This window comes from Phyllobates terribilis, unplaced genomic scaffold (genome assembly GCF_046119375.1).
Source record: "Phyllobates terribilis strain yellow unplaced genomic scaffold, ASM4611937v1 Scaffold_12__6_contigs__length_324123572, whole genome shotgun sequence".
Taxonomy (NCBI): domain Eukaryota; kingdom Metazoa; phylum Chordata; class Amphibia; order Anura; family Dendrobatidae; genus Phyllobates; species Phyllobates terribilis.
Window position 1 is genome coordinate 29,512,511 of NW_027362772.1, and position 61,202 is coordinate 29,573,712.

General features: G+C 44.3%; 1 protein-coding gene across 1 annotated transcript; it reads right to left on the minus strand.

The window, feature by feature from the left end:
• Positions 1–24,874: 24,874 nt before the first annotated feature.
• LOC141172979 (uncharacterized) lies at positions 24,875–60,110 on the minus strand. The gene is made up of 5 exons (XM_073657591.1): positions 60,062–60,110; positions 56,693–56,812; positions 55,316–55,462; positions 29,641–29,781; positions 24,875–25,131 (listed from the first exon to the last, which is right to left on the minus strand). The coding sequence occupies exons 1-5, from the start codon at positions 60,108–60,110 to the stop codon at positions 24,875–24,877; spliced, it is 714 nt and encodes a 237-aa protein (XP_073513692.1).
• Between the last annotated feature and the right edge of the window lie 1,092 nt (positions 60,111–61,202).

The following is a 61,202-nucleotide window of genomic DNA, read 5'->3' on the forward strand; positions in this document are numbered from 1 at the left end:
TGTCCACAAGTACAGGTGCAACAATGATAGAAACAGTATATGTCCTGGAATGTATCTTCGGAGACATCGTTTAGTCTGACCATGGGAAAAGTCTACCCTCCCGATGAACTTTGTTTTCTCCTATATACTCAATTTCCATTCCGTAATTAAAGGGATTGTCCATGATGATTACATGGGTCATTTCTTACACATGTCCACAAGTACAGGTGCAACAATGATAGAAACAGTATATGTCCTGGAATGTATCTTCGGAGTCATCGTTTAGTCTGACCATGGGAAAAGTCTACCCTCCCGATGAACTTTGTTTTCTCCTATATATTCAATTTCCATTCTGTAATTAAAGGGATTGTCCATGATGATTACATGGGTCGTTTCTTACATATGTCCACGGTTACAGGGGCAACAAGATACAGTATATGTCCTGGAATGTATCTTCTGGAGTCATTGTTTAGTCCAACCATGGGGAAAGTCTATCCTCCCGATGAACTTTGTTTTCTCCTATATACTCAATTTCCATTCCTTAATTAAAGGGATTGTCCATGATAACATGGGTCGTTTCTTACACATGTTTATAGGTACAGGTGCAACAAGGTATAGATGCAGTATATTTTGGTATAAAAGGAAAAACATCGACTGTGTTATTAGTTTTAGTAGAATTTTCTAGGTTTGGGAAAACTTCTAAAGGCTGAAAAAAAAATTATATTATAGATGGATATTACTTTTGAAGTGTACTGCTTAGTAAAATTTGCAGACGTTCTTGACCTGTTAACACTCTTATTTTCTTTTGTTTACAGCTCGTTGCCTAGGAAACCGACCACTGCTACTGTCCAGGGGGCGGGATTAAAAGGTTGAAATGAGCTCTCTGACATTCCTGTCCAACTTCGAAACAAGCTCAATAGAAAAGAAAACTTGTAATCTTTGCGCATGTTCTGTTGTCTAACAGAGGTGGCCGGTGTCCATGACAACGAGTTGTAAATAATTAAAAAAATAGTAATATTAAAATCGCAAGAACAACTGAAAATTTTAATAAGCAGCAAATGTCAAAATTGGCTTGCATGTACAAGCACTAGCCAACAACATCTATTTATGAAGAAAATAATAACTTCAACTTTTTTTTAGATATTTGACAATTTTTTCTTTATTTTCCTGTTCCTGGAGTTAATAGAAATCTTGCGTTTTATTCGCCAAGCTAATATTTTTTAATGCTATAAATTTTAAAGGTTTATATGAAGTTTTATTGCATTTTTGAGATTTATACAAAGTTTTGATCGCTTTTTATTGCATTTTTGTAGGAAAAGTATAGAAACCAAAAATTCTGGAGTTTCATTTATTTATTTATTTGCATTTAATACATTATTTTGATTGTTTTATCTTTTGATTTAACTTTTATTTCTTTAATTTTAAACTAGGTAAAAAGATGGGGGGGTTGTGAATATGACTTAAACATTTGTTTTTAAACATTTTTCTTTATTTTTTTAAGTCTTTGTTTTCCTTTTTTAGTACATCTGCTTCAGGTATGGAGATGGCTCCTGAGTCAATTCTATCCACACCCTGCGTAAGCAGGAAGGGTTAATCATCTCTTTTATTGTCCTAAATGAGGGACAACACCCTGTAATAGAATTTTTCAAAAATGTACTCGGATACGAACATTCTGTCCTTTTAAATTCATGATATCTCCCGTGCTTTGTGCTACTTATGCATTTTTATTAACATGGTGCCAAGTTTCTTGGAGAAATGTCCAACTTTTTTGTGACTTTCCTGGAGTTTTCGCTTCCAATTTGAACTAATTCTTGGCTTAAAGGGATGACAGAAGTAAAAGTAAAAAAAAATATCTGCTTTTCATGCAAGGAAATTTCTCCCAATGTCGTCCCCCCTCCTGTAAATGCAGACATGTAGGTCAGATAATATTTGTGCTTACCAACTGTCCTGGAAAAACCTGTTACTTTGCTCGAAAAACCTGTTCCTCTCCACGATCTTTAGCATTGTTGATAGCCTCAAGGAGTCTCATATTGATCAGAAAAGACATCGAAATGAATTTTTGAGAAACAAGAAAATGTCACATTGAAAAAAAATATACAAGTTGTTCTTAAACAGAAGTCGGAATAAGCGGCCAAGTGGTACAAGATGCGGTCAACCTCTTTTATGGAAAGTCCAAGGCTCCTTCAGCTGATGCACTTGTGCTTCTAGTCCAATATTTTTAGGGAACCTTCAATGGTTGGTTTATGTTCCTTTCAATCTTTTTTCATGAGAAATTAATAGAGGAAACAACTTTATAACTATCCATTTACCTCTATGAATCTAAGAAGAGATTCAAGAAGACAAGGACAGGAAAAATGTCCTGCAGCGTTTTTGAAGAGCTTTTCAAGTTGAAACTGAGTGGAAGCTCCAAGTGTTTGAGGGATTTTGAGTTTTCAAGGAGGATTTGTGGAGTTTCCACCTATTTTCAGCTCATTTTTACTGTCCCAAAAACTACTCAAAGAAAACTCATAAGACTGCACCAATTCATCAACTAATTATGGCAGAAAACTGGTAAAAATCACTTTAAAAAGTCTTCTAATATGAAGTTGACCAAATGGTGACTTTTGAGGTTTTCACGCAAGTTTCAGCCATCTCTGCCCAAATGGGTGAAGCTAGGGAGGGGAGAGGTGCATGACGCCACAGATCATCTCTTTCATAAAGAACTGTGGCATTTCTTACATTAGAAATCTTACTCCAGTCATTGAGTGGAGTAAGAAATGTAAAAAGATATGTGCGTCTTAATAAATCAGGAGCGTCTGATTCTAGCATCTCATGATGTGTGAACAATGCTAGTCTTGATAAATAGGGGATGATATCTTTTTCAGGTGAATTCTGTCTGGAATCCTCCTTTTAAAGGGCAACAAAAAGGCTACGAAAAGATGAACAACGGCACAGCAATGTAAAAATCACACTGCTGTGCACATGATCAGTTTTTCGGTACTTCTTTTAACCGCTTCAGAATTTAGAAGTCGTGAACTCTTTAAATAAAGTAGCATTCATTTGGAAGTCGCCCACTCTTTATAGTAGAACATATAGGGAAAAAACGATGGACAATCTGACAGCGAAGCCACTAGAAAGAAAAAAGCCTCTCGGTTTTCCCTAGCAATACTGGGTCGGTCTGCTGACGTCTTGAAGGTCTTAAAGACATTATGTGCACATACCTTTACTTGGTCTCTACTCAATAAATTAATGAAGGGCCATTACAATTGATGTTCATTATATAAAACATATGTTTGGAGAAACAGTCCAAACAGCTTCTTAAAAGAATTGCTTTATTGATCCAGTAGTAAAAATGGTTGAACCCAACAGCACAAAAATTTAAAAGGCGGAAAAGAATATGTGCTGCGCTCCCAGGCAACATGTTTCAAACCTGCATGATCCTTCTTCAAGCCTCAAAGAACCTACAATTCAGCTTGGGATGGAGTGAACGTTATACTTCCAAAAAAAAACCCAGTATAATTTACAGTGTTTTCTTAATATCAATATTAACTATAGGTCAGATACTTAAAGAGCACCTGTCACTTGTCATATATATATGTATTTTTCTTTAAAGTATGTAAATGCCGCTGTTGTTCTGAATTTGGCAATGTTGTTATTTTATTCCTGTGCCTCTCCATTCCTGAAATTTTGCCACTTCTTCCCTGTATATAAATCTAGTCTTTGTAGCCAAGTGGGTTTGATATTTAATAGACTCCCATAGAGAAGTGTTGAGGACACACCCACTCGGTTACAAAGACGACATACAGGAAAAAGTGTGACATTTTTCAGGAATTGGAGAGACTCAGAAAAAAAAAACCCGAAAAAGACCTCCATATTCAGAAGAACAGTGGCATTTACACCAGATGAAAAAAAATAAAATTTATGGCAAAGAAAGAGGTTCACTTTAACAGAAGGCTATGTCCACCTTCACAACTGTTTTGTAAGTGCTTCATTGTCCGTAGAATAAGCTAAAAAAATACTTTGCATACAGTATTAATAAAATAAACAAAAATAATAATTTTGCAATTATTTATCCACAAATTTTAAGCTGGCTTATGTGTCTACAAGGCTACAGATTATAAACAAACCCTGCGTAGTCTGATCCTGCAGTCACTCTCTTTTACATCTATCTCCAATTTATTTTTCACTTAGATCTATGGAATTGGTAACAATTATTGTTGAGAGAGCATCACGCTACTCGGGATGTTCGGAGAGCACCGAGCATTTCCGGGTTACTCGGGCGGGAGCTCGGGTCTCAGCCCTGCATGTTTGGCGCTCTTTACAGAGCCAATGAACATGCAGGGATTGCCAGCCAGTCACTGTAATGCCGCAGACATGTTGTTTGTGGGCATTACAGTGATTGGCTGGCCGCACAGCGTCACCTCGAGTATTTAAAACAGGGCGCCGCCATCTTGGACACAGTCGCTCTGGATTAGACAGTGTAGGGACAGCGCAGCAGAGCTAGGGAGAGATTTATCCTGCGAAATAGTTAGTGTAGGGTCTGTAAAGGCTGCCAGATCAAACAAACAGTCCTTCTCAGGACTAATATCCATCCCAGATATCAGGCAGGCAGGCAGGCTGTATAGGAGACGCAGTGGTTATACCAGCAAACAGTGCATTACAGTCCTGTGTGCTCCTGTTGCTGAAATTGCTAGACTTAGCCCCAGGTTTCAGGGGCCAGTAAAAATCCTCTTTTTCATCTAAATCCTCTTTTTTTTTTCCTAATTCACACTGTACAAATACCCGTCTTATTAACCTATTGGTGCCCTCCCACCCCCCAAAAAAAGTGTGTCTCTGATTTTTCAGACACCAATATATCTGTTGAAAAGAGTCTAGTATAGGCCACAGAAACAGAAGTGTGGTTTTGCAGTTTCACGGGTCAAATCTCTGTATTATCCAGATTTGGGCCTTTTGTATCTAAAAGAAAATAGTTTGAGTGTGTCGCTCACTGTTCAGCCGCAAATATATATATTTAAAAAAGTCTGATATACACCACTAAATTATAACTGTGGGTTTGCTGTTCCACGGTGAAAATTCTCTATTATCCTGTTTTTCGCATTTTTTGTCTTAAAAAAGACAGTAGTGTCTCCTGACTGTTCTGACACAAAAATATATCAGTTGAAAATAGTCTGTTGTAGGCCCGACAAATCCAAGTGTGATTTTGCAGTTCCATGGGTCAAATCTCTGTAGTATGCTGTTTTGGGCCTTTTGTATCTAAAAAAAAAAACAGTTTGAGTGTGTCGCTCACTGTTCAGCCGCAAATCTATATTTTTAAAAAAGTCTGGTATACACCAGTAAATTAAAATTGTGGTTTTGCTGTTCCACGGTAAAAACTCTCTATTATCCTGTTTTTCGCATTTTTTTGCCTTAAAAAAAATGCAAAACCTGCAAAAGACAAAAAATATATCTCATACCCTACCATCATTATGTATAAATGCAAAGCAAAGTTGCATATGAAATATAGGGTACTTAGTGTACTATTTTTGATCAAAAAAAGTATACAAGTCGTCCCACCAGCGACAAGGTGACCCTAAATTGGGACGGTCCTACACTGTCTATATTAAAAACCTTACTGTATATCAAAGTTGAAGTAATGCATATAAAAGGGAAGACAAATAGAACGGGTTCGAATATCAGACCACCTAAGCCCGTGGTAAGCTACATATATATTAACGAGCTCAACAAGGGGCATGCCACACCCCTAATTTGCACAGAATGCAAACAAGGCAAAAAACCAAGCAATGTGAACTGAGGTCTAAGATGGTACACATGCTAGAAATAGGAGCATGTTCACACTAGCAAAAAGGTGCAAAACCAAAAAAAGGCAAAAAATATATGTCATACCCTACCATCATTATATATAAATGTAAAGCAAAGTTGCATATGAAATATAGGGCACTTAGTGAACTATTTTTGATCAAAAAAATTATACAAGCCGTCCCACCAGCGACAAGGTGACCCTAAATTGGGACGGTCCTACACTGTCTATATTAAAAACCTTACTGTATATCAAAGTTGAAGTAATGCATATAAAAGGGTAGACAAATATAACCGGGTCCCAATATCAGACCACCTAAGCCCGTGGTAAGCTACATATATACCAACCAGCTCAACAAGGGGCATGCCACACCCCTAATTTGCACAGAATGCAAACAAGACAAAAAACCAAGCAATGTGAACTGAGGTCTAAGATGGTACACATGCAAGAAATAGGAGCATGTTCACACTAGCAAAAAAATGCAAAACCTACAAAAGACAAAAAATATATCTCATACCCTACCATCATTATATATAAATGTAAAGCAAAGTTGCATATGAAATATAGGGTACTTAGTGAACTATTTTTGATCAAAAAAAGTATACAAGCCGCCCCACCAGCGACAAGGTGACCCTAAATTGGGACGGTCCTACACTGTCTATATTAAAAACCTTACTGTATATGAAAGTTGAAGTAATGCATATAAAAGGGTAGACAAATAGAACCAGGTCCCAATATCAGACTACCTAAGCCCGTGGTAAGCTATATATATACCAACCAGCTCAACAAGGGGCATGCCACACCCCTAATTTGCACACAATGCAAACAAGCCAAAAAACCAAGCAATGTGAACTGAGGTCTAAGATGGTACACATGCAAGAAATAGGAGCATGTTCACACTAGCAAAAAGATGCAAAACCTACAAAAGACAAAAAATATATCTCATACCCTACCATCATTATATATAAATGTAAAGCAAAGTTGCATATGAAATATAGGGTACTTAGTGAACTATTTTTGATCAAAAAAAGTATACAAGCCGTCCCACCAGCGACAAGGTGACCCTAAATTTGGACAGTCCTACACTGTCTATATTAAAAACCTTACTGTATATCAAAGTTGAAGTAATGCATATAAAAGGGTAGACAAATAGAACTGGGTCCCAATATCAGACCACCTAAGTCCGTGGTAAGCTACATATATACTAACCAGCTCAACAAGGGGCTTGCCACACCACTAATTTGCACAGAATGCAAACAAGACAAAAAACCAAGCAATGTGAACTGAGGTCTAAGATGGTACACATGCAAGAAATAGGAGCATGTTCACAGTAGCAAACAGATGCAAAACCTACAAAAGACAAAAAATATATCTCATACCCTACCATCATTATATATAAATGTAAAGCAAAGTTGCATATGAAATATAGGGTACTTAGTGAACTATTTATGATCAAAAAGAGTATACAAGCCGTCCCACCAGCGACAAGGTGACCCTAAATTGGGACGTTCCTACACTGTCTATATTAAAAACCTTACTGTATATCAAAGTTGAAGTAATGCATATGAAAGGGTAAACAAATAGAACCGGGTCCGAATATCAGACCACCTAAGCCAGTGGTAAGCTACATATATACTAACCAGCTCAACAAGGGGCATGCCACACCCCTAATTTGCACGAGAATGCAAACAAGACAAAAACCAAGCAATATGAACTGAGGTCTAAGATGGTACACATGCAAGAAATAGGAGCATGCTCACACTAGCAAAAAGATGCAAAACCTACAAAAGACAAAAAATATATCTCATACCCTACCATCATTATATATAAATGTAAAGCAAAGTTGCATATGAAATAGTGAACTATTTTTGATCAAAAAAAGTATACAAGCCGTCCCACCAGCGTCAAGGTGACCCTAAATTGGGACGGTCCTACACTGTCTATATAAAAATCCTTACTGTATTTCAAAGTTGAAGTAATGCATATAAAAGGGTAGACAAATAGAACCGGGTCCCAATATCAGACCACCTAAGCCCGTGGTAAGCTACATATATACTAACCTGCTCAACAAGGGGCATGCCACACCCCTAATTTGCACAGAATGCAAACAAGACAAAAAACCAAGCAATGTGAACTAAGGTCTAAGATGGTACACATGCAAGAAATAGGAGCATGTTCACACTACCAAAAAAATGCAAAACCTACAAAAGACAAAAAATATATCTCATACCCTACCATCATTAAATATAAATGTAAAGCAAAGTTGCATATGAAATATAGGGTACTTAGTGAACTATTTTTGATCAAAAAAAGTATACAAGCCGTCCCACCAGCGACAAGGTGACCCTAAATTTGGACAGTCCTACACTGTCTATATTAAAAACCTTACTGTATATCAAAGTTGAAGTAATGCATATAAAAGGGTAGACAAATAGAACTGGGTCCGAATATCAGACCACCTAAGTCCGTGGTAAGCTACATATATACTAACCAGCTCAACAAGGGGCTTGCCACACCACTAATTTGCACAGAGTGCAAACAAGACAAAAAACCAAGCAATGTGAACTGAGGTCTAAGATGGTACACATGCAAGAAATAGGAGCATGTTCACAGTAGCAAAAAGATGCAAAACCTACAAAAGACAAAAAATATATCTCATACCCTACCATCATTATATATAAATGTAAAGCAAAGTTGCATATGAAATATAGGGTACTTAGTGAACTATTTATGATCAAAAAGAGTATACAAGCCGTCCCACCAGCGACAAGGTGACCCTAAATTGGGACGTTCCTACACTGTCTATATTAAAAACCTTACTGTATATCAATGTTGAAGTAATGCATATGAAAGGGTAAACAAATAGAACCGGGTCCGAATATCAGACCACCTAAGCCAGTGGTAAGCTACATATATACTAACCAGCTCAACAAGGGGCATGCCACACCCCTAATTTGCACGAGAATGCAAACAAGACAAAAAACCAAGCAATGTGAACTGAGGTCTAAGATGGTACACATGCAAGAAATAGGAGCATGCTCACACTAGCAAAAGGATGCAAAACCTACAAAAGACAAAAAATATATCTCATACCCTACCATCATTATATATAAATGTAAAGCAAAGTTGCATATGAAATAGTGAACTATTTTTGATCAAAAAAAGTATACAAGCCGTCCGACCAGAGTCAAGGTGACCCTAAATTGGGACGGTCCTACACTGTCTATATAAAAATCCTTACTGTATTTCAAAGTTGAAGTAATGCATTTAAAAGGGTAGACAAATAGAACCGGGTCCCAATATCAGACCACCTAAGCCCGTGGTAAGCTACATATATACTAACCTGCTCAACAAGGGGCATGCCACACCCCTAATTTGCACAGAATGCTAACAAGACAAAAAACCAAGCAATGTGAACTAAGGTCTAAGATGGTACACATGCAAGAAATAGGAGCATGTTCACACTAGCAAAAAAATGCAAAACCTACAAAAGACAAAAAATATATCTCATACCCTACCATCATTAAATATAAATGTAAAGCAAAGTTGCATATGAAATATAGGATACTTAGTGAACTATTTTTGATCAAAAAAGTATACAAGCCGTCCCACCAGCGACAAGGTGACCCTAAATTGGGACGGTCCTACACTGTCTATATTAAAAACCTTACTGTATATCAAAGTTGAAGTAATGCATATAAAAGGGTGGACAAATAGAACCAGGTCCCAACATCAGACCACCTAAGCCCGTGGTAAGCTACATATATACTAACCAGCTCAACAAGGGGCATGCCACACCCCTAATTTGCATAGAATGCAAACAAGACAAAAAAACAAGCAATGTGAACTGAGGTCAAAGATGGTACACATGCAAGAAATAGGAGCATGTTCACACTAGCAATAAAATGCAAAACCTACAAAAGACAAAAAATATATTTCATACCCTACCATCATTATATATAAATGTAAAGCAAAGTTGCATATGAAATATAGGGTACTTAGTGAACTATTTTTGATCAAAAAAAGTATACAAGCCGTCCCATCAGCGACAAGGTGACCCTAAATTGGGACGGTCCTACACTGTCTTTATTAAAAACCTTACTGTATATCAAAGTTGAAGTAATGCATATAAAAGGGTAGACAAATAGAACCGGGTCCCAATATCAGACCACCTAAGCCCGTGGTAAGCTAAATATATACTAACCAGCTCAACAAGGGGCATGCCACACCCCTAATTTGCCCAGAATGCAAACAAGGCAAAAAAACAAGCAATGTGAACTGAGGTCTAAGATGGTACACATGCAAGAAATAGGAGCATGTTGACACTAGCAAAAAGATGCAAAACCTACAAAAGACAAAAAATATATCTCATACCCTACCATCATTATATATAAATGTAAAGCAAAGTTGCATATGAAATATAGGGTACTTAGTGAACTATTTTTGATCAAAAAAAGTATACAAGCCGTCCCACCAGCGACAAGGTGACCCTAAATTTGGACGGTCCTACACTGTCTATATTAAAAACCTTACTGTATATCAAAGTTGAAGTAATGCATATAAAAGGGTAGACAAATAGAACTGGGTCCGAATATCAGACCACCTAAGCCCGTGATAAGCTACATATATACTAACCAGCTCAACTAGGGGCATGCCACACCCCTAATTTGCACAGAATGCAAACCAGACAAAAAACCAAGCAATGTGAACTAAGGTCTAAGATGGTACACATGCAAGAAATAGGAGCATGTTCACACTAGCAAAAAAATGCAAAACCTACAAAAGACAAAAAATATATCTCATACCCTACCATCATTAAATATAAATGTAAAGCAAAGTTGCATATCAAATATAGGGTACTTAGTGAACTATTTTTGATCAAAAAAAGTATACAAGCCGCCCCACCAGCGACAAGGTGACCCTAAATTGGGACGGTCCTACACTGTCTATATTAAAAACCTTACTGTATATGAAAGTTGAAGTAATGCATATAAAAGGGTAGACAAATAGAACCAGGTCCCAATATCAGACCACCTAAGCCCGTGGTAAGCTATATATATATACCAACCAGCTCAACAAGGGGCATGCCACACCCCTAATTTGCACACAATGCAAACAAGCCAAAAAACCAAGCAATGTGAACTGAGGTCTAAGATGGTACACATGCAAGAAATAGGAGCATGTTCACACTAGCAAAAAGATGCAAAACCTACAAAAGACAAAAAATATATCTCATACCCTACCATCATTATAGTTCACTAAGTACCCTATATTTATTATGCAATTTTGCTTTACATTTATATATAATTATGGTAGGGTATGAGATATATTTTTGTCTTGCTTCTTTTTTGCTAGTGTGAACATGCCTCTGTTTCTTGTATGTCTGCCATCTTAGACCTCAGTTCACATTGTCTGGTTTTTTGACTTGTTTGCATTCTGTGCAATTTAAGGGTGTGGCATGCCCTTTGTTGAGCTGATTGGTATATATGTAGCTTACCACGGGCCTAGGTGGTCTGGAGTTGGGACCCGGTCCTACTTGTCTACCCTTTTATATGCATTACTTCAACTTTGATATACAGTAAGGTTTTTAATATAGGCAGTATAGGTACCGTCCCAATTTAGGGTCACCTTGCCGCTGGTGGGACGGCTTGTATACTACTTTTTTTGATCAAAAATAGTTCACTAAGTACCCTATATTTATTATGCAATTTTGCTTTACATTTATATATAATTATGGTAGGGTATGAGATATATTTTTGTCTTGCTTCTTTTTTGCTAGTGTGAACATGCCTCTGTTTCTTGTATGTCTGCCATCTTAGACCTCAGTTCACATTGTCTGGTTTTTTGACTTGTTTGCATTCTGTGCAATTTAAGGGTGTGGCATGCCCTTTGTTGAGCTGATTGGTATATATGTAGCTTACCACGGGCCTAGGTGGTCTGGAGTTGGGACCCGGTCCTACTTGTCTACCCTTTTATATGCATTACTTCAACTTTGATATACAGTAAGGTTTTTAATATAGGCAGTATAGGTACCGTCCCAATTTAGGGTCACCTTGCCGCTGGTGGGACGGCTTGTATACTTTTTTTGATCAAAAATAGTTCACTAAGTACCCTATATTTATTATGCAATTTTGCTTTACATTTATATATAATTATGGTAGGGTATGAGATATATTTTTGTCTTGCTTCTTTTTTGCTAGTGTGAACATGCCTCTGTTTCTTGTATGTCTGCCATCTTAGACCTCAGTTCACATTGTCTGGTTTTTTGACTTGTTTGCATTCTGTGCAATTTAAGGGTGTGGCATGCCCTTTGTTGAGCTGATTGGTATATATGTAGCTTACCACGGGCCTAGGTGGTCTGGAGTTGGGACCCGGTCCTACTTGTCTACCCTTTTATATGCATTACTTCAACTTTGATATACAGTAAGGTTTTTAATATAGGCAGTATAGGTACCGTCCCAATTTAGGGTCACCTTGCCGCTGGTGGGACGGCTTGTATACTTTTTTTGATCAAAAATAGTTCACTAAGTACCCTATATTTATTATGCAATTTTGCTTTACATTTATATATAATTATGGTAGGGTATGAGATATATTTTTGTCTTGCTTCTTTTTTGCTATTGTGAACATGCCTCTGTTTCTTGTATGTCTGCCATCTTAGACCTCAGTTCACATTGTCTGGTTTTTTGACTTGTTTGCATTCTGTGCAATTTAAGGGTGTGGCATGCCCTTTGTTGAGCTGATTGGTATATATGTAGCTTACCACGGGCCTAGGTGGTCTGGAGTTGGGACCCGGTCCTACTTGTCTACCCTTTTATATGCATTACTTCAACTTTGATATACAGAAAGGTTTTTAATATAGGCAGTATAGGTACCGTCCCAATTTAGGGTCACCTTGCCGCTGGTGGGACGGCTTGTATACTTTTTTTGATCAAAAATAGTTCACTAAGTACCCTATATTTATTATGCAATTTTGCTTTACATTTATATATAATTATGGTAGGGTATGAGATATATTTTTGTCTTGCTTCTTTTTTGCTTATATAAATGTAAAGCAAAGTTGCATATGAAATATAGGGTACTTAGTGAAGTATTTTTGATCAAAAAAATTATACAAGCCGTCCCACCAGCGACAAGGTGACCCTAAATTGGGACGGTCCTACACTATCTATATTAAAAAAAAAACAGTAGTGTCTCCTGACTGTTCAGACACAAAAATATATCTGTTGAAAATAGTCTGTTGTAGGCCCGACAAATTCAAGTGTGGTTTTGCAGTTCCACCTGTCAAATCTCTGTAGTATCCAGTTTTGGGCCTTTTGTATCTAAAAAAAAACAGTTTGAGTGTGTCGCTCACTGTTCAGCCGCAAATATATCTATTTAAAATTTTATGGTATACCCCATTAAAAACTAACTGTGGTTTTGCCATTCCACCGTAAAAAATCTCTGTTATTCAGGTTTTGGTATTTTTTCCGTAGAGAAAAACAGTAATAGTTTCTACCTGATTGTTCTCATTGTTTAAAAGAGTCAGGTGTAGGCCAGAGAAATAGAACTGTGGTTTTCCTCTTCCACGGTTCTAATCTACTTTTAATTACCCTTTTTCCATTGATAGTGCGAGTGTAAGCTATTGTACTTCCTTTACAATTGGCAAGGCGCGTGGCAAGGGACGTGGAAGTGGACGTTCTGGTGATGGTGCGTGCAGAGGACTGGGCCGTGGCCAAGGTGAAAATGTGCCACAATCAACAGCCACATCTTCTCGCTCCCACTTCTTGACCGAATTACTAGGGAAGCATAGAACAACACCAGTATTGCAAACTGATCAGTGTGAACAGGTTATTAATTGGATAGCAGATAATACTTCCAGTTACCTGGGCACCACCACCTCCGGTCTGTCTTTCACATGGTAAACTCTTAGTAGCCGTGAGTCTCGACCGCATACTCCTCCTCACCCTGATGCTCCTTCCTCCCATCATGCCGAGTGTCGTCAGACAGCAACTGATCCCACACTTGGACACTTTGAAGAGCTATTCACTGGTCCATTTCCAGATTTGTGCCCCTCGCTTGCTCCGCTTGAAGTGGTGGAAGAGGAGATCCCATGTAGCGATGCCCAAATATTTGAACAGCCACGGCCACAGGAAGTCGATGCTGGCAATTTGTCACAAGAGGTGGACGATGACGAGACACAATTGCCAGGAAGTGAGGAGGAGGATCGTGGTGCGGAAGTGGAAGAGGAGGAGGTGGTGGATGATCTAGTAACTGACCCAACGTGGCAGGAGGACATGCAGAGTGAGGCCAGCAGCACACAGGGGGAGGGAGGCAGAGTACCCCAACAGGCAGGAAGAAACAGTGTGGTGGCCGCAGACAGAAGGCGGGCAAACGTTCCCCGTAACACCAACACAAGGGACTCTGCTGATAACCCCAAAAAGGCCATTTGTACCACCTGCCATGCCAGCATCAGCAGGGGTGACAAAACTACCAGCCTGACCACCACCAGCATGATCAGGCACATGGCAGCAAAGCACCCGACTTTGTGGGGTGAACCCCAGGGTCCACGACCAGTGTCAGCGGGTGTAACCACTGCTTCTTCCACTGTTGTGCATACAATAGAACCCCCTGTTGTGTGTGCAAGGCAATCCCCTGTCCATACTGCATGTAAAGATGCCCCCTCCTCTCAGTATTCACTTGTTATGGCAGTTTCTCAAGAAACAGCATCAACGTCCACGTCCACGTCCCACCGCAGAGTTCAATTGTCCATATCCCAGACCTTTGAACGAAAGCGGAAATTCGCAGCTAACGCCCCACAGGCCAGATGTCCAAAATTCGCACATTTCACGACTGCTTGCGTAGGAAATGCTGCCTTTTAGGCTGGTGGAGATGGAATCCATCCGCAACCTTATGGCAGTGGCCGTCCCTCAGTACTCGGTCCCCAACTGATACTATTCTGCCCGGTGTGCCATCCCCCCACTACACAAGCACGTGCCCCAAAACATCTGCCGTGCCCTCAACAACGCAGTTACTGGGAGAGTCCACCTGACATCGGACACGTTGACAATTGCTTGTGGCCAAGGATGGTACATCTCCCTAACAGCACACTGGGTAAACATAGTGGAAGCCGGGACCCAGTCGGACCTTGGGACGGAACACATCCTCCCCACACCGAGGATTGCGGGCCCTATGTCAGTCAGAGTTGCCCCCACAGTGTACAGCTCCTGTGCATCATCCTCCTCCTCCTCCTCATGTTCAGCCTCCTTCCCAGATATCACCACATCAGTTACAAGCTGGAAGCACTGTAGTACTGCCTCCGCCATGCGGCAACAGGCTGTGCTGAAACTCATAAGCTTAGGTGATAAACCTCACACTGCTTGTGGGTTGTGGACAGCTGTGAAAGAGATGGCAGATCTGTGGCTCAGACTGCTGAACATACATCCAGGCATGGTCGTGTGTGACAATGGCCGTAACCTGGTGGCGGCTCTGAGGCGAGGCGAGATCACACACGTACCATGCCTGGCTCATGTGCTTAACCTCGTGGTTCAGCGGTTTCTTAAATCGTACCCCGAGTTGCCAGATCTGCTCGTGAAAGTACGCCGCCTGTCAGTTCATTTTCGCAAGTCGGCTACAGCTTCCGCCGCCCTTGCTGTGTTGCAGCAGCATTTGCAGCTTTCGGCACACCGACTGGTGTGTGATGTCCCCACACGTTGGAACTCTACCCTTCACATGTTGCTAAGCATTTGTGAGCAGAAGAGAACAGTTGTGGAGTACCAGCTGCAACAAGGCCGTCGATATTCAGGTCAGACTCCACGCATAAGATATCAGGAGTGGACTTGGATGACTGATATATGTATCATCCTGACAAACTTTGAGGAGGCCACCAAGATGGTGAGTGGCAATGACGCCATAACTAGTGTCAGCATCCCACTTGTCTGTCTTTTGCAACGCTCTCTGCAGAGAATAAAAGAGGAGGCATTGCAGCCAGAGTATGATGAGATGGATCAAGAAGCCAGAGCAGGCGATTACACACAGCCCAGCCTCATCTCATCCCAATGTGCATTGGGGGACAATGAGGGAGAGGAGGAGGAGGAGGAGGAAGAACAGGAGCTGGTATCATGCGCTGCAGACGTTAGTACCTGTACAACTGTCATACCGTCGGTTCAGCGTGGGTGGCCTGAGGACAGGGGGGAGGAGGAGGAGGAGGAGGAGGAAGAGAGCATGGTCAGTCGTCATCTTGGTGAGGACACGGAAATCTTGCCCGTTACCAGTCTGGTACGCATGGCTGACTTTATGTTACGCTGCCTTAACCGTGACCCTCGCGTTGTCAAAATGTTGGGTGACAGTCATTACTGGTTGGTGACACTTGTAGACCCCCGCTACAAGGAGAACTTTCACTCTCTTATTCCTGAGGTGGAGAGGTCTACAAAATGGGGCAGTACCAGAAGGCCCTTGCTGCAGAACTGTTAAAAAATTCCCATCTGAACACGCTTGCGGCAGAGGTCACGGTTCGTTGTTGCCCAACCAAGGCGTACATGCGAGAGAGACGCAACTCCAATCCAGTAGAGTCAGGGGAACACTGTCAATGTTCTGGGACAGTTTTCTCAGACCCTCCCTTCGGACAGACCCTGAGGCGCGGGGTACTCTCACAGGGAGTGGAAAGTTTCAAAAGATGGTGAGGGAGTACCTTGCCGACCATACCAGCATCCTCCTTGATTCCTCTGTGCCTTTTAATTATTGGGTATCCAAGCTGGACAGTTGGAATGAACTCGCTCTGTACGCCTTGGCGGTAATGGACTGCCCTGCCACTAGCGTGTTATCAGAGCGTGTTTTTAGTGCCGCTGGGGAAATTATAACTGATAAGCGCACTCGCCTGTCAACTGACAATGCTGACAAGCTGACCCTTATCAAAATGAACAAGGGCTGGATTGGGCCAGACTTCTCATCACCACCAAATGACAGCAGAGTAACATAAAGTCAAATCCACTGTGTTATTTCGGGAGGTGTATTCACATGCACCGCTTCACACCCACACATGGGTATACGCTTCCTCATTTCGGCTGTTTTATGTTCTTCTCCTTTATCCTCAGCCTCCACCACCACTATACCACAAGGGTGACCGTGGTCCATGTTGCCATTATTGAAAGTTCCTCCATCCTGATTTTTGTCAGCTTTTGATTGGAAGGCATAAGCAAAGACTGTGGGAGAACCTCTCCCCAATAATGGGAATAATATTTTTTAAGATGCTGTACTGTATTGCTCTTCCAAGGGGCATTAAAAGCGTCTTGTTATACTACTCTGACCTCCACGTCTCTTCCAAGGGGCATTAAAAGCATCTTGTTATATCACTCTGACCTCCACATCTCTTCTGAGGGGCATTAAAAGCGTCTTGTTATACCACTCTGACCTCCACATCTCTTGCAAGGGTCATTAAAAGCATCTTGTTATACCACTCTGACCTCCACGTCTCTTCTGAGGGGCATTAAAAGTGTCTTGTTATACCACTCTGACCTCCACGTCTCTTCTGAGTGGCATTAAAATTGTCTTGTTATACCACTCTGACCTCCACGTCTCTTCTGAGGGGAATTAAAAGCGTCTTGTTATAAAACTCTGACCTCCACGTCTCTTCTGAGGGGCATTAAAAGCATTTTGTTATACCACTCTGACCTCCACATCTCTTCCAAGGGGCATTAAAAGCATCTTATTATACCACTCTGACCTACACCTCTCTTCTGAGGGGCATTAAAAGCGTCTTGTTATACCACTCTGACCTCCACGTCTCTTCTGAGGGGCATTAAAAGCATCTTGTTATACCACTCTGACTTCCACGCCTCTTCCCAGGGATATTAAAAGCATCTTTTCATACCATTCGGACCTCCACGCCTCTTCCAAGGGATATTAAAAGCGTCTTGTTATACCACTCTGACCTCCACGTCTCTTTTGCGGGGCATTAAAGCATCTTGTTAAGCTACTGGGACCTCCACGACTCTTCGAACGGGCACTGCATTTCCTCATAATTTTTGGAAGCTTTTGCTTGGAAGGCATAAGCAAATACTATGGGAGACCCACTCCTCAATAATGGGACAAATGTTTGTAATATGCTGTACTGTATGGCTCTTTTAAGGGGCATTGCAAGTTGCTCCGTCCTAATCTTTGGAAGCTTTTGCTTGGAAGGCATAAGCAAATTCTATGGGAGACCCACTCACAAATAATGGGATTAATGTTTGCAATATGCTGTACTGCATGGCTCTTGTAAGGGGCATTGCAAGTTGCTCCGTCCTAACTTTTGGAAGCTTTTGCTTGGAAGGTATAAGCAAATACTATGGGAGACCCACTCCCCAATAATTGGACTAATGTTTGTAATATGCTGTACTGCATGCCTTTTGGAAAGGGGCATTGCAAGTTGCTCCGTCCTAATTTTTGGAAGTTTTTGCTTGGAAGGCATAAGCAAATACTATGGGAGAACCACTCCCCAATAATGGGACTAATGTTTGTAATATACTGTACTGCATGGCTCTTGTAAGGGGCATTGCAAGTTGCTCCGTCCTAATTTTTGGAAGCTTTTGCTTGGAAGGCATAAGAAAATACTATGGGAGACCCACTCCCTAATAATGGGACTAATGTTTGTAATATGCTGCACTGCATGGCTCTTGTAAAGGGAATTGCAAGTTGCTCCGTCCTAATTTTTGGAAGCTTTTGCTTGGAAGGCATAAGCAAATACTATGGGAGACCCACTCCCCAATAATGGTAAAAATGTTGGTAATATGCTGTACTGTATGGCTCTTGTAAGTGGCATTAAAACCGTCTTGTTAAGCTACTGTGACCTCCACGTCTCTTCAAAGGGGCATTAAAAGCGTCTTCTTAAGCCACTCTGAGCTCCACAGCTCTTCCAAGGGGCATTGAAATGTTTTTTTTAATTACCTCTAATCTCCACAACTCTTCCAACGGGCATTGCATTTCCTCCTAATTTTAGTCAGCTTTTGCTTTTCAATGCAAAGGTGAAAACTAAGGGAGACACACTCCCCAATAATGGGTAAAAGGTTTTTAGTACGCTGTAATCCTCCTCTGTTTCAAGGGGTGTTGCAGTTCCTCATAATTTTTGGAAAGCCTTCCATTAACTGCTTAGGCCATCAGTGCACAGGAGACCCAGTTGCTATAAATGGAAAAAAAGGTTTAGTTAAGGCCCTCTGACCTCTATGTCATTTCCAAGGGGCATTGGAGTGCCTCAAAATTTTTGGTAGGCATTGCACTCACTGTATGCCTTATAACTGTGTAGCCAAACCGCTCCTTTTGTTACAGAAACATATCCTACAAGACATGTGTGGTTGACTGGCCTGATATTGATGTGAATGGTCCCTGTTCCTCCTGCTCTTTCTCCTTTGCCACTACCTCATCCTTCATTTATCACCTGAAGCTTTGTTTTAACGGGAGTCATAGAACTTGGATAGTAGCAGGAAAACATCCAGCAATCCTCGGAGGAGGTAGGATATGCGCCAAAACGCTGACCACCTCAGGCCTAGCCACTACTACATACATGCGCTTGCATTCCTTGAAAACAAAGCAGATGCTAACTTCTATCATCCTCATCATGCTCCTCACCTTGGCACTCTCAACTTCCCTGATGGAGATGCCAGGGCCCACTGGAGGAGTCTGGTTCTCTGGTGGGCTCGTCCAATGCTGCCCTAAAGCAGGCCGGGCTAAGAAAAGTGTGTGGGGGGATGTTCCAAGGAGAAATAGGGGCGACTGGGGACCGAGTATGGACACCCAGCCGCCCCCTGGCGGCTGGGGACCGAGTGTGGACACCCCGCCGCCGGGCGGCTGGGGATTGAGTATGGATTCCAGGCCGCCAACGCAGCCATGTCGGGGTGGCCAGATTCTGCTTCCACATGCCTAAAATGCCCATTTTCAAGTGCAAGCAAGCAGTATGGTATTGCAGCCTAGGGGTGGGTGGGTGGCAGGCTGCATACTTGCGCTTGCATTGCAAGGAATGGAAGAGGTACAATTGAACACTGCCCTGGGACAAGGACTTGAACAGGGATAGTTGCAAGTCTGCAATGAGAGGTGCATGGTGGGAGGCATCTTCGCATGTACCATAAACAGGGGTTTGGCATGCACACACTACAGCGGAATAGGCTGTCCTTCCCACTAAATGCACTGGGGAGGGCACAGGTAATGTTTTGGTATGCACGTTTAATCTTTTGTATAAGGCATACCGGGACAAATAGGGGCGGCTGGGGACTGAGTATGGATACCTCTCTGCTGAAGCAGACATGAGGTAGTGGCCAGCTTCGGCCTCCTCCAAACTAGAAGGCCCCATTTCAAGTGCAAGCTAGCAGTATGGCATTGCAGCATGGTGGTGGGTGGGTGGCAGGCTTCACACTTACGCTTGCATTAAAAGAAAACAAAGCAGATGCTAACTTCTATCATCATCATCATGCTCCTCACCTTTGCACTCTCAACACCCCGGATGGAGAAGCCAGGGCCCACCGGAGGAGTATGGTTCTCTGGTGGGCTCGTCCAATGCTGCCCTAAAGCAGGCCGGGCTAAGAAAAGTGTGTGGGAGGATGTTCCAAGGAGAAATAAGCGCGACTGGGGACCGTTTATGGACACCCGACTGCCCCCAGGCAGCTGGGGACCGTGTGTGGACACCCGGCCGCGGGACGGCTGGGGACCGAGTATGGACACCCGGCTGCCCCCTGGCGGCTGGGGACTGAGTGTGGACACCCCGCCGACGGGCGGCTGGGGACTGAGTATGGGTTCAAGGTCGCCAACGCAGACATGACGTGGTGGCCAGATTCCGCCTCCACATGCCTAAATGGCCCAATTTCAAGTGCAAGCAAGCAAGCAGTATGGTATTGTAGCCTGGGGGTGGGTGGGTAGCAGGCTGCACACTTACGCTTGCATTCCAAGAAAACAAAGCAGATGCTAACTTGTATTATCACCATCATGGTCCTCACCTTGGCACTCTCAACTCCCCTGATGGAGAAGCCAGGGCCCACTGGAGGAGTCTGGTTCTCTGGTGGGCTCATCCAATGCTGCCCTAAAGCAGGCCGGGCTAAGAAAAGTGTGTGGGGGGGATGTTCTAAGGAGAATTAGGGGCGGCTGGTGACCGAGTGTGGATTCCAGGCCGCCAACGCAGCCATGACGTGGTGGCCAGATTCTACCTCCACATGCCTAAAAGGCCCAATTTCAAGTGCAAGCGGTATGGTATTGCAGCCGGGGGGTGGGTGGGTGGTTGGCTGCATATTTGCACTTGCATTGCAAGGAATGGGGGAGGTACAATTGAACACTGCCCTGGGACAAGAACTTTCACGGGGATAGTTGCAAGTCTGCATCTTCTGATGCGGCAATGATCACTTCTGATGGGCACACTTTTAGGCAGTGACCTGGGAGTCAGAGCTGTTTCCATCGGTCTTCCCCATGCTGTTCCCATGTCTTTTCAGCACTGTATGCATGTGTCACACAACACATGGCCAGATAAGGTTGTAAAATGTTAAAATGACATTTCCCAGTGAATGCATTTGTCCCGGTTGAAAGCAATACAAAAGTGCAAAAACGCATAAAAAATGCTACTTGTGAACATAGCGCAAGGTGTGGAGGAGTATTGTTTGGGGGGTTATTTATTTTACCTTATACACAAGTCTATACCCTGAAAAGGATGTTCCTTAACATATTTCACAGGAAAGTAGTTTCAGTTTCGTTTCTGAACATTTTATTGTGAGCCCTTAAAAGTGGCTTAATACCTCTGACCACGTTGTTGACAGCAGTAACCTGGGGGTCAGAAATGCTTCCTGAGGCGATCCCCATGCTGTCCCATGTCATTTGAGCACTGTCACTATCGTTTTGGGCACTTGTTAGGCTTTTAAAAGACTGCCGGGGGTCCCGCCGCAAAAATGCTCGGGTCTCCCATAAACTAACATTGGGCTCATTGCTCGCGTCGAGCACCCGAGTATCACAGTGAGCTCGGCCCAAGTTTCCAGCACCCGAGCATTTTAGTGCTCGCTCAACACTTGTAACAATTTGTAGAGAGAAGATATAAAGTTACCTTTCAGCTATGGAGATATAATAGGTCCGTAATGGAGCTGGATGCTAAAAAACAGTGGGAAATATATTGAACCCTGCGTAGTCTGATCCTGCAGTCACTCTCTTTTCCATCTATCTCCAGTTTAATTTTTACTCAGATCTATGGAATTGGTAACAATTTGTAGAGCGCAGACATAAAGTTGCCTTTCAGCTATGGAGACATAATAGGTCTGTAATGATACTAAAGACAGCGGGAAATATATTGAATTTATTGTAAAATTAAGCTATTTTTTATTTCACTCCATCACTCCATAACCTTTAGGTTAATTTGGGATTAAGATTGTAGATCCTCATGGTGCTGGATCTGATATGAATGGTGACAATTGCTGTATAATATGCTGATGCCATGTTCATAAATAATGAATAGTTTTCCCATACATTGAAGAAAGAAGAAATTCAAATAAGCGCAGGAAATTAATATCATGCTAAAGTTTAGGCATAGGATAGGTTTATTGGGTTAATCAAGTTCACTTATAGTTCACTCCTACCCCCACCCCAAATAAAAGACAATGGAGACACAAATATGGATGCTATCAAGATTAATTTATTTACAGGTTTTTTTGCACATTCACATCACACACATCTCCCAATACGCCTATTCGGAGATTGGAGAAAAAAGCCCCATGGGCATATTTTCTTTAAAAAGGTATTAGTTGCTTCTACACATTCTTTAAGGTGATCATTGCCACTGCAAATATAGTCCAGAGTCACTGCCACTGCAAACATGGTCCAGAATCACTGCCACTGCAAACATGGTCCAGAATCACTGCCACTGCAAACATGGTCCAGAGACACTGCCACTGCAAACATGGTCCAGAGACACTGCCACTGCAAACATGGTCCAGGGACACTGCCACTGCAAACATGGTCCAGAGACACTGCCACTGCAAACATGGTCCAGAGACACTGCCACTGCAAACATGGTCAAGAGAAACTGCCACTGCAAACATGGTCCAGAGTCACTGGCACAGCAAACATGGTCCACAGACACTGCCACTGCAAACATGGGCAAGAGTCACTGCCACTGCAAACATGGTCCAGAGTCACAGCTACTTCAAACATGGTCCAGAGACACTGCCACTGCAAACAAGGTCCACAGTCACTGCCACTGCAAACATGGTTCAGAGTCACTGAAACTACAAAAATGGTCTAGAGTCTACATTGCACTATTTCAATTTCCAGATGTTCTACCTATTGTGCTTGCAGAATGACCACAAAGACGAACCACCCATTCAAAAAAAGAATGAGTTGCTAGTTACATAAAATGACAATGGGGATAGTTCATGGACCTATAAGACTTGTATGTGCACTAAAAGCAGTTTCAACATGTTGTGGTTAATGAGGGAACAATACCATTCTTTTCTACAGGCATTAACGAGTTAAAGATGTTGTCTAGTCTAAAGATATTGATGACCTACCACTAGGAGAGATCATCAATATCATATTGGTGGGAGTCCAATATCAGGTACTTCCACCAATCAGCTGAAAACCACCCCAGAGACAGTGAAATATAAACACATGGAAGGAAGCTGCAAAGCACAGCTTTATTCGATGTGTAGCAGACACTACTTGGAACTACAGAACAGGTTTATTCAAAAGAGTAGGAGCTGTTCTGCAGTACCAAGCAGTGGCTGCTTCACATTGAATTAAGCTACGCTTTGCAGCTCCCTATCATGTATGTACATTTAGCTGCAGCCACAGCTGTTTTTAGATAATTGGTGGGGGTGTACATTGTTGGCCTCCCACCAATATGATATTGATTACCTCTCTATAGAAGAGGTCATCAATATCTTAAGACTGGACAACCAGGCAATCACTTTAAAGGGTTGTCCAATATTTTTTTACTTCTGTAGCACAATGTGCATCTGTCTCACAGCTGTCATGTTCCTGGACTTGATCCCTTGAGCTTGTGTTCTGTGGTCAGCTTCTCTTTTTGCTGATCCACAGGAAACACATTTTTTCTCTTGGTATTTGGGTTCTATTTTCTGGTTGCAGTCTATCTAGCTGAACACAGGTGTTTTTAATTGCCTGCCTATCACCTTTTGGGTGCAGCTACATATTCTGCCTCCCTGCTGGCTTTTCCTGCTGATGACAGATTCATTTGGATGTTCTGACATTCTGTTTATGTTTGGAGCCAGTCTGTGAAACTCCAGCTAAGGATTTTCGCTTTTTTGTTTCGTTGCTATACTTTGCACCTATCTTTCGTTTATCTTGTAGGAAGTAAACAGTATATTTGTTAACAATAATTGCTTTATTCTTTTTTTTTGTATTTAGTTATTTACTTTACTCACTCTAACATCTTTCCTTTATTCAGCACACCTCTCCTCTTGTAGGTAATTCACACTCTACTCTGCCCTCTGGTTCTTTAGGAAGCACGGTGGCCTTTTTGGCAGTTAGGTCCAAGTTGCCATCCCCTAGTCGGTGATTAAGGCTATCTCTGCACCCACAGGCACCCCTAAGGACTGCATAGTCAGCATATCAAGTCTGTACAGGAACTGGCAGGGTCAGTTGCAGTTTGTTTAGTGTATAACTTATTTTTTCGAGTTCGTTGCTACACAGGCATAACATCAGCTTCCTGCTTGTTGGGGAGCAGTGTGCTCCTGAAGATTCATATCCAGAGCCTTGGTCACACCACTGGCCCGAACTGTGCACTCTTCCATTCTGCAAGCAGAGGCAGATTTGTCTCTGCGGCATAGGAAAAGCCCAAGGGGACCATAGGTGGTTGGTGATCCAATGATTCAACCAGCTTCAGAACTGTGCTTTCAAGCTTTATAAAAACGTTCTTGCAAGTGAGGTTTTCTAATCTAGGAAACTAACCAATCGGAGTGTCCGACAACCTAGAGATGAAGCATTAGACAAAAAAATTCAATATTCCTCCATATGATTTTTCATAACAGGTAATTTTTCAATTTTACAACCTCCATAAGATAATGCATAGAATATAATTATTTTTCAATACTTTAGTGGCTTTTTATTTCTCGTAACCGCGATGTATGAAGTTTTATATGAAGTGAATACACATTAAGAGAAGCGTTCTTCTCGTTGTATGTCGCTTTAGATTAACAATAGCAAAATGAAAAAGAAGAAAACCGCCAATAGTGAGACGCTGCAGTGATTGTTCCCACTGCTTGCCATTGTGGTTGTGGTAGTACAAGTCCCACTTGTTGTAGTATTACTATTAGTAAGCATTCCCGTGGTGCACTGATACGTGATCTCTGTATGGACCTCATCAGATGTGAAGTTTAAGCTATTTTTAACACAGTAGCCACTTGAGACACATCCACGAACCATGCTAAGCGTAGTCTGGACGCCTGTAAAAAAGTAGAGAGAAAGGATTTTATTGTAAATATATAAAATAAATTTGATTAGATAGATATATAGTCCCTGTGATGTCATGTGTCTATTTCACCACAATGTAATAATGCCTATGAATTAGAAGGACTAGAGATGCTGCAGGTGGTAAGAAGTTCTTAGTGCTTTGGCTTGGTGGCTGTGGACTACCAATGGGGAAACCAGACCAGAATTTTGCGAATATGTTTACTCAATAAAAATAGACAGCAGCAATTGGTGAAACGCTAAGGCAGGGATGTCAAGCTCAAATACAAAGAAGGCCAAAATTAAAAGCTTTAACGAAGTCGATGACCAACCTTGATATTTATTAAAAAAAATGTCTACAATTAAGGAAGTTTTTCCTTATCAAATATAATGATGAAACTTTTTCATATGAAAATAAACTCAAAGGGCTTGTCTCAAGAACAAAGTGCATTTTATGGAGACTAATCACAGTATAATAAGTACAATGGACCCCACATAGTCCTCCATACAGAATAATGGGCCTCTCACAGTCCTCCGTACAGAATAATGGCCTCACATAGTCCTCCGTACAGTATAATGGCCCTGCACAGTCCTCCTTACAGTATAATGGGCCCCACATAGTCCTCCGTACAGTATAATGGCCCCGCACAGTCCTCCATACAGAATAATGGCCCCACATAGTCCTCCATACAGTATAATGGGCACCACATAGTCCTCCATATAGAATAATGCCTCCACATAGTCCTCCATACAGTATAATGGGCTCCACATAGTCCTCCATACAGTATAATGGGCCTCACATATTCTTCCATACAGTATAATTGGCCCCACATAATCCTGCATACAGTATAATGGGCCCCATATAGTCCTCCATACAGTATAATGGGCCCCACATAGTCCTCCATACAGTATAATTGGCCCCCCATAATCCTCCATACAGTATAATGGGCCCACATACAGTGGGTACAGAAAGTATTCAGACCCTTTTAAATTTTTCACTCTTTGTTTCATTGCAGCCATTTGGTAAATTCTAAAAAGTTCATTTTTTTTCTCATTAATGTACACTCTGCGCCCCATCTTGACTGAAAAAAACAGAAATGTAGAAATTTTTGCAAATTTATTAAAAAAGAAAACTGAAATGTCACATGGTCATAAGTATTCAGACCCCTTGCTCAGACATTCATATTTAAGTCATATGCTGACCATTTCCTTGTGATCCTCCTTGAGATGGTTCTACTCCTTCATTGGAGTCCAGTGGTGTTTAAATAAACTGATAGGACTTGATTTGGAAAGGCACACACCTGTCTATATAAGACCTCACAGCTCACAGTGCATGTCAGACCAAATGAGAATCATGAGCTCAAAGGAACTGACCAAGGAGCTCAGAGACAGAATTGTGGGAAGGCACAGATCTGGCCAAGGTTACAAAGGAATTTCTCCATTACTCAAGGTTCCTAAGAGCACAGTGGCCGCCATAATCCTTAAATGGAAGAAGTTTGGGACCACCGAGAAGCCTTCCTAGACCTGTCTGTCCAGCCAAACTGAGCAATCGTGGGAGAAGAGCCTTGGTGAGAGAGGTAAAGAAGAACCCCAAGAGCACTGTGACTGAGCTCCAGAGATGCAGTAGGGAGATGGGAGAAAGTTCCACCAAATCAACTATCACTGCAGCCCTCCACCAGTCTCGCCTTTATGGCAGAGTGGCCCGACGGAAACCTCTCCTCAGTGCAAGACATATGAAAGCCCACATAAAGTTTGCTCAAAAACACATAAAGGACCCCCAGACTATGAGAAATAAAATTCTCTGGTCTGATGAGACGAAGATAGAACTTTTTGGAGACAATTCTAAGCGGTATGTGTGGAGAAAACCAGGCACTGCTCATCACCTGCCCAATACAATCCCAATAGTGAAACATGGTGGTGGCAGCATCATGCTATGGGGGTGTTTTTCAGCCGCAGGGACAGGACGACTGGTTGCAATTGAAGAAAACATGAATGCGGCCAAGTACAAAGATATCCTGGATGAAAACCTCTTCCAGAGTGCTCTGGACCTCAGACTTGGCTGAAGTTTCACCTTCCAACAAGACAATGACCCTAAGCAGTGGATCCCCAAATCCAGGTGTGAAAAACTTGTTGCATCATTCCCAAGAAGACTCATGGCTGTACTAGCTCAAAAGGGGGCTTCTACTCAATACTGAGCAAAGGGTCTGAATACTTATGACCATGTGATATTTCAGTTTTTCTTTTTTGATAAATTTGCAAAAATTTCTACATTTCTGTTTTTTTTCAGTCAAGATGGGGTGCAGAGTGTACTTTATTGAGAAAAAAATGAATTTTTTAGAATTTACCAAATAGCTGCAAAGAAACAAAGAGTGAAAAATTTAAATGGGTCTGAATACTTTCCGTACCCACTGTAGTCCTCCATACAGTATAATGGGCCCCACATAGTCCTCCATTCAGTATAATGGCCCCACATAGTGCTCCATACAGAATAATGACCCCATGTAGTCCTTCATACTGTATAATGGCCCCACATAGTCCTCTATACAGTATAATGGCCCCACATAGTCCTCCATACAGTATAATGGCCCCACATAGTCCTCCATACAGTATAATGGGCCTCACATAGTCCTCCATACAGTATAATGGGCCTCACATAGTCCTCCATACAGTATAATGGGCTCCACATAGTCGTTCATACAGTATAATGGCCCCACATAGTCCTCCATACAGAATAATGGCCCCAAATAGTCCTCCATACAGTATAAGGGACCCACATAGTGCTCCATGATTTGGCCCACAGACCAGGGTTTGACTTGTGTGCTCTAAGGGGTTGCAACTGAACTTTCTTGAAAAAATATCCAATGACATAATGATTGAGTCACCAGACAGCCGAAGACAATCACATGCTTCAGGTGACCAAAGAATTGGATGAAATTGCATCCTGACCTGCTGGTGACCATCCAGGATTTAAAGAAAAAAAGAAATATCAATACTGATAGAAGAGATATTAAATAGAAAGATAAATCAATAGATAGATAGAGAATAGATAATAGATAGATAATAGATATTAGATAGATAATGATAGATAATAGATAATAGATAGATATAGATAGATAATATATATATATAATAGATAGATAAGAGCTAGATAATAGATAATAAATAGATAGATAATAGAGATATAATAGATAATTAATAGATAATGAATAGATAATAGATAGATAATAAATTGATAATAGATATATAGATGATAGATAATTGATAGGTAATAGATAATAGATAGATAATAGATGATATATAGATAATAGATAGATAATCGATAATAGATTGATACTAGATATATAGATTATAGATAATTGATAATGGATAATAGATAGATAATAGATAAAAGATAGATAGATAATAGATAATAAAAAGATACTAGATAATAGATAGATAGATAATAGATAGATAGATAATAGATAATACATAGATTATAGATAGATAATAGATAGATAATAGATACATGATAGATAATAGATAGATAATAGATAGATGATAGATAATAGATAGATAATAGATAGATAATATATAGATAATATATAATGGAAAGATAGTAGATAGATAATAGATAATAGATAGATAATAAATAGATGATAGATAGATAATTGATAATAGATAGATACTAGATAGATACTAGATATATAGATGATAGATAATTGATAATAGATAATAGCGAGATAATAGATAATAGAGAGATAATAGATAGATAATAGATAGATAGATAATAAATAATAGATAGATACTAGATAATAGATAGATAAATAACAGATAGATAGATAATAGATAGATAATAGATAGATGATAGATAGATAATAGATAATAGATAAATAATAGATAGATAATAGATAACAGATAGATAGGTAATAGAAAATAGATAGATTATAGATAGATTATAGATAGATAATAGACAATAGATAGATAACAGATAATAGAAAGATAGATATTAGATAACAGATATATAATATATAGATGATAGATAATAGATTGATGATAGATAATAGAAAGGTGATAGATAATAGATAGATAATAGATAGATAATATATAGATAATATATAATAGATAGATAATAGATAGATGATAGATAGATGATAGATAGATGATAGATAATAGATAGATAATAGATAGATAATAGATAATAGATAGATAATAGATAGATGATAGATAGATAATAGATAGATGATAGATAATAGATAGATGATAGATAGATAATAGATAGATGATAGATGATAGATAGATAATAGATAGATGATAGATAGATAATAGATAGATGATAGATAGATAATAGATAATAGATAGATAATAGATAGATAATAGATAATATATATATATAATATATAGATAATATATAATAGATATATAATAGATAGATAATAGATAATAGATAATTGATAGATAATAGATAGATAATAAATAATAGATAATAGATAGATAATAGATAGGTAATAGATAGATATTCTCATTACCTATTGTATCCTTCGTAGACATGAGGAGACACATGGTCTCATCTCCGGTACAGTTCATAATCTGATCGGCACCACAGGCATCACCAGATAGAGTACACTTGGAACAGATCACTCCATTAATCGTCGAATTCGAACTTGGAACTTTTACAATCGGGAGTGAAAGAAAAAAAAGATAAACAGCAGGAAATGGATACAGAAGCCAAATAGTATTTATTAAAGGAAAACACCCTGAAGGCAACTGATACATTGTTGCGTAATGTCTAATTTAGGAGATTACTAGTGTTGAGCGAGCACTAAAATGCTCGGGTGCTCGATGCTCGGGCCGAGCTCACTGTGATACTCGGGTGCTTGACCCGAGCAACAAGCCCAATGTTAGTCTATGGGAGACCAGAGCATTTTTGCGGCGGCACCCCCGGCAGTCTGTAGAAAGCCTAAAAAGTGCCCAAAACGATAGTGACAGTGTTCAAATGACATGGGGACAGCATGGGGATCGCCCCAGGAAGCATTTCTGACTCCCAGGTCACTGCTGTCAACAATGTGGTCAGAGGTATTAAGCCACTTTTAAGGGCTCACAATAAAACGTTCAAAAACGAAACTGAAACGGTTTTCCTGTGAAATATGTTAAGGAACTTCCTTTCCAGGGTAAAGACTTGTGTATAAGGTAAAAGAAATAACCAAAAACAAAAATATTCCTCCACACCATGGGCTATGTTCACAAGTAGCATTTTTTATGCTTTTTTGCACTTTTGTATTGCTTTCAACCGTGACAAATGCATTCACCGGGAAATGTCATTTTTACATTTTACAATCTTATCTGGCCATGTGCTGTGTGACACATGCATACAGTGCTGAAAAGACATGGGAACAGCATGGGGAAGACCCCTGGAAGCATCTCTGACACCCAGGTCACTGCCTAAAAGTGTGCCCATCAGAAGTGATCCTTGCCGCATCAGATGATGCAGACTTGCAACTATCCCCGTGCAAGTCCTTGTCCCAGGGCAGTGTTCAATTGTACCTCCCCCAATACTTGCAATGCAAGCGAAAGTATGCAGCCTGCCACCCACCCACCCCCAGGCTGCAATACCATACTGGGGAGTTGAGAGTGCAAAGGTGAGGAGCAAGATGATGATGATATAAGTTAGCATCTTCTTTGTTTTCTTGGAATGCAAGCATAAGTGTGCAACCTGCCACCCACCCACCCCCAGGCTGCAATACCATACTGCTAGCTTGCACTTGAAATGGGGGCTTTTAGTTTGGAGGAGGCCGAAGCTGGCCAATACATCATGGCTGCTTAGGCAGCGAGGTATCCATACTCAGTCCCCAGCCGCCCGGCGGCCAGGTGTCCACGCTCTGTCCCCAGCTGCAAGGGGGCGGCCGGGTGTCCATACTCAGTCCCCAGCTGCCCCACGGCCGGGTGTCCACACATGGTCTCCAGCCGCCTGGGGGCAGCCGGGTGTCCATAAACGGTTCCCAGCCGCCCTTATTTCTCCTGTGAACATCCCCCCCACACTTTTCTTAGCCTGGCCTGCTTTAGGGCAGCATTGGACGAGCCCACCAGAGAACCAGACTCCTCCGGTGGGCCCTGGCTTCTCCATCAGGGGAGTTGAGAGTGCAAAGGTGTGGAGCATGATGATGATGATAGAAGTTAGCATCTGCTTTGTTTTCTTGGAATGCAAACATAAGTTTGCAACCTGCCACCCACTCACCCAGAGGCTGCAATACCATACTGCTAGCTTGCACTTGAAATGGGGGCTTTTAGTTTGGAGGAGGCCGAAGCGGGCCAATACATCATGGCTGCTTATGCAGCGAGGTATCCACACTCAGTCCCCAGCCGCCCGGCGGCCGGGTGTCCACGCTCGGTCCCCAGCAGCCAGGGGGCGACGGGTGTCCATACTCAGTCCCCAGCCGCCCCGCGGCCGGGTGTCCACACATGGTCTCCAGCTGCCCGGGGGCAGCCGGGTGTCCATAAACGGTTCCCAGCTGCCCTTATTTCTCCTATGAGCTTCCCTCACACTTTTCTTAGCCTGGCCTGCTTTAGGGCAGCATTGGACGAGCCCACCAGAGAACCAGTCTCCTCCGGTGGGCCCTGGCTTCTCCATCAGGGGAGTTGAGAGTGCAAAGGTGTGGAGCATGATGATGATGATAGAATTTAGCATCTGCTTTGTTTTCTTGGAATGCAAACATAAGTGTGCAACCTGCCACCCACCCACCCCCAGGCTGCAATACTATACTGCTAGCTTGCACTTGAAATGGGGCCTTTTAGTTTGGAGGTGGCCGAAGCTGGCCACTACCTCATGGCTGCTTCGGCAGCGAGGTATCCATACTCAGTCCCCAGTCGCCCGGCGGCCGGGTGTCCACGCTCGGTCCCCAGATGCCGGGGGGCGGCTGGGTGTTCATACTCGGTCCCCAGCTGCCTGTGGGCGGCCGGGTGTCCATAAACGGTCCCCAGCTGCCCCTGTTTTTCCTGGGAACTTGCCCCACACTTTTCTTAGCCTGGCCTGCTTTAGGGCAGCATTGGACGAGCCCACCAGAGAACCAGACTCCTCTGGTGGGCCCTGAGTTCTCCATCAGGGGAGTTGAGAGTGCGAAGGTGAGGAGATGATGATGATGATAGAAGTTAGCATCTGCTTTGTTTTCTTGGAATACAAGCGCATGTATGTAGTAGCGGCTAGGCCTGAGGTGGTCAGCGTTTTGGCGCATAACCTACCTCCTCCGAGGATTGCTGTTTGTTTTCCTGCTACTATCCCAGTTCTATGACTCCCGTTAAAACAAAGCTTCAGGTGATGAATGATGGATGAAGTGGTGGCAAAGGAGAAAGAGCAGGAGGAACAGGGACCATTCACATCAATATCAGGCCAGTCAACCACACATGTCTTTTAGGATATGTTTCTGTACCAAAAGGAGCAGTTGGGCTACACAGTTAAACACAGTTAAAGGGCATACAGTGAGTGCAATGCCTACCAAAATTTCGAGGCACTCCAATGCCCCTTGGAAGTGACATGGAGGTCAGAGGGCCTTAACTAAACAATTTTTTCCATTTACAGCAACTGGGTCTCCTGTGCACTGTTGGCCTAAGCAGTGAATGGAAGGCTTTCCAAAAATTATGAGGAACTGCAATGCCCATTGAAACAGACATGGATTACAGCATACTAAAAACCTTCTACCCATTATTGGGGAGTGGGTCTCCCTTATTGCTCGGCTATGCATTGAAAAGCGAAAGCTGACTAAAATTAGGAGGAAATGCAATGCCCGTTGGAAGAGTCGAAGAGGTTAGAGATAATTAAAAACAACATTTCAATGCCCCTTGGAAGAGCTGTGGAGTTCAGAGTCATTTAACAAGACGCTTTTAATGCCCCTTGGAAGAGATGTAGAGGTCGCAGTAGCTTAACAAGACGGTTTTAATGCCCCTTGGAAAAGTGGTGGAGGTCGCAGTAGCTTAACAAGACGATTTTAATACCCCTTGGAAGAGACGTGGAGGTTGCAGTAGCTTAACAAGATGGTTTTAATGCCCCTTGGAAGAGACATGGAGGTCGCAGAAGCTTAACAAGACGGTTTTAATGCCCCTTAGAAAAGTGGTGGAGGTCGCATTAGCTTAACAAAACGGTTTTATTGCCCCTTGGAAGAGACGTGGAGGTTGCAGTAGCTTAACAAGACGGTTTTAATGCCCCTTGGAAAACACGAGGAGGTCGCAGTAGCTTAACAAGACGGTTTTAATGCCCCTTGGAAGAATGGTGGAGGTGGCAGTAGGTTAACAAGATGGTGTTAATGCCCCTTGGAAAAGTGGTGGAGGTCGCAGTAGCTTAAAAAAACGGTTTTAATGCCCCTTGGAAAAGACGTGGAGGTCGCAGTAGCTTAACAAGATGGTTTTAATGCACCTTGGAAGAGATGTGGAGGTCGCAGTAGCTTAACAAGACAGTATTAATGCCCCTTGGTAGAATGGTAGAGGTCACAGTAGCTTAACAAGATGGTTTTAATCCCCCTGGGAAAAGTGGTGGAGGTCGCATTAGCTTAACAATACGGTTTTATTGCCCCTTGAAATTGACTTGGAGGTCGCAGTAGCTTAACAAAAAGGTTTTAATGCCCCTTGGAAGAGACGTGGAGGTTGCAGTAGCTTAACAAGATGGTTTTAATGCCTCTTGGACGAGACGTGGAGGTCGCAGTAGCTTAACAAGACGGTTTTAATGCCCCTTGGAAAAGTAGTGGAGGTCGCAGCAGCTTAACAAGCCGGTTTTAATGCCCCTTGGAACAGTCGTGCAGATCGCAGTAGCTTAACAAGACGGTTTTAATGCCCCTTGGAATAGACTTGGAGGTCGCAGTAGCTTAACAAGACGGTTTTAATGCCCTTTGGAAGAGACATGTAGGTTACAATAGCTTAACAAGACAGTTTTAATGCCCCTTGGAAAAGTGGTGGAGATCGCAGTAGCTTAACAAGATGGTTTTATTGTCCCTTGGAAGAGACATGGAGGTCGCAGTAGCTTAACAAGACGGTTTTAATGCCCCTTGGAAGAATGGTGGATGTCGTAGTAGCTTTACAAGGTGGTTTTAATGCCTCTTGGAAATGTGGTGGAATGCGCAGTAGCTTAACAAGATGGTTTTAATGCCCCTTGGAAGAGACGTGGAAGTTGCAGTAGCTTAACAAGACGGTTTTAATGCTCCTTGGAGGAGACGTGGAGGTTGCAGTAGCTTAACAAGATAGTTTTAGTGCCCCTTGGAAGAGACGTGGAGGTCGCAGTAGCTTAACAAGATGGTTTTAATGCCCCATGGAAGAGACGTGGAGGTCGCAGTAGCTTAAAAAGACAGTTTTAATGCCCCTTGGAAGAGACGTTGAGGTCGCAGTAGTTTAACAAGATGGTTTCAATGCCCCTTGGAAGAGACATGGATGTTGCAGTAGCTTTACAAGATGGTTTTCAAGACTTTTGGAAGAGACGTGGAGGTCGCAGTAGCTTAACAAGACGGTTTTAAAGCCCCTTGGAAAAGTGATGGAGGTCGCAGTAGTTTGACAACATGGTTTTAATGCCCCTTGGAAGAGAAGTGGAGGTCTCAGTAGCTTAACAAGACGGTTTTAATGCCCCATGGTAGAGACGTGGAGGTCACAGTAGCTTAACAAGACGGTTTTAATGCCCCTTGGAAGAATGGTGGAGGTCGCATTAGCTAAACAAGATGGTTTTAATGCCCCTTGGAAAAGTGGTGGAGGTCGCAGTAGCTTAACAAGATGGTTTTAATGCCCCTTGGAAGAGACGTGGAGGTTGCAGTAGTTTAAAAACACGGTTTTAATTCCCCTTGGAAGGGACGTGGAGGTCGCAGTAGCTTAACAAGATGCTTTTAATGCCCCTTGGAAGAGACGTGGAGGTGGCAATAGCTTAACAAGATGGTTTTAATGCCCAAAGAAAGAGACGTGGAGGTCGCAGTAGCTTAACCAGTTGGCTTTAATGCCCCTTGGAAGAGACATGGAGGTCGCCGTAGCTTAACAACTCAGTTTTAATGCCCCTTGGAAGAATGGTGGAGGTCGCAGTATCTTAACAAGACGGTTTTAATGCCCCTTGGAAAAATATTGATGGTCTCAGTAGCTTAACAAGACGGTTTTAATGCCCCTTGGAAGAGACGTGGAGGTTGCAGTAGCTTAAAGATACAGTTTTAATGCTCCTTGGAAGATCTGTGGAGTTCCGAGTGGTTTAACCAGACGGTTTTAATGCCCCTTGGAAGAGTGGTGGAAGTCGTAGCGGAATAAAAGGACAATATCGATGCGCCGTGAAAGAGACGTGGAGGTCGCAGTAGCTTTACAAGACGGTTTTAACGCCCCTTGGAATAGACGAGGAGGTGGCAGTAGTTTAACAAGACGGTTTTAACGCCCCTTGGAAGAGACGTGGAGGTCGCAGTAGCTAAACAAGACGGTTTTAATGTCCCTTGGAATAGACGAGGAGGTGGCAGTAGTTTAACAAGACGGTTTTAATGCCCCTTGGAAAAGTGGTGGAGGTCGCAATAGCTTAACAAGATGGTTTTAATGCCCCTTGGAAGAGACGTGGTGGTCGCATTGGCTTAGCAAGACGGTTTTAATGCCCTTTGGAAGAGACGTTGAGTTCGCAGAAGCTTAACAAGACGGTTTTAATGCCCCTTGGTAGAATGGTGGAGGTCACAGTAGCTTAACAAGACGGTTTTAATGCCCCTTGAAAAAGTTGTGGCGGTCTCAGTCACTTAACAAGACGTTTTTAATGCCCCTTGGAAGAGACGTGGAGGTTGCAGTAGCTTAACAAGACGGTTTTAATGCTCTTTGGAAGAGACGTGGAGGTTACAGTAGCTTAACAAGATGGTTTTAACGCCCTTTGGAAGAAACTTGGAGGTCGCAGTAGTTTAACGAGACGGTTTTAATGCCCATTGGAAAAGACGTAGAGGTTGCAGTAGCTTAAGAAGACGGTTTTAATGCCCCTTGGAAGAAAGGTGAAGGTCACAGTAGCTTAACTAGACGGCTTTAATGCTACTTCGTAAAGTGTTGGAGGTCTCAGTATCTTAATGATACGGTTTTAATGCCCCTTGGAAGAGACGTGGAGGTTGCAGTAGCTTAACAAGACTGTTTTAATTCCCCTTGGAAGAGACGTGGAAGTTGCAGTAGCTTAACTAGACGGTTTTAATGCTCCATTGAAGAGCTGTGGACTACCGAGTCGTTTAACCAGACGGTTTTAATGCCCCTTGGAAGAGTGGTGGAGGTCGCAGTGGAATAAAAAGACAATATCAATGCACCGTGGAAGAGAAGTGGAGGTCGCTGTAGCTTAATAAGACGGTTTTAATGCCCCTTTGTAGAGACGTGGAGGTCGCAGTAGATTAAAAAGATGGTTTTAATGCCCCTTGGAAGAGAAAGGTAGGTCGCAGTAGCTTAACAAGACAGTTGTAATGCCCCTTGGAAGAGACTTGGAGGTCGCAGTAGCTTAACTAGCCGGTTTTAATGCCCCTTGGAAAAGTGGAGGAGGTCGCAGTAGCTTAACAAGATGGTTTTAATGTCCCTTGAAAGAGCCGTGGAGGTCGTAGTAGCTTAACAAGATGGTTTTAATGCCCCTTTTAAGAGACGTGGAGGTCACAGTAGCTTAGCAAGACAGTTTTATTGCCCCTTGGAAGAATAGTGGAGGTCGCATTAGCTTAACAAGACTGTTTAAATGCCCCTTGGAAGAGACGTCGAGGTCGCAGTAGCTTAACAAGACGGTTTTAATGCCCCTTGGAAGTAAGGTGGAGGTCGCAGTATCTAAACAAGATGATTTTAATGCCCCTTGGAAAACTGGTGGAGGTCGCAGTATCTAAACAAGACGGTTATAATGCCCCTTGGAAGAGACGTGGGGGTTGCAGTAGCTTAACAAGACGGTATTAATGCTCCTTGGAAGAGACGTGGAGGTCGCAGTAGCTTAAGAAGATCCTTTTAATGCCCTTTGGAAAAGACGTGGAGGATGCAGTAGCTTAACAAGACGGTATTAATGCTCCTTGGAAGAGACGTGGAGGTCGCAGTAGCTTAACAAGACGCTTTTAATGCCCTTTGGAAGAGAGGTGGAGGTCTCAGTAGCTTAACAAGACGGTTTTAATGCCCATTGGAAGAGACGTGGAGGTCGCAGTAGTTTAACAAGACTGTTTAAATGCCCCTTGGAAGAGACGTGGAGGGCGCAGTAGCTCAACAAGATGATTTTAATGTCCCTTGGAAAAGTGGTGGAGGTCGTAGTAGCTTAACACGATGCTTTTAATGCCACTTGGAAGTGACAGGGAGGTCGCAGTAGTTTAACAAGACAGTTTTAACGCCCCTTGGAAGAGACGTGGGGTCGCAGTAGCTTTACTAGATGGTTTTAATGCCCCTTGGAAAAGTGGTGGAGGTCGCAGTAGCTTAACAAGATGGTTTTAATGCCCCATGGAAGAGCCGTGGAGGTCGCAGTAGCTTAACAAGATGGTTTTAATGCCCCTTGAAAGAGACGTGGAGGTCACAGTAGCTTAACAAGACGGTTTTATTGCCCCTTGGAAGAATAGTGTAGGTCGCAGTAGCTTAACAAGACTGTTTTAATGTCCCTTGGAAATGTGGTGAAGGTCTCAGTAGCATAACAAGATGGTTTTAATGGCCCTTGGAAGAGACGTGGAGGTTGCAGTATCTAAACAAGATGATTTTAATGCCCTTTGGAAAAGTGGTGGAGGTCGCAGAAGCTTAACATGACGATTTTAATGCCCCTTGGAAGAAACGTGGAGGTTGCAGTAGCTTAACAAGACGGTATTAATGCTCCTTGGAAGAGACGTGGAGGTCGCAGTAGCTTAAGAAGATGCTTTTAATGCCCTGTGGAAGAGACGTGGAGGATGCAGTAGCTTAAAAAGACGGTTTTAATGCCCCTTGGAAGAGACGTGGAGGTCGCAGTAGTTTAACAAGACGGTTTAAGTGAACCTTGGAAGAGACGTGGAGGTCGGAGTAGCTTAAAAAGACGGTTTTAATGCCTCTTGGAACAGACGTGGGGGTTGCAGTAGCTTAACAAGAATGTTTTAATGTCCCTTGGAAATGTGGTGGAGGTCTCAGTAGCTAACAAGACGGTTATAATGGCCCTTGGAAGAGACGTGGAGGTCGCAGTAGCATAACAAGACGCTTTTAATGCCCTTTGGAAGAGACGTGGAGGTCGCATTAGCTTAACAAGATGGTTTTAATGCCCATTGGAAGAGACATGGAGGTTGCAGTAGTTTAACAAGACTGTTTAAATGCCCCTTGGAAGAGACGTGGAGGTCGCAGTAGCTTAACAAGATGATTTTAATGCCCCTTGGAAAAGTGGTGGAGGTCGTGGTAGCTTAACAAGACGCTTTTAATGCCCCTTGGAAGAGACAGGGAGGTCGCAGTAGTTTAACAAGACAGTTTTAACGCCCCTTGGAAGAGACGTGGAGGTCGCAGTAGCTTAACTAGATGGTTTTAATGCCCCTTGGAAAAGTGTTGGAGGTCGCAGTAGCTTAACAAGATGCTTTTAATGCCCCATGGAAGTGCCGTGGAGGTCGCAGTAGCTTAACAAGATGGTTTTAATGCCCCTTGAAAGAGACGTGGAGGTCACAGTAGCTTAATAAGACGGTTTTAATGCCCCTTGGAAGAGACGTGGGGGATGCAGTAGCTTAACAAGACGGTATTAATGCTCCTTGGAAGAGACGTGGAGGTTGCAGTAGCTTAACAAGACGTTTTTAATGCCCCTTGGAAGAGACGTGGGGGTTGCAGTAGCTTAACAAGACGGTATTAATGCTCCTTGGAGGAGACGTGGAGGTCGCAGTAGCTTAAGAAGATGCTTTTAATGCCCTTTGGAAGAGACATGGAGGTTGCAGTAGCTTAAAAAGACGGTTTTAATGTCCCTTGCAAGAGACGTGGGGGTTGCAGTAGCTTAGCAAGATGATTTTAATGCCCCTTGGAAGAGACGTGGAGGACGCTGTAGCTTAACAAGACGCTTTTAATGCCCCTTGGAAGGGACGTGGAGGTCGCAGTAGCTTAACAAGATGGTTTTTTAGCCCTTTGGAAGAGACATGGAGGTCGCAGTAGTTTAACGAGATGGTTTTAATGCCCCTTGGAAGAGACGTATAGGTTGCAGTAGCTTAACAAGACTGTTTTAATGCCCATTGGAAGAATGGTGAAGGTCGCAGTAGCTTAACAAGACGGTTTCAATGCCCCTTCGTAAAGTGTTGGAGGTCTCAGTAGCTTAATGATACGGTTTTAATGCCCCTTGGAAGAGACGTGGAGGTTGCGGTAGCTTAACAAGACTGTTTTAATGCCCCTTGGAAGAGACGTGGAGGTTGCAGTAGCTTAAATAGACGGTTTTAATGCTCCTTAGAAGAGCTGTGGAGTAGACCGTAGTTTAACCAGACGGTTTTAATGCCCCTTGGAAGAGTGGTGGAGGTCGCAGTGGAATAAAAAGACAATATCAATGCACCGTGGAAGAGACGTGGATGTCGCAGTAGCTTAAAAAGACGGTTTTAATGCCCCTTTGAAGAGACGTGGAGGTCGCAGTAGCTTAACAAGACCGTTTTAATGCCCCTTGGAAGTATGGTGGAGGTCACAGTATCTTAACAAGATGATTTTAATGCCCCTTGGAAAAGTGGTGGAGGTCGCAGAAGATTAACTAGATGGTTTTAATGCTCCTTGGAAGAGACGTTGGGGTTGCAGTAGCTTAACCAGACAGTATTATTGCTCCTTGGACGAGACGTGGAGGTCGCAGTAGCTTAACAAGATGCTTTTAATGCCCTTTGGAAGAGACGTGGAGGTTGCAGTAGCTTACAAGACTGTTTTAATGCCCCTTGGAAGAGGCGTGGAGGTCGCAGTAGTTTAACAAGACGGTTTTAGTGCCCCTTGGAAGAGACGTGGAGGTCGCAGTAGCTTAACAAGACGGTTTTAATGCCCCTTGGAAGAGACATGGGGGTTGCAGTAGCTTAACAAGACTGTTTTAATGTCCCTTGGAAATGTGGTGGAGGTCTCAGTAGCTTAACAAGATGGTTTTAATGGCCCTTGGAAGAGACGTGGAGGTCGCAGTAGCTTAACAAGACGCTTTTAATGCCCTTTGGAAGAGACGTGGAGGTCGCAGTAGCTTAACAAGACGGTTTTAATGCCCATTCGAAGAGACGTGGAGTTCACAGTAGTTTAACAAGACTGTTTAAATGCCCCTTGGAAGAGACGTGGAGGTCACAGTAGCTTAAAAAGACGGTTTTAATGCCCCTTGGTAGTATGGTGGAGGTCGCAGTATCTTAACAAGATGATTTTAATGCCCCTTGGAAAAGTGGTGGAGTTCGTAGTAGCTTAACAAGACGCTTTTAATGCCCTTTGGAAGAGACGTGGAGGTCGCAGTAGCTTAACAAGACGCTTTTAATACCCCTTTGAAGAGACAGGGAGGTCGCAGTAGTTTAACAAGACAGTTTTAACGCCCCTTGGAAGAGACGTGGAGGTCGCAGTAGCTTAACTAGATGGTTTTAATGCCCCTTGGAAAAGTGGTGGAAGTCACAGTAGCTTAACAAGATGGTTTTAATGCCCCATGGAAGAGCCGTGGAGGTCGCAGTAGCTTAACAAGATGGTTTTAATGCCCCTTGAAAGAGACGTGGAGGTCACAGTAGCTTAACAAGATGGTTTTATTGCCCCTTGGAAGAATAGTGTAGGTCGCAGTAGCTTAACAAGACGGTTTTAATGTCCCTTGGAAATGTGGTGAAGGTCTCAGTAGCATAACAAGATGGTTTTAATGGCCCTTGGAAGAGACGTTGAGGTTGCAGTATCTAAACAAGATGATTTTAATGCCCCTTGGAAAAGTGGTGGAGGTTGCAGAAGCTTAACATGACGGTTTTAATGCCTCTTGTAAGAAACGTGGGGGTTGCAGGAGCTTAACAAGACGGTTTAAATGCCCCTTGGAAGAGACGTGGAGGTCGCAGTAGTTTAACAAGACGGTTTAAGTGCCCCTTGGAAGAGACGTGGAGGTCGGAGTAGCTTAACAAGACGGTTTTAATGCCCCTTGGAACAGACGTGGGGGTTGCAGTAGCTTAACAAGACTGTTTTAATGTCCCTTGGAAATGTGGTGGAGGTCTCAGTAGCTTAACAAGACGGTTTTAATGGCCCTTGGAAGAGACGTGGAGGTCGCAGTAGCATAACAAGACGCTTTTAATGCCCTTTGGAAGAGACGTGGAGGTCGCAGTAGCTTAACAAGACGGTATTAAAGCCCATTGGAAGAGACGTGGAGGTCGCAGTAGTTTAACAAGACTGTTTAAATGCCCCTTGGAAGAGACGTGGAGGTCGCAGTAGCTTAACAAGATGATTTAAATGCCCCTTGGAAAAGTGGTGGAGGTCGTAGTAGCTTAACAAGACGCTTTTAATGCCCCTTGGAAGAGACAGGGAGGTCGCAGTAGTTTAACAAGACAGTTTTAACGCCCCTTGGAAGAGACGTGAAGGTCGCAGTAGCCTAACTAGATGGTTTTAATGCCCCTTGGAAAAGTGGTGGAGATCGCAGTAGCTTAACAAGATGGTTTTAATGCCCCATGGAAGAGCCGTGGAGGTCGCAGTAGCTTAACAAGATGGTTTTAATGCCCCTTGAAAGAGACGTGGAGGTCACAGTAGCTTAACAAGACGGTTTTATTGCCCCTTGGAAGAATAGTGGAGGTCGCAGTAGCTTAACAAACGGTTTTAATGTCCCTTGGAAACGTGGTGAAGGTCGCAGTAGCATAACAAGATGGTTTTAATGGCCCTTGTAAGAGACGTGGAGGTCGCTGTATTTTAAGAAGACGCTTTTAATGACATTTGGAAGAGACGTGGATGTCGCAGTAGTATACAAGACGGTTTTAATGCCCCTTGGAAGAGACGTGGAGGTCGCAGTAGTTTAACAAGACTGTTTAAATGCCCCTTGGAAGAGACGTGGAGGTCGCAGTAGCTTAACAAGATGGTTTTAATGCCCCCTGGAAGTATGGTCGAGGTCGCAGTATCTTAACAAGATGATTTTAATGCCCCTTGGAAAAGTGGTGGAGGTCGCAGAAGCTTAACAAGACGGTTTTAAGGCCCCTTGGAAGAGACGTGGGGGTTTCAGTAGCTTAACAAGACGGTATTAATTCTCCTTGGAAGAGACGTGGAGGTCGCAGTAGCTTAACAAGATGCTTTTAATGCCCTTTGGAAGAGACGTGGAGGTTGCAGTATCTTAACAAGACGGTTTTAATGCCCCTTGGAAGAGACGTGGGGGTTGCAGTAGCTTAGCAAGATGGTTTTAATGCCCCTTGGAAGAGACGTGGAGGTCGCAGTAGCTTAACAAGACGCTTTTAATGCCCCTTGGAAGGGACGTGGAGTTCGCAGTAGCATAACAAGATGGTTTTTATGCCCTTTGGAAGAGACGTGGAGGTCGCAGTAGCTTAACAAGATGGTTTTTATGCCCCTTGGAAGAGACATAGACGTTGCAGTAGCTTAACAAGACTGTTTTAATGCCCCTTGGAAGAATGGTGAAGGTCGCAGTAGCTTAACAAGACAGTTTCAATGCCCCTTTGTAAAGTGTTGGAGGTCTCAGTAGCTTAATGATACGGTTTTAATGCCCCTTGGAAGAGACGTGGGGGTTGCAGTAGCTTAACAAGACTGTTTTAATGCCCCTTGGAAGAGACGTGGAGGTTGCAGTAGCTTAAATAGACGGTTTTAATGCTCCTTAGAAGAGCTGTGGAGTAGAGCGTAGTTTAACAAGACGGTTTTAATGCCCCTTGGAAGAGTGGTGGAGTTCGCAGTGTAATAAAAAGACAATATCAATGCACCGTGGAAGAGACGTGGAGGTCGCAGTAGCTTAAAAAGATGGTTTTAATGCCCCTTTGAAGAGACGTGGAGGTCGCAGTAGCTTTACAAGACGGTTTTAATGCCCCTTGGAAGTATGGTGGAGGTCGCAGTATCTTAACAAGATGATTTTAATGCCCCTTGGAAAAGTGGTGGAGGTCGCAGAAGCTTAACTAGATGGTTTTAATGCCCCTTGGAAGAGGAGTGGGGTTTGCAGTAGCTTAACCAGACAGTATTAATGCTCCTTGGACGAGACGTGGAGGTCGCAGTAGCTTAACAAGATGCTTTTAATGCCCTTTGGCAGAGACGTGGAGGTCGCAGTAGCTTATAAAGATGGTTTTAATGACCCTTGGAAGAGACAGGGAGGTCGCAGTAGTTTAACAAGACAGTTTTAATGCCCCTTGGAAGAGACATGGAGGTCGCAGTAGCTTAACTAGATGGTTTTAATGCCCCTTGGAAAAGTGGTGGAGGTCGCAGTAGCTTAACAAGATAGTTTTAATGCCCCTTGGAAGAGCCGTGGAGGTCGCAGTAGCTTAACAAGATGGTTTTAATGCCCCTTGGAAGAGACGTGGTGGTCACAGTAGCTTAACAAGAAGGTTTTATTGCCCCTTGGAAGAATAGTGGAGTGCGCAGTAGCTTAACAAGACTGTTTTAATGTCCCTTGGAAATGTGGTGGAGGTCGCAGTAGCTTAACAAGATGGTTTTATTGGCCCTTGGAAGAGACGTGGAGGTCGCTGCAGCTTAACAAGCCGCTTTTAATGACATTTGGAAGAGGCGTGGATGTCGCAGTAGCTTAACAAGACGGTTTTAAAGCCCCTTGGAAGAGACGTGGAGGTCGCAGTAGTTTAACAAGACTGTTTAAATGCCCCTTGGAAGAGACATCGAGGTCGCAGTAGCTTAACAAGACGGTTTTAATGCCCCTTGGAAGTATGGTGGAGGTCGAAGTATCTTAACAAGATGATTTTAATGCCCCTTGGAAAACTGGTGGAGGTCGCAGAAGCTTAACAAGACGGTTTTAATGCCCCTTGGAAGAGACGTGGGGGTTGCAGTAGCTTAATAAAACAGTATTAATGCTCCTTGAAAGAGACGTGGAGGTCGCAGTAGCTTAACAAGATGCTTTTAATGCCCTTTGGAAGAGATGTGGAGGTTGCAGTAGCATAACAAGACAGTTTTAATGCCCCTTGGAAGAGACGTGGAGGTCGCAGTAGTTTAACAAGACGGTTTTAGTGCCCCTTGGAACAGACGTGGAGGTTGCAGTAGCTTAACAAGACGGTTTTAATGCCCCTTATAAGAGACGTGGGGGTTGCAGTAGCTTAACAAGACGGTTTTAATGTCCCTTGGAAATGTGGTGGAGGTCTCAGTAGCTTAACAAGATGGTTTTAATGGCCCTTGGAAGAGACGGGGAGGTCGCAGTAGCTTAACAAGACGCTTTTAATGCCCTCTGGAAGGGACGTGGAGGTCGCAGTAGCTTAACAAGATGGTTTTAATGCCCCTTGGAAGAGACGTGGAGGTCGCAGTAGTTTAACAAGATTGTTTAAATGCCCCTTTGAAGAGACGTGGAGGTCACAGTAGCTTAACAAGACGGTTTTAATGCCCCTTGTAAGTATGGTGGAGGTCGCAGTATCTTAACAAGATGATTTTAATGCCCCATGAAAAAGTGGTGGAGGTCGTAGTAGCTTAACAAGACGGTTTTATTGCCCCTTGGAAGTGACGTGGAGGTTGCAGTAGCTTAACAAGACGGTTTTAATGCCCCTTGGTAGAGACGAGGAGGTTGCAGTAGCTTATCAAGACGGTTTTAATGCTCCTTGGTAGAGCTGTGGAATTCCGAGTCGTTGAACCAAACGGTTTTAATGCCCCTTGGAAGAGTGGTGGAGGTCGCAGTGGAATAAAAAGACAATATCAATGCGCCGTGGAAGAGACGTGTAGGTCACAGTATCTTAACAAGACGGTTTTAATGCCCCTTACAAGAGCCATGCAGTACAGCATCTTAAAATCATTATTCCCATTATTGGGGAGTGGGTCTCCCATAGTCTTTGCCTATGCCTTCCAAGCAAAAGCTGCCAAAAATTAGGACTGAGGAACTTGCAATGCTGGCAATCAAGAGCCATGCAGTAAAGCATCTTAAAAATATTATTCCCATTATTGGGGAGTGGGTCTCCCATAGTTTTTGCCTATGCCTTCCAAGAAAAAGCTGCCAAAAATTAGGAAGGAGGAACTTGCAAAGCTGGCAAACAAGAGCCATGCAGTAGAGCATCTTAAAAACATTATTCCCATTATTGGGGTGTGGGTCTCCCATAGTCTTTGCCTATGCCTTCCAAGCAAAAGCTGCCAAAAATTAGGACGGAGGAACTTGCAATGCCCCTTACAAGAGCCATGCAGTACAGCATCTTAAAAACATTATTCCCATTATTGAGGAGTGGGTCTCCCATAGTCTTTGCTTATGCCTTCCAAGCAAAAGCTGCCAAAAATTAGGACAGAGCAACATACAATGCCCCTTACAAGAGCCATGCAGTACAGCATATTACAAACATTATTCCCATTATTGGGGAGTGGGTCTCCCATAGTCATTGCTTATGTCTTCCAAGCAAAAGCTGCCAAAAATAAGGATGGAGGAACTTGCAATGCTGGCAACACGGACCATGGTCACCATGGTGGTATAGTGGTGGTGGAGGATAAGGCGAAGAGCATAAAACAGCTGAAATTAGGAAGCGTATACCCATGTGTGGGTGCGAAGCGGTGCATATGAATACATCTCCCAAAATAACACAGTGAATTTGACTTTATATTACTCTGCTGTCATTTGGTGGTGATGAGAAGTCTGGCCCAATCCAGCCCTTGTTCATTTTGATAAGGGTCAGCTTGTCAGCATTGTCAGTTGACAGGCAATTGCGCTTATCAGTTATAATTCCACCAGCGGCACTAAAACCACGCTCCGATAACACGCTAGCGGCAGGGCAGGCCAGGACCTCCAAGGCGTACAGAGCTAGTACATTCCAAGTATCAAGCTTGGATACCCAATAATTAAAAGGCACAGAGGTATCACAGAGGACTCTGGTACAGTCGGCAAGGTACTCCCTCACCATCTTTTGAAACTTTCCACTCCTTGTGAGAGTACCTCGTGCCTCAGGGACTGTCCGAAGGGAGGGTCTGAGAAAACTCTCCCAGAATGTTGACAGTGTTCCCCTGCCTCTGCTGGATTGGAGTTGCGTCTCTCTCGTCTGTACGTCTTGGTTGGGCAACGAACTGTGACCTCTGCCGCTAGAGTGTTCAGATGGGAATTTTTTTAACAGTTCTGCAGCAAGGGCCTTCTGGCACTGACCCATTTTTGTAGACCTCTCCACCTCAGGAATAAGAGAGTGAAAGGCAGTGTAACATAAAGTCAGCCATGCTTGTCAGACGGTAACCGGCAAGACTTCCGTGTCCTCACCAAGATGACGACTGACCATGCTCTCCTCCTCTTCCTCCTCCCCCCTGTCCTCATGCCACCCACGCTGAACCTACGGTATGACAGTTGTACAGGTACTACCGTCTACAGCGCATGATACCAGCTCCTGTTCTACCTCCTCCTCCTCCTCTAAATCATTGTCCCCCAATGCACGTTGGGATGAGATGATGTTGGACTGTGTGTAATCGCCCGCTACGGCTCTTGATCCATCTCAACATACTATGGCTGCAATGCCTCCTCTTTAATTCTTTGCAGAGAGCATTGCAAAAGACAGACAAGTGGGATGCTGACGCTAATGATGGCCACTCACCATCTTGTTGGTCTCCTCAAAGTTTGTCAGGATGGTACATATGTCAGACATCCAGGTCCACTCCTGAGGTCTTATGTGTGGAGTCTGACCTGAATATCGACGGCCTTGTTGCAGCTGGTACTCCACAACTGCTCTCGTCTGCTCACAAATCCTTTGCAACATGTGGAGGGTAGAGTTCCAACGTGTGGGGACATCACACACCAGTCGGTGTGACGGAAGCTGCAAACGCTGCTGCAACACAGCAAGGGCGGCAGAAGCTGTAGCCGACTTGCGAAAATGAGCTGACAGGCGGCGTACTTTGACAAGCAGATCTGGCAACTCGGGGTACGATTTAAGAAACCGCTGAACCACGAGGTTAAGCACATGAGCCAGGCATGGTACGTGTGGGATCTCGCCTCGCCTTAGAGCCGCCACCAGGTTACGGCCATTGTCACACATGACCATGCCTGGATGTAGGTTCAGCGGTCTCAGCCACAGATCTGCCTGCTCTTTCACAGCTGTCCACAACTCACAAGCAGTGTGAGGTTTATCACCTAAGCTTATGAGTTTCAGCAGAGCCTGTTGCCGCTTGGCTGAGGCAGTACTGCAGTGCTTCCAGCTTGTAACTGATGTGATGATATCTGAGATGGAGGCTGAACATGAGGAGGAGGATGATGCGCAGGAGCTGTACACTGTGGGGGCAACTCTGACTGACATAGGGCCCGCAATCCTATGAGTGGGGAGAATGTGTTCCGTCCCAACGTCCGACTGGGTCCCGGCTTCCACTATGTTTACCCAGTGTGCCGTCAGGGAGATGTACCGTCCCTGGCCACAAGCACTTGTCCACGTGTCCGTTGTCAGGTGGACTTTCCCAGTAACTGCGTTGCTGAGGGCACCGCAGATGTTTTGGGACACGTGCTTGTGTAGTGCGGGGATGGCACACCGGGCACAATAGTGTCGCATCGGGACCGAGTACCGAGGGACGGCCACCGCCATGAGGTTGCGGAAGGATTCCGTCTCCACCAGCCTAAAAGGCAGAATTTCCAACGCAAGCAGTCTTGAAATGTGCGAATTTAGGACTGTGGCTTGTGGGGCGTTGGCTCCGAATTTGCGCTTTCGTTCAAAGGTCTGAGAAATGGACAATTGAACGCTGCGGTGGGACGTGGATGTGGATGTTGATGCTGTTTCTTGAGAAACTGCCATAACAAGTGAAGACTGAGAGGAGGGGGCATCTTTGCATGCAGTATGGACAGGGGATTGCCTTGCACACAAAACAGGGGGTTCTCTTACATGTACAACAGTGGAAGAAGAAGTGGTGACACCCGCTGACACTGGTCGTGGACCCTGGGGTTCGTCCCACAAAGTCGGGTGCTTTGCTGACATGTGCCTGATCATGCTGGTGGTGGTCAGGCTGGTAGTTTTGTCACCCCTGCTGATGCTGGCCTGGCAGGTGGTACAAATGGCCTTTTTGGGGTTATCAGCAGAGTCTTTAAAAAAATTCCAGACTCTGGAAGACCGACCGGTTGTACTGGCAAAGTCCCTCGTGTTGGTGTTACAGGGAACGGTTGCCCGCCTTCAGTCTGCGGCCACCACACTACTTCTTCCTGCCTGTTGGGGTACTCTGCCTCCCTCCCCCTGTGTGATGCTGGCCTCTCTCTGCGCGTCCTCCTGCCAGGTTGGGTCAGTTACTATATCATCCAACACCTCGTCTTCCACTTCCGCACCCTGGTCCTCCTCCTGACTTTCTGGCAATTGTGTCTCATCATCGTCCACCACTTGTGACACTTTCCCACCGTCGCCTTCGTGTGACCGTGGCTGCTCAAATATTTGGGCATCGCTACATGGGATCTCCTCTTCCACCACTTCAAGCGGAGCAGGCAAGGGGCCAAAATATGGAAATGGAATAGTGAACAGCTCTTCAGAGTGTCCAAGTGTGGGATCAGTTGCTGTCTGACGACACTCGGCATGGTGGGAGGAAGGAGCATCAGGGTGAGGAGTATGTGACGCGCCCCTGGGCCTGTGTCGCGCTGCATTGCGCACGCGGGAGCTTACCCGGAGCCGGATCTGTTGAGGGTTGTAGTCTCGTGGCGGTGACCCGTCCGTGCCCAGGGTGTCAAACTAAGTGGCAGTCTATGGCAGTAGATGTTAACTTGGATGTCGACTACGCCACCCGTTGAGTGCGGCTTTGCAGCCGCCGCTGCAGAACAGTCCGCTGAGGCCGGTGGTATGGGTGCAGCGATGATGTTATAACCCCCAACGGGAGGGGTATGGCCTCAGGGCAGCAGGTGAAGATGATGGGGGTTGTGACGGTGCAGTAAGAAGAGTCAGAGTCAGGAGATGCAGTTTCAGGGTTTTTACTCACGGGTGTTCTCTCAGTCACTCTGGCCTTGAGTGACCACCCGAGCCGTGCTGCGTCCACCAGGTCCTGGACTCGGTCAACCCCCAGGCAGTTCCGGAGCGTGGTCCTGAGCTCCCTTCTCTCTCTCTGTCTCTGGCCATTCCCACCAGGGATCCACCTTTGGCCGGCTCCCTCGGGTCTCTTGGTGGTCAAACCTCCTCTGGGTTCCCTGACCCTATACTTGGTGTGCCTTTCTGGTGGATTTGGTGAGGGTCGTGGCAAATCTTGACCACGACCTCCGGTTCCTGGCTGAGGATAAGTGGCCTCCACCAGTTCGGGTTCCGGTACCCGTGTCCGCCAACCCTTCACCCTTTTTGGTCTGATTCTGGGTTCTTAGGGTTCCCTCTGGTCTTCCACTCTGGGCCTTTCTTTCTCCTCTCTCCTCTGCAGGCTTGGCTCTGGAGCTGGGCCCAGCCGGAGCCACAGCTCCCTGTCAGCCCTCCTGGCTGAACTCTTCCTAAAGACTCCCTCAGCTCTCTCTGTCCTAAGATGGTGCCCACCATATATACTCCCTCTATGTGTGAGCACAGGTGACCAGCACCCAATGAGCTCCTAGCTTTACCCAGAGTACTCCCCCTATCTGCCCCTACACTACTGGGATGTTCCACCCCCCTCCCACTCCAGCCAGGGACAGACGCTGTCGTACCTGCACATATACTTGGTGGGAGTACCGTAGTTCTGTCCCCCGGAAATGGGATGTATGTAGTGCATGCAGCCTACTGAGCTCAGTCCCACACTCCATCCTTACCCGGGAGTGGAATACCACACCTCTGGGTCGAGGTGCAATACCCCTGTAGCAGCCGAGTCCTCAGGGTGCTACATTCCCCCCTGGTAAATCACAGCACGTCCTCGGGCTGTAAAAGAATAAAATATCCAAAAACATACAATTTTTTTCAAAACATACAAGAACATATCAAACATTAAACATTATCAGATTTAAACAAGATAAACTTTTTCTTTCATATAAAACTCTTTCATAATAATGTTCTTTGAGTTACTGGCCACTGTGCGCTTGTGACCAGGTAGAAGTGCAACAGTCAGTTCAAGAACAACAGTTTCCTATAAAACCAGTAGGGGGCGCCTTAGAAAGCGCAACTATATACAAGGGGAGGTGGCCACTCTCAGTCCTCGGCCAGTGGGGAAAAGGAATGGCTGTTCACAGTCCTCAGCCTGTTAAGGGATAGGGGACTCACGGGTTTAAGTTCACACTTGTCCCAACGGGGAACATATTTAAATTAGCAGCAGTTCTTATACCCTTACGGATAACTATGTACAGTTCTTTTTTACCGTACTCTAATAACGGCGTCCTCCTGATGCTTCCTCCCTGTATTCTTCAGACCTGTCCGGGTCCTCTTGCTCCTCCTGACACCTCAGCTCTTCCTCCGTCAACCGGTGTACATGAAGGGCATAGGGTCCTTTGGCACATTGGTGCCGGGTAAAGGTGACCTCATCACCCAGGTATAGGTCACGACCTCTGTGTCCCTCCGGCAGGTGGGACTCAACATCCCTGCGGGTCACGAAGACGTCACCAGGGGTGCGGTGATCCCGGATGAAGCCCCAACCGTGCTGCAGTTGGAATTTAATTACAGTCCCGGTGGCACGGGGACCGTGGGCTGCACGGGGGTTCCGTCGGGTCCGGCTCTTCTGTTCTGCACTCCTCACTTGCAGCCGCTCCTCGCGGACCCGCCTCTCTCGTCGTTCCCGGTCGAAAACCTCTAATTGCTGCTGGCAGCACTCTGCTCGCTGGGCTGTGGCCGCCCGGGTCTCTTGAGTGAACCCGATGAGGTCTCCTCCAGTGGGGTCCCACGCAAACTGCGCTTCCTCCAGCGAGAGTGGGGTGATCTTGGCGGGCGCCGGAGCCGGGATCAGGGGCTCATCCAGGGGTCTTTCTTTCCGGAGTCGGGGATGGTAGTACTCCGGTGACCACTCAAAGGGCTGCCCATCCGGGCAAATATGCTGGGCTAACAAGTCTTCACCCAGGTGTGGCACTGTGGAGGTTGAGGGCGCGGTGGTGGTAGCGGCGCCCGGGTTCACCAGGCCTTGCGACCAGGCCTGGGGCACCCTGAAGGTGAAGGGCACCGTGAAGACGGCGGCGCCCGGGTGTACTTGACTTTGCGACCAGGCCGGTGGCTCGGTAGAGGGCGCTGTTGGTACTGCGGCGCCCGGGGGTACTCGGCCCTGCGACCAGGCCGGTGGCGTCTCCTGCTTGGCCGCGCTCAGGGTTGAGGCGCGTGACGTCACAAGAGGCGTGGCCGCGGCTCCTGCTTGAGGCCTAGTCTGGAACGGTAGCGGTGCGGCAACGGGCACGATCGGTGGGATTTCGGGCTCTGCGACGGGGAGCGGGGGTAGGCTTACGGTGGCTGGGCTTGGGGTAGTGACATCCCCTTTACTTGCCTCCGTCTCTTCAGCTCCCTCTGCGGCGTCGTCTCCGGCCTCCATCCCTTCTGCATCCTCTTCAGGGGCAGGCGTGCTCCTCGTTGCGGGTGGTGTGCTTCGCTGGCGGGTTCCAGCCTGCTGGGCCATCTCCCTGCTCCACTCCGTCAGCGTTTCTCGCTGCACCTGGGCCATCCTCCGTGCGAGGCCCTCCAGCGCGGTCTGTGCACGCTCCCGGTCTCGGGGGAGCTGTGCCAGGATCTCCACCAGGTCTTGTGGAGTGGTAGCTTGCAACAGGCTCCTGACCACAGGGTCGGTGCTGCCTGACTCTCCCTCCATCTCCGGGTACGGCTTCTCCAGACTCCTCCAGGCTGCACCCATCTTCTCTGTTTTGTTCTGTATCCGCCCCCATTGAGGGCGGTCCTGGGGCAACTTGGTGATTGTCAGTTCCAGGGGCAGACCCCCCACGCTGATGGACATCTCAATCATTGCAGTCTCTGCTGGTGGGGGCGGTCTTCGTTTTTGGCGCCCTTCTTGGTCCTGGCCCACGATGGGAGGTGGCCTCTTGCCACCCTCTGGCACGCCCATAATGGCGTCCGCTCTGCCAGGGCGGGAAATCTTCCCAGATGGCGGGAATCGTCTCCCAGTGGCGGGAAACTCTGTGGATGGCGGGAAAAGACTGCAGATGGCGGGCAACCGGCGGGAAACGACTCGTGATGGCGTCCGATGGCGGGGACCCTCTGGAATTGGCGGGAGACTTCTTTTTACGGTAAATATGAACTTTTCTTCAGGCACGCAGTACCCGGTGGTTGCGGGCACGTTATCCTGCCGACTACGCCAAAGTTGACGCGCCCCTGGGCCTGTGTCGCGCTGCGTTGCGCACGCGGGAGCTTACCCGGAGCCGGATCTGTTGAGGGTTGTAGTCTCGTGGCGGTGACCCGGTCCGTGCCCAGGGTGTCAAACTAAGTGGCAGTCTATGGCAGTAGATGTTAACTTGGATGTCGACTACGCCACCCGTTGAGTGCGGCTTTGCAGCCGCCGCTGCAGAACAGTCCGCTGAGGCCGGTGGTATGGGTGCGGCGATGATGTTATAACCCCCAACGGGAGGGGTATGGCCTCAGGGCAGCAGGTGAAGATGATGGGGGTTGTGACGGTGCAGTAAGAAGAGTCAGAGTCAGGAGATGCAGTTTCAGGGTTTTTACTCACGGGTGTTCTCTCAGTCACTCTGGCCTTGAGTGACCACCCGAGCCGTGCTGCGTCCACCAGGTCCTGGACTCGGCCAACCCCCAGGCAGTTCCGGAGCGTGGTCCTGAGCTCCCTTCTCTCTCTCTGTCTCTGGCCGTTCCCACCAGGGATCCACCTTTGGCCGGCTCCCTCGGGTCTCTTGGTGGTCAAACCTCCTCTGGGTTCCCTGACCCTATACTTGGTGTGCCTTTCTGGTGGATTTGGTGAGGGTCGTGGCAAATCTTGACCACGACCTCCGGTTCCTGGCTGAGGATAAGTGGCCTCCACCAGTTCGGGTTCCGGTACCCGTGTCCGCCAACCCTTCACCCTTTTTGGTCTGATTCTGGGTTCTTAGGGTTCCCTCTGGTCTTCCACTCTGGGCCTTTCTTTCTTCTCTCTCCTCTGCAGGCTTGGCTCTGGAGCTGGGCCCAGCCGGAGCCACAGCTCCCTGTCAGCCCTCCTGGCTGAACTCTTCCTAAAGACTCCCTCAGCTCTCTCTGTCCTAAGATGGTGCCCACCATATATACTCCCTCTATGTGTGAGCCCAGGTGACCAGCACCCAATGAGCTCCTAGCTTTACCCAGAGTACTCCCCCTATCTGCCCCTACACTACTGGGATGTTCCACCCCCCTCCCACTCCAGCCAGGGACAGACGCTGTCGTACCTGCACATATACTTGGTGGGAGTACCGTAGTTCTGTCCCCCGGAAATGGGATGTATGTAGTGCATGCAGCCTACTGAGCTCAGTCCCACACTCCATCCTTACCCGGGAGTGGAATACCACACCTCTGGTTCGAGGTGCAATACCCCTGTAGCAGCCGAGTCCTCAGGGTGCTACATATGCGGTCGAGACTCACGGCTACTAAGACTTGACCGTGTGGAAGACAGAACGGAGTTGGTGGTGCCCAGGTAACTGGAAGTATTATCTGCTACCCAATTAATAACCTGTTCACACTGATCAGTTTGCAATACTGTTGTTGTTCTGTGCTTCCCTAGTAATTCGGTCAAGAAGTGGGAGCGAGAAGATGTGGCTGTTGGTTGTGGCACATTTTCACCTTGGTCACGGCCCCGTCCTCTGCATGCACCATCACCAGAACGTCCAGTTCCACGTCCCTTGCCACGTTCCTTGCCCATTGTAAATGTAGTAAAATAGCTTACACTTGCACTATCAATGGAAAAAGGGTACTAAAAAGATTAGAACCGTGGAAGAGGAAAACCACAGTTCTAGTTCTCTGGCCTACACCAGAATCTTTTAAATAGATATATTTCTGTCTGAACAGACAGGGAGACACTATTACTGTTTTTTTTTATGTAAAACAGGCCAAAAGCTGGATAATACAGAGGTTTGAACTGTGAAACTGCAAAACCACAGTTATAGTTATGTAGCGTACACCAGAATCTTTTAAGCAGATATATTTGTGTCTGAACAGTCACAGACACACTTTTTTTTTTTTTGGGGGGTGGACACCAAAAGGTTAATAAGATGGGTATTTGTACAGTGTGAAGGAGGAAAAAAAAAAAAAAGAGGATTTAGATGAAAAAAAAGGTGACCTGGAGCTAAGTCTAGCAAATTCAGCAGCAGAAGCACACAGGACTGTAATGCAGCGCTTGCTGGTATAACCACTGCGTCTCCTATACAGCCTGCCTGCCTGCCTGCCTGATATCTGGGATGGATATTAGTCCTGAGAAGTACTGTTTCTTTGATTTGGCAGGCTTTAGAGACCCTACACTAAATATTTTGCAGTATATATCTCTCCCTAAATCAGCAGCACTGACCCTACACTGTCTCATCCCAGCCTTCTGTGTCCAAGATGGCGGCGCCCGGTTTTAAAGACTCAAGGTGACGCTGTGCGACCAGCCAATCAATGTAATGCCCCCAACCAACATGGCTGTGGCATTACAGTGATTGGCTGGCAATCCCTGCATGTTCATTGGCTCTGTAAAGAGCGCCAAACATGCAGGGCAGAGACCCGAGCTCCCGCCCGAGTAACCCGAAAATGCTCGGTGCTCGCCGAACATCCCGAGTAGCGTGGTACTCGGGCGAGTACCGAGCAGTGTCAAGCATGCTCACTCAACACTAGTGATAACACAAAGTTAAACGTTCTCTCTACTATCAGACAATTTGATCTCATTCGATAGATAATAGGATAAAAACAATCTGCAAATTGCTTGATTCTACAACAACAGTGTCTTAACCTTGAAAAATTTCTCCTAAATGACGGCCACTAAGTATCTCTCTTCTGTCTACATTGCTGACCACTGCCTGGTGTCAAGTGCAATATGCCTCTGAAGATGTCATCATGGTTACAGGATTTGTGGGGTGGGTCATTGTTTGTCTAGAGAAATTATTGTAAATGGACAGTGGTAAGAGCAATACATGATGGGAAATAAGGAACAGGAAGTTCCTGCACCAATATTTCTGTCAGAATGCTGAAAAAGAGGAATCACCTACTCAGTAATGGTGGTTGGCCATTTACAGAGCCTGAGAATATATTTAATTGGTATGTGCACCAAAATGAGTTTTAACTTTTTGTTGAGGATGAGCAGGGCTTTTTTTGCTACTGGATTTCTGAGAAGGGCAAAGAATGCTCCAAGTCCTGGTATAAGAATAAAGTATAGTATCAGTTCTCTGTTGTATTTCTTTGCTCTGATTGTGGAGCTTAAAATGAGCAACTTACATGCCCCCCTTTGTTTACTTACCAACGGGCATTTCTGAAGAACACAAGTCTTTGAAGCAACAGGTGGTGGCGATTCTCTCTGTGGTTAAGTAGTAGGAAAATGTTCCATACACACTGCATTCACTTTGTGGAGCGCAGAGTCTTTTAAAATGCTGGGAAATTACTCCATCTAAAAAAAATGTAGAAACACTCAAAAGTAAACTCATCAAAGTTTTGAATTTGATGATATCACAAGGTAAAGAAAAGAAATATCCACTGCGCTCCGAGGCAACATGTTTCAGACCTACATGATCCTTTGTCAAGCCAAAGCTTGACTTGACAAAGGACCATGTAGGTCTGAAACATGTTGCCTGGGAGCGCAGTGGATATTTCTTTTCTGACTTTTTAATTTTTATGCTGTTGTGTTCAACAATTTTTTTTGCTTTTTATATTACTGAATTAATAAAGCAATTCTTATAAGACGATGTGAGTGCCAGCTATCGTTTGGACTGTTAGTATTATTAAGAGTTGGACTGATGAAGGTTAGAGGACGCACTTCTACTCTACTATCGATTACATTGCAATTAAAGGACAGAGCTTGGAATCTGTGCCGAAGGGAACTACATGGGAGAAACTGGTTCTTGAAAGACGCGATGCGAAGCCCAGGAAATGGGAATGACTTGTGTCATGTAAAAGCTGAGAAGAATAAGGTGCAGATAACTGATGAGAACCAAGAGAAGGAAAAGAGCAAGACATAGCAGATATCGGGCTGGAGCAATTATTGACAGCTTTATGGTCCATGCATAGTGTAGTCCAAAGCTGTGTAGTTTGGATGCTGGTTGCATCTTCTACAGATCAGTCAGGTCCTGGAGGAACAGTGACCATGCAGTGTGAGAAACATATGTTTGCCTAAGAGACCATAAAGAAGAGGGGCACCTGTTGTACCAACTGTACAGTGTCTTGAAATACACTTAGTATTCTCATACATTGCTTGGCTCACTGTTGGCTCAGGTGAAAAATATGGGGGAATATATTATATGGCTTTATAATGACATTCTGGAGAACCGGAGAAGGTGCAAATCCACCATAGAGATCCGCATGGATAAAAATAGAAAACATGCTATTTTTTATAGTACGAATGGTGCTGTACCTTGATTTTAATAAGCTGAAATTAAAAAAATATATAAGGTTTTTATCCACATGCTGAATTTATGCCTAGATGCCATTCGCTTCACTTGCGAGACTCTAGTTTCCAGACACGAACCCCAAGATTCCCCAAGAGTGATGCCTTGACTATTTCGCTTTAACTCAATTGGAGAACCAATCGAGGCTACCTTATGATGTCTAGGACTCTTGAAAATCTTCATTAACAAACATGATACAATTTATTTTGCAACAGAATAAAAATGCCGTAACTCACCTTTCATAGTGATCGTAGACTGAGATGCGCACACTTGGCCATCGAGGCAGCTCTCAGAGTTCGTGCTTGAACAGGAACCTGTGGAGTCTGTGCTACAAGTTATACACTGTAAGCAATTACCTGAGTAGAGCAAAAAGAAATTGCATGACCATAAAAATTGTTTCTTTGTTGGAACCCACAAATTTTGGCAGGAATCGCCAACGATTGAACATCTGTAGCAGTTATATAAACCCTGATGGGGTTTGAGGGTAACACATTGGTATAATTATCTAATATATTTCTAGCATATCTAAATTATATCCCATAAATCGAACACCTATCTGGAGAACGATGGTCACCTTCTCGGTTCACATTTCTGTAAGGGTTAATTTCTGTGTGCATGTCACATCCAAACAATTATTCGTTTCTTACTGGAGTGTCAGGAGATACTATGCCAAATCTGCTGATATGTGGAGAGCCCAGAGATGACAACATAGTTCTCCATGATAAAGTTCTTTAGTTGAGCAAAACAATTTGTAGGACCATGGTCTAGTGGCAAACTTCCTGCTACCTACTACTTCACTGGTGCCTCTTATGATCACTAGGTGGCCAGGCCATCATATATATATTGCTCCACAATGTAATGATGTGGCAGCAGTCTACTAGTCAGAAGAGGCACCAGAGATGTCATAGGTAGTAGGAAGTTCACAGTGCTCTGGTTCGGCATCTTTGGATTGTCAACATAGTTGCTTTACCAGGGTCCAGTACTTACCCAATTTTGCTTCCTAGTATGCGCCACTTGTCTTTTCTCAAAATCACCAGACAAACAAGCATGGTTGGAACTGTACAGAATAACATTTTCGACCATATATGACCCTTAGGCTGCAGGATGTGCATTTTTGGTTTATCGTGACCACCATTAATGAAGAGAACCGAAATTAAATCATTGACCCTTACTCCATTGTTTTTCTTTTGACCAATTCAGTTGTATTGGTGGATGTCTTTATTCTTGACTCAGCTATTTTCATAGTCTCCTACTGTTAGTCCAACCATTGATGGCTGGCTTAGGCTTAGAGAACCATGAGGACATACTATCAAGAAGTTATCAAACAATGCAAATTGCTCAACACAACAAATACAACAAATGATTTCTCTAAATGCAATAAAAAATTGACACTTTTACTGACTGCTTAAATCTCAGAATTATTCACCACTTCATGACTAGTGTCTTTAGTACTTGGTAAAGCCTCTTTGGCTGTTATAACCTGCAGAAAATGCTGATATGTAGCCAGACACCAGCTCAGCTTCTGGTAGTGTTCCTCAGAGATTTTAGTAGTTAACTAATATTCTTGGGTTTGCATATTGTGTCCACCTTCTTCAAATCCCACCAAAGACTTTTTATGGAGTTTAAATCAGACGACTGTGATGTCTATTCCAGAATTTTCCAAGCCTTTTTTCTGAAACCAAAATTTGGTTGACTTTGAAGTATGCTTGGAATCATTGTCCTGTTGGAAATTCCAATAATGCCTAAGCTTCAGCTTCTTCACAGAAGGCATGACTTTTACTTCTAGGATATTCTGATACTTGAATCCATCTTATTATACATGTATTGCAGGTTCCCAGTGCCAGAAGACACAAAGCAACTCCAGGGTACCAGTGTAGATAGATACAGTTATATGAAAAAGTTTGGGCACCCCTATTAATCTTAAGCTTAATGTTTTATAAAAATTGGTGTTTTTGCAACAGCTATTTCAGTTTGATATATGTAATAACTGTTGGACACAGTAATGTTTCTGCCTTGAAATTAGGTTTATTGTACTAACAGAAAATGTGCAATCTGCATTCAAACAAAATTTGACAGGTGCATAAGTATGGGCACCCTTATCATTTTCTTGTTTTAAATACTCCTACCTACTTTTTACTGACTTACCTAAGCACTTTTTTGGTTTTGTAACCTCATTGAGCTTTGAACTTCATAGCCAGGTGTATGAATCATGAGGAAAGCTACTTAAAGTGGCCACTTGCAAGTTGGTCTCCTGTTTGAATCTCCTCTGAAGGGTGGCATCATGGGCTCCTCAAAACAACTGTCAAATGATCTGAAAACAAAGATTATTCAACATAGTTGTTCAGGGGAAGGATACAAAAATCTGTCTCAGAGATTTAACCTGTCAGTTTCCACTGTGAGGAACATAATAAGGAAATGGAAGAACACAGGGACAGTTCTTGTTAAGTCCAGAAGTGGCAGGCCAAGAAAAATATCAGAAAGGCAGAGAAGAAGAATGGTGAGATCAGTCAAGGACAATCCTCAGACCACCTCCAGAGAGCTGCAGCATCAACTTGCTGCAGATGGTGTCACTGTGCATCGGTCAACTATACAACGCACTTTGCACAAGGAGAAGCTGTATGGGAGAGTGATACAAAAGAAGCCGTTTCTGCAAGCACGCCACAAACAGAGTCGGCTGAGGTATGCAAAAGCACATTTGGAGAAGCCAATTTCTTTTTGGAAGAAGGTCCTGTGGACTGATGAAGCCAAGATTGAGTTGTTTGGTCATACAAAAAGGCGTTATGCATGGCTGCAAAAAACACAGCATTCCAAGAAAAACACTTGCTACCCACAGTAAAATTTGGTGGAGGTTCCATCATGCTTTGGGGCTGTGTGGCCAATGCCGGCACCGGGAATCTTGTTAAAGTTGAGGGACGCATGGATTCCACTCAGTATCAGCAGATTCTTGACAATAATGTTCAAGAATCAGTGATAAAGTTGAAGTTACGCAGGGGATGGATCTTTCAGCAAGACAATGATCAAAAACACCGGTCCAAATCTACTCAGGCATTCATGCAGAGGAACAATTACAATGTTCTGGAATGGCCATCCCAGTCCCCAGACCTGAATATCATTGAACATCTGTGGGATCATTTGAAGAGGGCTGTCCATGCTCGGCGACCATCAAACTTAACTGAACTGGAATTGTTTTGTAAAGAGGAATGGTCAAAAATACCTTCATCCAGGATCCAGGAAATCATTAAAAGCTACAGGAAGCGACTAGAGGCTGTTATTTTTGCAAAAGGAGGTTCTACTAAATATTAATGTCACTTTTCTGGTGAGGTGCCCAAACTTATGCACCTGTCAAATTTTGTTTGAATGCAGATTGCACATTTTCTGTTAGTACAATAAACCTCATTTCAAGGCAGAAACATTACTGTGTCCAACAGTTATTACATATACCAAACTGAAATAGCTGCTGCAAAAACACCAATTTTTATAAAACATTAAGCTTAAGATTAATAGGGGTGCCCAAACTTTTTCATATAACTGTAGATAATAAAAAAGTATACATATACTGTATTTGTTAAATATTACAATTATCTACTTTTATAATGGTTTCTTACCTATTGTTGCAAATGCTGAAAGAAAGCACAAGAAGCCCCAGAGATACATTGTTGCAGACAGATCTCACGGAATGCTGCCAATTTCGTCCACTGCTACAGAAAAAAAGGGACACTGAGTATTTTTGGGATCTGATGTAAATTGAATTGAATTTCTCATATGAGAATGGTTATTACAAATCCTATATTTATAGTACACCCGCAATTACTGAGATAATTACTTTTATTACAACTGTTACTTCTACTACTGGGGGCTAAGTTTGGTCCTAGGTGCTGAGGATGGACAAACTTTGCAGTCATCCAGAGAAAACGTCTTGGTAGTCTGGGCCAGAGGGAGACGAAAATGAGAGAGATCATCTACAAACAGAGAATATTTCACCTGGAAGACCCCATATGCTTGTGTGATCAGTGCTGTGTCTCTATCTGACCACAATGTGATCACTGTGTTATTAAATTATCACATTATAGTATGACGGCACTATTTAGGCAGAATATGGTAGCATTATTTCACTTTATATATTATTTTTTATTAAGTCTCGATTAGAGATGAGGGGTGTTCGACTCGAACTGTTCGCCAATCTCAAATTCAAGATGTTTCAGGCGGTGTTTGAGTCGTTCGACGAACTCGAACGATTTGCAAAAAATGTGACTGTTCGAGGTTATGTTCGATAACTGTTCGTGCACCAAAAGCGTAACTGGATCGTTTCACAGTAATACTGTTAATCAATGTTGATAGACAGTTTCAGTGTAGAGTGGGCGGGGGGAGGGGCAGGGGATGGATCTCTGCAGAAATAATGCCGATCTCCATTTTTTTTTCTTTCCCGCATTTACAGTGGGGCAGTGCAGACTGTCAGCCGATCAGCAGCGCACATACGCAGCAAAGTGCTTTTTTTTCACACAAGCAAGGGCATGTGTCATTGGCAGTGTATGTCACATGTCCTTGCCCTATAAGACCCAGCCATTTTCCCCGTCGCCACCATTTTCTCACTGCTGCAGCTGAGTGTTAGACGGCACCGCTGCTGCTGTGGGCGCTATACAGTATATCTGTGTGAATTGCGAGCAAATTTCCAGTTACATAGAGAGATAGGTTTAAGTAGTAGGGACTAGTTCTAATTGCAGCCCTTTTGAGGGCTAGGTTACAGCA

Bases quoted from the DNA above. Each gene is read 5' to 3' on its own strand.
- LOC141172979 (XM_073657591.1), bottom strand. From the start codon at position 60,110: ATGTATCTCTGGGGCTTCTTGTGCTTTCTTTCAGCATTTGCAACAATA. The intron at 29,782-55,315 runs GTAAGTAAACAA...CGATTGTAAAAG, and splicing joins TTCTTCAGAAATGCCCGTTG to TTCCAAGTTCGAATTCGACG. The intron at 25,132-29,640 runs GTAATGAGAATA...ACTTTTTTACAG, and splicing joins GTCTACGAAGGATACAATAG to GCGTCCAGACTACGCTTAGC.